The sequence below is a fragment of the Trachinotus anak genome, unplaced genomic scaffold, assembly GCF_046630095.1.
Source record: "Trachinotus anak isolate AG129_WGS33_773 ecotype Australia unplaced genomic scaffold, CSIRO_AGI_Tana_v1 ptg000008l, whole genome shotgun sequence".
In the NCBI taxonomy this organism is placed as follows: Eukaryota; Metazoa; Chordata; class Actinopteri; order Carangiformes; family Carangidae; genus Trachinotus; species Trachinotus anak.
The window spans coordinates 28,938,626-29,010,714 of record NW_027273859.1 but is presented as its reverse complement, the minus strand read 5'-3'; the positions used below and the strand labels follow the sequence as shown (position 1 = coordinate 29,010,714).

The following is a 72,089-nucleotide window of genomic DNA, read 5'->3' as shown; positions in this document are numbered from 1 at the left end:
CCACATTTGGTGCTGCATTGTTTGGGGCGGCAGGACGGTGTGTGGGATTGAGTCAGAATAAACTACAGTGTGTGTTCATGATGATGAAGGAACATGTCAGCCAGTGCAACAGTGTGACTCACTGATGTGTTTCAACAGTTTGTGGAAACAATGCAGGAATCAGACTCACCAGGCTGTAGATACACGTGCAATACTTTTAAAATCTCCATATTTTAACTTCTCCTGTGTTTTATCTGAAGTGTTGATCTCCATCAGAAGATATATCTGTGGTTTTAAGAACCAGAAACCATCTCAGTGTAGTTTTACATCTCCTCTCTCAGGCTTCTCTCTGGAGCTCTAGTAACAACAGGTCAGTCAGCCAATCAGAAGGGAGGATCTGAGCCTCTCTTCTGATTGGCTGACTGTTTTCTGAGTGATCCAATAAAAATATGGCAGATTTCAGGTAAACACTCAGAGAAACCAAATCCTGCAAGGTTGGATGGTGGGTCCAGGTTTGCATCATTTGCATCATCAGTGGATTCACTGTTGCAGATATGTGATCAAATGACATGTGTACATTTACATTGTGTTACATTATTGTGTATATTGTACATTACAATTTACATGTGTACACAACATGTTAATAGGTCATCTTTGTGAGACCATCAGTCTTTATCCTTCTTCTACAAATGTTCATGAACTAATTTTTCAACAGTTTTTTATATTTTCTCAGTAAATTGATGATGGAGAGCTGAACACTAGGCCAGAAATCCTCGACCCCCCCTGGCCCCACCCTGACTCGAGCCTGTCGTGCAGCTGCAGCAGGGATTTCCCCGCAGCACTGAAATGTGATGCAGAGGAGGAGGTGGAGGAGTTTTGTTGGGGGGGAGAAGAAGAAGTTTGCGTGCATCCAAAGTTTGAACTCACGACAACAATAATTCCAGGAGTGGGCGGGGTCTACCTGGCCACAGGCAACCTGACAACACCTACTCTGCAGATATTTAAACAGTCTGTGTGCTGAAGTTAGAGCTAGCTTGGTGATGGAGACAGACTTCCAGAGTGAGAGAAACAGACAGAGAGAAGAAAGGGGAAAGAACCTGGAGAAGACTGAGAGAGAAGGAGCAGAGGATGCTGTGTGACAACAGCAGCAACTGAGGGTTCCTGCCAGAGATTTTCAGGTCAAGAGAAAAGTGAAGCTGAGAGAAATAAAGGTGCAAAAGAGAAGAAGCAGCAGCCTGCAGCAGATCAGTGTTTGGGCTGAGAGCTAAAGAAGACTCACATATCAGCAGTGAAGACAAAGGAAAGGAAACAAAAGAAGAGCAGAAGACTGACATCCTCAAACATCCGTCATGTCCTCATCCTCCTCCTGCAGACCGGCCCCTGTGGCCCTGGGGCCTTTGGAAGCAACCAGTAACTTCCCCACCTCCCCCTCCTCTTCCTCCCTGCATCCCTCTCCTCCCCGGTGTCGTCGCCCCCGCCGGGTCCTGTATCCAGCCTCTCAGAGCAGGAGGCCCATGTTGAGGGAGGCCCCAGACCAGGCCCAGCGCTGGCTCCTGCTCCTTTCAGCACTTGTCTTCCTGCAGATCTACACTGAGGAGACACACACCTGCACAGGTTGGTCTGCACACACTGACACTCATTAGTCTCGGTCAACAAATGATAATTTTAGTCATAGTTTTTGTTGACAAAACTACATACTAGAACAGTTACATGAAAAGTGCACTAAAATGTATTATACACACAAAAATTCATCAATTCAAATGTTGCTAATAGACACTGGTTTCCCACAATGCCATGCATTATGTAAGTAAGGGCACTTCTTATTGTGAATGGTGGTGTAATGATTGTACGGATGAACAAAAAAAGTTATAAAACCTTTATGTTTGATGTTTATGCAGCAACATAACAACACTGTGGTTAAGACCTTGTTGTAACTCTGACCAATCATCAGGTGGTACATACTGTAAATGCACATAAATTCTGTGCATGTGATGGGTACAATAATGTGCAGAATGGACAGGTTGTTGTTGTTTGTTTCCATTGCATGTAAATTTGAGCATAATATTATGGCCAAATGACAATCTTTCATAACTCTTAGTTTTTGAAGCCAGGGTGATATTAAATGTTGTTTCTATTGTTCTTTTTCTGTCAAAAGTTGAGTTTGAAAAATGTTTCTCTTCTGCACTTGCAGAGCTCCAGAGCCAGTGCCCAGACCTGGCAGTGTGTCAACCCCAGGAGGGTGAGGGGAGTCTGGGTGCAGCGTGGGGACGGACAGGGGAGGAGCCCTGGAGGGTCCAGACTGTGGGTGGAGCATCAGAGGCTCAGCTGGAGTGTGTGGTGGCCTGATGGAGGCGTGAGATATTTTCACTCACGCCATTTTGTGTCCCAAATGACACAATGCACTGAATGCTCTTGGAGTGAGGCAAAATGGAAGAGGCAGCAGACGGTGGAGGATCTGTTGTTGAGATCACCTCCTCTTAAGAACGACTTGCTTCCATGTTGGTTGGACTGGGGAGAGATAGTGTCATGTGTGAGGATCTGACATAACAGCAGTGTTATACTGTTGGAAAGAGACTTTTTGAAATGACTGTAATTTTATGGTTACACATATATTTTAGGGTTGGAAGTGACGTCTGACCTTTGACCTCTGTGTGTTTAGGTTCTGGTAATGTTGCTGAATTAGTACATGAGACCATGCTGATATCTGGGTGATGTTTTTCACAGGAGGAGAATCTAAATTCCTTAAAGTGCATTCACTGTGTTCGCCGATACGCTGACGACAATGTGCTCTATCTTTGTAAAGAACTGGATTCAAACCAGTTACTGGAGCGCAAAAAACTTTTGCAGTTCATTTCTGCATAAATACAGATGGAATTTTTTTTTAATGTACAAGTCATTAATGATAAATCAAATATGAGAACTGTTTAATATCTGTATTATAATAAAATTCTACAAAATCCATTTTCTGCCACTTTACACTTCTTGTCCACTACATTTCAGGGAGAAATATTCTACCTTTTACTGTACTACATTTACTTGACAGCTAGAGCTGTAAGTTACTTCAGTGATGATGATTTTACACACAAAATAATAAATAAGCTTAAATTGGCTATAACTTGATGAGCTACAATGCTAAAAAGCCACTTACACATTAATATGTCAATAATAATTGTCCAGAAATATAGTTTATAATACTATAGCAGCGGTTTTCAAAGTGTGTGACTCTTCTTCTTTCTTTTCAGGTTTGTTTTTTTTTCTCTTGCCGCGCCTCCCCTGAAGCCCTCTGGCGCCCCCCAGGGGAGGCGCGGCAAGAGAAAAAAAAACAAACCTGAAAAGAAAGAAGAAGAGTGTATACGTCTGGCGAGGGGCAAATGGATCGTTTTTTAGTATCTAAAGTGAAAGTGAGAGAGGGAACAGAGTCTGGGGTGAGCAGAAAACGGAGGAAGTATGACCCTGATTATTTAAAGTTTGGCTTTTCGTGTGTTGGTCCTGATGATGCTCCGCTGCCACAGTGTGTCTTCTGCAAAGAGGTGCTAGCTAACGACAGCATGCGACCAGGTAAACTCCAAGCACCAGAGTTTAACGACCAAGCCGCGGGAGTCTTTTGATCGGAAACTTAATGAATCACGGTCACAGAAGAAAGTCATCGAGTCGTTTGGCGCCGTGAACACCAAGGCAACTGAAGCATCATACCGCGTAGCGTTACGCATCGCGAAGGCGGGAAAACCCCACAACACGAGGATTTACGCATGATGTTGAGACCGCGATATGAAAAGCAGCTGTACATGGTGCGCAGTGATGCTAAACATCTCTGAGGTTGATCTGTTTATTATTTGATTTGAGGAATTGCACAGAGGCCTTAAAATGAATGTATTCAAAAAGATGTAAAAAAAAAAAAAAACCAAAAAAAAAAAACAAACAAAAAACTGTTAAAATGTGAAAAAAAGATGTTAAAAACATACAGATGTTAAAATGTGTTTAAAAAAAAAGATATTTAAGCACATACACAGATAAAGATGATTAAGATTAAGATGTTTACAAAAATAAAGATGTGTATAACATTTATTGTTTAAAACCTTTTTTAAGCCTGTGTGGAACATACAAAGTAACAACAATAACAGTAATAATAGTAATAATAATTAGGGGGGGTGAAGGGGGGGCGGCATGCTTTTGAGTTCTCTTAGGGGAGGCTCACTATCCCACACTTTGAAAACCCCTGTACTATAGCACAGGACTAATTCTTCTGGAAGGAAGCCTCCTTCTGCCAATGTACCATATTTTCCGGACTATGAGGCGCACTTAAAAGCCTTTAATTTTCTCAAAAAACGACAGTGCGCCTTATAATCCGGAGCGCCTTATATATGGATTAATTCTGGTTGTGCTGACTGACCTCGAAGCGATTTTGTGTGGTACACGGCGCTCTGTCAAAATGTTTTAGTACGACTTTGGTAAACTACAAAGCCGCAGCGCTTGCAGCATTACGGCTATCGTAGTCAGGAGCGTCGCAGAGTAATACATACTGTGCTTCACCATAATATTACAGTGTGTGTGTATAAGGACCTATAAGGACTTATTGTGAATACGCTAACGTTTGATTTAGCGGTATCACTGTGTTTTTTTACGTGTTATGACTGAACAATGTTGGGAGTTATTGTGAACGCGTTTAATAAAGTCTGACTGACTTATCTGACAGTTTTGTTTCGCTTAATGCGCCTTATAGTCCGGTGCGCTTTATATATGAAAAAAGTTCGAAAACAGACCATTCATTGACAGTGCGCCTTATAATCCAGTGCGCCCTATAGTGCAGAAAATATGGTAATTAAAAAAAGATCCTGTAAGTCGTTATAATGAGAAACTTCTCTAAAATAATAAATAAAATAATTGTCATGAATGTTTATTTCATCATTTTGTTTCTTATTTCGAGATGGTAACTCATTATTTTGAGAAAGTTTCTCATTGATTTTAGATACTATATCATTATTCTGAGATCATTATAATGACAGGATCTTTTTTTTAATTACATCAGTGTAAACAGGCTTCCATACCTCTGCCTCCTGAAAACATCTACTTTTAATTTTGCTGGTAATACTTATGTACTTTTACTTTTTTCTGTAGTATTGCTGCTGTTGTTTGGGTAAAGAATGTGAAGACGACGTGGTCCACGGGTGTGCAGAACATTTCTGCATAATCAGACAATGAACACATCAGTTTCTGGTTCAACCTGCTCTCTGCTCTGAAACCCGACAGCGTCGCCTCTGCCAGCACTGTTTCCTGAGGCAGTCTGGGAAACTGTGTGAGGCCTGTGTGTGTGTGTGTGTGTGTGTGTGTGTGTGTGAAGAGGGGGGTGTGGGAGGGTTACTTTTAGCAGAGTGGTCTTTGAAGTGAGGCGATGACTCAGAGACGAGGTAATCCCTCCTTCAGCCCACGCAGGTGGAGAAAACAAACACACACAAGTCTGCGACTGTCAGAGGAAATATGTGACAGGCTGGCATCACTGTGAGAAGTGAGTGTGTCTGTACTTGCCTCAGTATGTGAATGTGTGTTCAACACAAGCTGACTGGACTGATATAACCTTAACACTTCAATATACAGTTCTGTATACACCATGTTTAAACTCATGAGACTCATTAAGACTTATTTCATCTTCAAGGAAATGAAATAAAATAAATAACATAAGAAATATATTTTCATTGGTTCAAATATTTATGGTGACTCAGAAAGCTTTATTTAATAAGTGTGGTACTTAAAGTCAGGGATTAGGTTAACTTGAATATCTAAAACAAAAGTAGACTTTGTTTGGTCAAATGCACATGATGTTGGCTCAAAAATATACATTCACTGGATGAGGGAGGAGATTTTTATGTAGGTCTAACTGAGATTTGGGGCCAAAAAAGTCAAGTTAAAGAAGCTATATGTAAGTTTTGCTATTGCTACTTAGCCAACTTTAGCATTAACAGCTGTTCATATACCAGTTTAAATGTATTCACTCACTGAGAGCTGTCTCCAGCAGTGGAAAGCAACCCTCCTGTGTTGCTTCTATTTCTATCACTTCTTTTCTTCTACTGAAGTTAGCATGCTAATCAGCTAGCTCTGGCCCAGCTGGACTGTCTCGTCACTTCCGATACTGAGTGACTCTAGTGTCCAGGCTGCTCAGAGGACGTATTAAATCCTCTTGTGTAAACACAACAATGGTCAAAGTCCTTGGCATGACCAGTAAAAAAACAGCTGTTGATGCTAACGTTAGCTATGTAGCAATAGCAAAACTTTCAAATAGCTCCTTTAAACAGAAAGTGATATTTCAAATTATATTCATACAGGCCAAGAGATCCTAAAAATTACTAACAGTATCAGAAAAAAATAAGAGTTGTCATAAACTATGAAATAATACATGAACGTGACGAACACATCAGATTCTGATGGAACATCTGTAATAAGATCATACAGTCTGCCTCAGGGCAAAATGATGTCAACGTGGATTTGTCATATTTTATATGAACTTTCAGTCTGATTTATGCATCTGTGTGTTCAGTCATATAAAGTTGTGAGTCTGAGCTCACTGTCTTGTTCATCAACATGAACACAAACATCACGTCCCCGTCACGATGAAGACAGTGAAATGATGCACAGTAAGTTCACAGCAGCCGATCAGAGGCCGTGAACACCTGACTGATATCGGCTCAGTGCACAAACCTGAGCTGCTGCAGCTAAAAAGAAAAGGAAACACCTCTGGAGATACATGTGTGGGCGCCCTGTCTGTGCTGCTCTGGCTGACATGTGGCAGCATGTAGAGGTGGTTAGAGATGTGGTTAACGGCAGCTCCTCGGAGCAGACCAGCTGAGGGAGTCAGCGTGCCGGCCCGGCTGCTGTGGGAGCTCCTGCTGACAGTGACAATTTTCTTATGCTAAGAATGACTCATGTGTCACCTGTAGTTCTGAACCTGTAGAAACATCCCATCAACTCTGCAGCTCTGCAGCATTTTAGCCTCTTTTAGCTCCTAGTTTTAGGCTACATCCACACTAAAACAATCTCCACCCAGAAGACTGTTTTAGCTGCGTGTTAGGAAAAACAGGAGAGACTGTCCTGTAACAAACGAGCCCCCAGGTCGTCTGTCAGCAGGTTACTATGACCCACAGTTAGGATTTGTTGCTAGGCGACATCTAGTGGTCGTAGTGATGATGACAGGAGCAAAGGGAAAAGTGCGGTGACGTAGTTTATAGAGCGACAAAGTCCACGTCAGGAGGAGGTTGGGGTGGATGGATGAATATGACCCAGGAGAGCGGTGTTCGATTCCCATGTGACAGCAGCAGTTTATGTTGTTTCTATTCTCCATGACTGTTCGTTGTTATTATTGTAACCATGACAACAAAGATCGTCTAATGTTGAGGAAGTTCTTATTTTAACCCAAATCACCATCTTTTCCTAAAACTAACCAAGATATGACTGTTATTATAGTAACCATGGCAATAAAGGCAGGTACGCTGCTTTTCACATTACTGCGTGTAAAATAAGCCACAATAGTGACGTGGAGGAAACAGTTGTCAGACACAGTCCAGAGAGCATCGTGTCGTCTCTGCCTCTGCCAGATGTGGAAGGAGGCAACTATTTGACTGTGAAACACAACTTTATAATAATATGTAGAATATAACATCAGAGCTCAGTGTCTGTCTGTTGTCGGGTTCCTCTGCCACCGGTGGTTAAAAAATCAACAGTAGCAGCCTTAAAGAAAAATTACTCTCATGTTAATCTCTGAGGTTTCATGACACAAAGACGAACGTGCAGCTGAAGATAAACACAATGACGGATTAATCTGTGTGATTAACACTCACACAAACAGATACATCATAATCTAATCTGATCTGTGAGACTTTGTCACAGGTGACAGTTGTTAGCTGGTAAACGTCTCCATGAAGACGCAGCAGGTGGGGACGACCTCAGGGCATCAGCTGATCTGAGCCTCACAGACACGTGTTTAACGGCTCAGCTGCTGTGACAGTTTCTCTCTCTGTGACTAAAGTTTCACCTGTTTGAGGAAGAAGAGGACGAAGACGTAACGTCACCTCAGAACAGGATGACAGTTTGATGAGCAGGACTGTTCCCATGGTTGTGTGTGTGTGTGCGCGTGCATATGTGTGTTGTGATTCATGGCTGTGTTGAAAGTAAAAAACTGCCGGAACAATCAGGGCACATACTCACTGCAGGTGTGTACAGGTGTGTGCACAGGTGAATGTGTGTGTGTAGATTTGGTTCCCACACAGGGAGACAAAGACACACACAAGCTTAGTAAAGATTTCAGTACACACATATTTTTTTGTTTAATCATGATTTTAGTATTTGTGTTCAGGAGCTAATTAAATTCCTGAGAGTCACAGTAATGACAAAATGCACCTTTTTCACCTAACGGATGCCTCCTGGGTACAGGCCTCAGGGTAGAACCAGAACACACGGGAGAGATCTTATATCTCATGTGGCCTGGGAACGTCTCGGGATCCCCCAGGAGACGCTGAGAAACGTCGCTGCAGAGAGACGTCTGCTCTACTTTACTTGAGCTGCTGCCACCTCCACCCAAATCAAAAAATGGATGGATTTTAAAATCCAGTTGCACTGGTGGTGGTTGATTCTATTTTCAGCACAAAGATAAATTTAGACTGAAGCAGAAGTATAAGTTATGAAATTACTCCTCACCGCTGCAGCTATGATCTGACCTGGTTAATAATTTGCACGTATTCACTTCAGTGGAAACCTGTCTGTTGATGGTGTTTCCTGGGTAACATTCCTGGGCCTCGAGTGGAACGTTAACCTTCATACCTGACTAGATTTGACTTTTATCAATCAACGAACAATGTGTAGATCAATCTGCTACCCTCAGCCTGGTCATGTGATTTTTTTTAAAGCTCCACCCAGTCTAAAGGTAGATGTCCATGTGTTTGTGATTATAAAGCAGGTCTAGGTTCTATATTAATACTGTGAAAGTATCAAAGCCTCAGTCCACAGAGAAATGCACACAGCCTGTATTCAGAAACTGAGCCTTAAAACCAGCCGTCAGGACTTCTGGAACTTTGTGATGTCACAACAAAGCAGTCACAGCTCTCAGCTGCACCCCAAGCCCCGCCCACCTGGACCCACCATCCAACCTTGCAGGATTTGGTTTCTCTGTGTTCACCTGAAATCTGCTATATTTTTTTTATTGGATCACACAGAAAACAGTCAGCCAATCAGAAGAGAGGCTCAGATCCTCTCTTCTGATTGGCTGACTGCCCCGTTGTTACTAGAGCTCCAGAGAGAAGCCTGAGAGAGGAGATGTAAAACTACACTGAGATGGTTTTTGGTGCTAAAAACTACAAATCAATCTTCTGATGGAGATCAACAGAATGTTGACGCTGCTACAAACAGTTGACATCCTGACATGTGAAGAATAGTTGAGGTGTATTTAAAGAAACATCAAAGACACAGTTTCCTCATTCCTCATGTCACTCAAGGTTTACACAGATATTATCAAGATGACACTGTCAGAATTTTGTTTAGTCATTGTTTTTCATTCATTTCCATGTTTCACAGAAATCCAGATTGTTATTGCGAAGTCCTGCAGTGATTTTCATTGTGATAGTTTACACAACTCAAGGAACTGTGTCCACAGTTTTTTAATTAGTTACTGCAATAAATGGAAAACAATGGCTGAGTGGAACATACACTGGTGGTCAAACCTGAATACTGAATACAATGTAACGCTCATTAACCTGCTGCTCCAACAGCCTCCACCCCTGAGCCACTCCACCACATAATCACCCTGCTGCAGCTTCGCTCCCATCCAGACTCTGATGTTTGGGTGATCAGGTCTGGATCAGGTCAGTCTGCCCCAGTTCATCCATAAGGTGTTGGACTGGGCTGAGATCAGGGATCTGTGCAGACCAGACCAACCACTTCTTTATGGATCTGGCTTTGTGCACTGGGATCAAAATGAAACTTCTGGGCCAACATATGCCTGAGTACCCGGCCCACATCTGGCCCTTATCCTTCCACATCTGGGCAGATTCCTGCTGTTGTCCTCCAGTGTTGAAGACTTTCTGTGCTGGTACTGAAGTGGAAGTAGCATCTGACAATCATGCAAACATGGGCCAGATTTGGGCCGTGGAACCGGGGATATACTTTATTTTTATATTTTATTATTTATTTTACTATCTGTGTGTTGAATCAGGGAAGAAAAACGCAAAGTGTTGATTCAGAGTTGGTAGAACATCAGATTGTAGACAGAGGTCTCCAGATGTTTCTCTTCCCCTGAAACACACTGGTTTTGTCAGGTCAGACCTGACTGAAGCTAACCTGCGTCAGCTCCATCACCTGGAAGCCTGAACCTGCTCTTCTGCAGAACCCCCTGCAGCAGGAAGGAAACATTCCTGTGTGTTATTCAGCTCCATTACAGAGCAGAGGAAGTAAACAGTGAATACAGGAGTTATTTTAACACTTCAGGGGATCAGATCACCTCAGGGGTTTTTCCCTCGGCTGACAGGTAACTCCCTGACTCAACAACCACTGGCTCCAGTTTATGAAAGCTGGGTGTGTCCCTTCTAATGTGATTTGTGGTTAGAGGACAGTGGCTTCTTACATGTTTCCTGCTCATGAGGAGATTCCCATGAAGCATCATGACAGCGACGGTCAGGGGATGTTCACCCTTGGTTCCTCTGATGGTCAGACTTCCTGCATGCAGATGCGTTTTATCAGCTGGACCTGACGTTATATCCACCTGCTGCAAATGCAAAAACATTTTTTCTCTTCCTGGTTTTCAACCTGTTTTTTTTTTTTCGGGCCATGAATGTCTCTGTCCGGTCTCCTCAGACACGTAAAAAGTTACATACACAAGAATATTCGTGCCTCTGGGGAAGTTTCACACACATCAGTAGTAATGAGTAATAAATGTGTTGTCACAGCTCTGTTTACTGTAGCTGCCGACAAATACTTACATGACATTTATTAAACTACATCAGTGCTGTGACGACCCCTGGGTCCTCCTGGTTTGTCTGCCAGGTAGCTGATCCAGGTAGATCTGGAACACGTGATGTGCTCCAGGATCCTGGACTGTAAATCCTGAGTGGAGCCACATCCTCCTGTTGCATTTGAAGACTGATTGTGTCACAGCGGTGCAGCATTTCAAACACCCCATCGAATGTTTCCTTCTTTTCCTGCAGCAAACGCTCCAACAGGTGGAGCCTTCGTGGCCCAAAATATCCCAAGATTCATTGTAGTAAAATTAATATGGCAGCATACAGTGAGCCTGAGGACTGCACCGTTAAATCTAAGTGGTGTGTTTCAGCTCAGTTCAGCAGTTGAAACCTTAAAACATGGTGGCTTTGGTTATGCTGCCTCAGTTTATTCCTCCTGCTGATGTTCTGCACCACACACCCCCACCCATAAAGATTTCATTTTTATATTAATAGAAATTGTGTGTCTCCTTTTCACATCTGCAAAATCTTTACTGACATTTCATTTCATTGCGACAAGTGAAGCATCATCAGTGTTTTTAACATTTTACTGCATTAATATTAAAAAAAGACTTAAACCAAAGAGCTGCAGTTCAGTGTGTGAAGATCAGTCCTCTCTGATATGAACAGTGTCCGGTGGAGGGAAAACCTGCTGCGCTGCTGTTTGATTGGCTCCTGACGCCAGCGACTGCAGAGCTGGCACCGACTTGAAAGACTGAGAAGCTTATGACCTCCATCTGCTTTTCTTCCAGTTCCAGTTAGTTAATGACTAAATGATGATGCAATTTCAAAGTTCGTCCCTTTGGGCCCATCAGTTGTTTACTGGTTTCACCTTCCAGTTGCACAAGTTACCTTGAAACTCACAGTTACTCAACACAAACAACATGAAGGTTAAATATAAAGTTTAATTGTCATCAAACCCACATTTGATTTGTGTTCTTATAGTTGTCATTGTTAGTGGTGGAGAATAAACATGATTCAAACAGCATCACAACAAACGAGGGTCCAGAAGCAGCGATGCAGCTCATTCTGGACATGATGCGTATGACAGATTTAACGTGGAAAACAAAACTGGATCATCAAACTGAAAATATGTCACTGCCTGATGTAACTCTGAGACGTGCAGGGGGGGGCATGGTGTGTTCACTGTTACCTCTTTTATTGATTTATTCATTTTTAGACTAAACTGTAAACAAACATGTTTCCTCAGGATTGTGAGTCTTTTATTTTCACTTTCGTCCTCTGTGTGTTTGTTTCTGACTCTCACCACCTCAGCTTATTCCTTTGTATTTTATCGTACAACACTTTGGTCACTGTGGTGGTTTTAGAAATAAACTGGATTTGAAACTGCAAGTCAGTCGTCTCTCTGACCTGTTGTGTTTATGAAGGAAGCGTCTGCAGCAACATGTGAAAGTGTGTTTTATTTTCAGGACAGGAATCTTTTTGTCAGAGCAGATGATCAGAACGTCAAACTTCCTCCACCTCAGAGGACTCTGGGATTTTCCGGCTGTCAGGAAGAGGTTGAAGACAAAGCGGTGACACAGCAGCATGACATTAAATCTCCTGTGTGTGTTTCCCTCTGTGAGATGAGCCGTGGACGTCGGGCCGGGGTCGGCGCTGCTGACGTCCGCCACGAGTTACTCAGAGCCAGGAAGCCGTGTGTTTGGTTTGCTGAGGTCCTGGTTCAGCTGTGAAAAGCCGCGTGTGTCTGGAGGGTTTAGCAGCTCTTTGTGAGCCACTGCTCCGCTCCTCTGACCACAAACATCTGGGATCAGTCAGGAGCCCCCACCCCCACCTCACCAACCCCGCACCACCCCCAACCCAAGTTTAACACTTTAATGGACAGAGAGGCCGCAGGAACAAAACACAGCAGAGGTTTAAATAAAGAATTAGTTTCAAATAAAGTTTCCATCAGCGCTTTAAGTTCCACTGAGAGTTAATAATAAGTGTTGGTCCCACTTCACAGTAATTCTACCCCTGTAAAGAATTTATAAATGGTCTATAATTAAGTTTTTAATTTGGTTGTAAATCACAAATAAACAATTATAAACAATGTATGAAAAATACATTGATTCACTATTTGGCAAAATCAAGTTAATGCTTAATACTAGTTCATCTTACTAATGAGTTATAACCAGCAAAAGGGAGCCTTATTATTAATATTATTAATATTATTATACAATAAGGCTTCTTATCAGTTATAAATAATATGGCATATTAACATCTGGTAATTTGATATAATCATTTCTTTACCAAATGAGCTTTTCACCCTTAAAGATGCTGATAGTGGGTAACTGCTGGTTAATAAACAAATATCAGATGAAACATTCAGGTACAAATACTTAATGATGGAGAAAACAGAGAAAGCTCGGTAACTCATGAGATATGAAGCTGAACAGTGCAGATAAATGTTGCTTCACTCAAACAACAGGTCATTATAACGACTTATAAAAGATTCATAAAATCTTAATAAGTTAACTAATAAACTAGTTATAAACCGTTCTCATTGTAAAGTGATACCAAAGTCTTTAATAAACACATTTTCACATCAGAGACCCTAAACTGACACAGATCAGACCACAGCCCCGTCTGATGAGACCTTTTATTTCAGAAACTGTTCACATTCTGTCTTTGTGTTGATTCACAGTAAATTATTCCCCTTTTTTCTGAAGACACTGGCTCCAGAGTTTGTGTTCAGACTTTTCACAGCAGACCTGCACCGACATGTTTCTATAATGTGTTATAATTATTTTCTTTCAACAGTTGCATTAAGAGCCAGAAGAGGGCTGCACCTCATATTTATATTTATCCACATTTCATTCAATTTATCCTCAAACAACCTCCGAAGCTCCACGTGGGATCATTTTATATCTACACACGAGGAAACACAGTGACGTGAAGAACGATGAGCTTCAGCCTCTGGTTTCTAACATACCACAATTCACTTGGAGAAATGAGTCTAAAATGATGCAAAAGACATTTTGAATATAATGAACGATGAGCCTGTCATAAAAATATGAAAATAAAATTTTAAATTGGCCTAAAAATATGAGTCAAAAATCTGAAAAATGTGTATAAAGCTCATGATGAATCAGTTCCTTTGATTCATTCATTTGACTGGAATAGAATCCAAATTAAAGGCAGAGAAAACCACAGGATGGAGGCAGTGCAACACACACACACACACACACACACACACATACTGTGTAACACAACTTTTTGTTCTGGTTTTCAGTTTCTTTGTCGCCTCCTGCAACAAAACTGGACAAACAATTTAAAAATGTTATTTTCCTCTTGTGATTTCTGGTCTTGAACTCGAGGTGGTTCTCAAGTTGTCATTTTCTGAAGCTTTCAAACAGATCACATGGTCTTCATCACATGGTCTTCATCAATATCACCAGATCCAGCTGCTGCTGAAAAAAGGTTGAAAGCTCCAGAAACAATAATATCTTATAATATTAGATTGAAATTCTGTTAAAATTTCACTCAACCAAACTTTATTGAAACAGACGATTTTCCTGTGATGGTTTTACAGTCTCTCTGTTTTCAGAAGCTCGTTTCAGATCGACGAACCATCCAGAGCTGAACATGTGACCTGGTGTTGGGAGGAGCCTTTGTGTGGGCAGAGCCACAGTGAAAGTGGGACTGTGTGGCTGTGCAACCCGCTCCCCCCCGCGCCCGCCCTCCTCCCCCTGCAGCCAGTGGTCGCCCGGTCCTGCACGTACACCGGTTCACATGGCAACACGCCAGTGATGAGCCAGCACGGCCAATCAAAACTGTCTTTGATCAGAATTATCACACAACAACAGCAGTGACCCACATCACATGGTCGCCATAATGACCGGCGCTGTGTGTGAGTGTGTGTGTGTGTGTGTGTGTGTAGATTAAAGTGCTGACTGAAACGCTCCATGACTCCTCGGTGGTCAGCAGGATTAGAGAGTTGCTGTAACAGGAAAACACACGTTAAACAATCCGTGTTTTCTCCAGACCACATGACTCAACCTGAATCTCAGGAGAAAATCGAGCTGCATCTTCTCTGCTGGGAGTCGCTCCATCACTTACAGTAACAGAGGAAAAATCCAGCAGACTGTAAACGTGTGGAAGCTCTGAGGTCCGTCTCCAGCGGAAATGAAACACATGTGAAAGCAGCGTTAGCAACATTAAAACAACACTCGGGAACTTTGACAGACATGAGCAGTCTGGACTCTGTTACTGTCAGTGTGGAAAAAACACTCAGACCGAACAGGGAGGTTTCCCTCAGCTCCACACTTTCACATCTGGGTTTTCTGCTTCGGTGTCAGTTCTCTGTCTCACAGCTACACAACAGTTCAAGTGGTTAAAGTGTTTCTCTCCCACATTTCCTGATCTGCCGCCTCTGTCTTTAACATGTGTTCAGGTCGTTGTGTGATGAATGTCCAGTTTATCATGAGGCTTCAATAACACAGAGTCTGCAGCTCGTAGCTGTGTCCCAGTTCAGAGGACGTGGTCTACGAAGGTCTGGACCGGACGGGCTGAGCCAAAACGCTCTGGTCTGGTCCACGGAGGATTTTCACTCGTTCCACAGTAACTCACAACACTGACATTTAACAGTGTGATCCTCAGGCTCTGTCTGCTGTTTGCTGACATGTTGTTTTCATTAGCAGCATGAAATGAATCTCGGGATTGGAGAAGGAGGATGCATTTGAATGAGACAGTCCGGTCACACTGTGACACAGTCGGTCTTCAGATGCAGGATGTGGCTCCTGCGTCTGGACACAGCTTATATGAGCCACAGTGGAGCTTCAGCTAAACGCTACAAGCTGCATCCTCCATGAGAAGCTGGGATGTTCCTTCACAAACAGACGGGAGCAGCGTCGTGTGTTGCAAAATACTGAAGCCTGAACTGCAGCTGATGGCGATGAATGAGTGAAATGAGTGAGTGAAACACAGTGAGTGGTTGATAAGACTAGAGAATGTAGTGCAATGCATTTAGCAAAAATAAGATCCGACTGTTGCACGAGCTGTGTGTGTGTGTGTGTGTGTGTGTGTGTGTATGTGTGTATGTGTGTGTGTGTGTGTGTGTGTGTGTGTGTGTGTGTTTCTTAGCAGTGTATCCTGCATCATGTCACACTGTAGGCCTCTTCTGATTGGTTGGTTTGCAGGCCTGGCTTGCAGCGTCTCTTCTCATGACCCTCGGCTTGTGTTGAGACTGAAACACTGAGATCTTCATCAGATCACGCCGCTGCCGTCTGACCACGTAGCACAACAATGCAGGGATGGAAACAATGACTTTGTTTCCATCCCTGCAGAGATTAAATGAACTCACATTGTAAGAATAATTTCCTTTAATTGTCTGGTTCCTGAGAAGCATCTTCTCCTGATGGGACCGGTTCCACTGGTCGTTGCCTGCACATGCCACATGATTACACAACGCCGCAGCTCTGACGCTGAACCTGTGTGAACATGTTGTGGACTAAACCTTTGTTCACTTTATTCACTTCAACTGGAGAAAATAAAAGCATGCAGGTGATGAAATGGAGCGTTCACAGGCTGCTGCTGTTTACATTTGTGTGCACTGAACATGACCGTGTCGACACGCAGCCGCTTGATTGTGAACATACGTGAGCAGTTGATTCATTTAAAACTCAGTCAGTGTTTGCACCTTTGTTTCAGCTGTGTTGAACTGTGTTTTTAATTCAGACTCTGCAGCCACATCCATTTAAATTCATAGCTTAGATCTGGAGCCATTCGTGTCTTTTTATTTTATTTATATAAGTCATATTTTTGTAGAAGCCGATGATGATGAGAAAGGAGGGAAGATTTGGACCAGAAGCTGCAGCACATTTAAAGGTCCTCACTCTTCCTCCGGCTTCACTGAGGCTTATTATGACCTGGGTCTCCATCAGCCTCCACACAGTGGCCTCCAGTCTCCCTGGGGTCCACACACAGAGACGACAAAGATAATTAAAATCACACAAACGAGCCAAAAGAAAACAATTAACTTGATATGTAAAATAATAAACAACAATAACTGACAATGAAAACAAAAAATGAAATGAGATGAAAACAACCAAAGGTACAGAAACACAATAACATCATCAAATTTAGTTTTGCGACCTTTTGAAAAAAAAAAAAAAGAAATACACAATAAACAGAAAGACACACAAATATATGGATGTGGGTGAAACAGTGTGTGTGGTTTATATCAAACACAACAGATCACTGACCTCTTGAAGACACACACATGTACATTTAATTCATTAAACACCGTCTGAGTCATGGGTATGAGGCTGACCTCTGACCTCTGACCTCTGAGCACCACATCACTCATGTACCATCACACATTTCACTCAGTTTTACCGTAGGTGACGACGTCTCGCCTCACTGACACTATATTTGGAAATGCTGGCGTAGTAGACTGTGTGTGTGTGTGTGTGTGTGTGTGTGTGTGTGTGTGTGTGTGTGTGTGTGTGTGTAGATGAATGCACAGTGTGAGGAATGTCTCACGCTGAGAGAAAAATGTAAAAGTCTTTATGACACATCTTCGTCCTCCTACAAACACCCAGACACACAGTCAAGGTTCCCACTGCGGCGAAGTGTGTGTGTGTGTGTGTGTGTGTGTGTACTTGTACTTGCTACATAGTAAGGACCAAAAAAAGTATTTTACCAACAGAGTGAGGACATTTTGGGAAAGTGAGGACATTTTGGCCGGTCCTCACTTTTTGAGACACCTTCAAATCACATGTTGAGGGTTAAGACTTGGTTTTAGAGTTATGGTTAGAATTAGGTTTAGTTTAGGGTCAGGGTCAGGGTTAGGCACTCAGTGGTGATGGTTAAGGTTAGGGTAAGGGGCTAGGTAATGCATTATGTCAACGAGTGTCCTCACAAAGATAGAAGTACAAGTATGTGTGTGTGTGTATGTGTGTGTGTGTGTGTGTGTGTGTGTGTGTGATCTCATGCTGATGGTGTCCTTGTCCTGCAGCAGGTTCAGATGCTTCTGATTCTTTCTGTTGAAGCTCACAGTGACACAATTGGAATGGAAATATGCTGAAGGTATTTTGAATATGCAGCAGGTGAATGTAACACCTGAGCTTCAGGGGCCGACGCTGGGACTGAAACTGAGACAGAACGTGACAGAAACGCTGCAGCACAGAGAACCTGGACCAGTAAATTGGACCAGTCCTTCCCTGAAGAGGAGGACTGTCTGTCCTCAGACCAGTCTTCATCTGAAACGCTACAGAAGCTGCTCGTCGAAGTTTTCATCTGCCTCTGAATCACAAACACACAACGCACTGTCTGATGGTCCAACCTCGCAGGATTTGGTTTCTCTGAGTGTTTCTCTGAGGCTCAGATCCTCTCTTCTGAGTGGCTGACTGAGCTGTTGTTACCAGAGCTCCAGAGAGAAGCCTGAGAGAGGAGATGTAAAACTACACTGAGATGGTTTTTGGTTCTTAAAACCACAAATATATCTTCTGATGGAGATCAACACTTCAGATAAAACACAGAGGAAGAATAAAATATGAAGGAGTCGATGACGAAGAACGACGAGGGTGAGGGAAGTGATAAAGGAGCATTTAGCGTGATGTCATCCTGTTGTTCTGGACAGTGCTGGAGTGACATCACTGCTCACTCAGCTTCTGTTGAACTATGACTTGTTATTCAGTCACCGTCACTTTCTGGTGAATATGGACTCTAGTTACTGTAAATGTCAGGATCAATATTCAACTGAACTCTGCAGACTGAACAGATTACAATCATAGAAAATGTTATTTAACATCCAACACAAACATGTTTCAGATGAACATCTGAGCAGAGGAACTATGATAAATTCATTTTGACTAAGGGTTGTGGTTATGACCAGTAAACCATTGTTTAAGATAAGGTCAGGCTGGGAAACACTTGGTTAAGATTGAGGGAAGATAAAGGAATATTATGTCTGATGTGTTTCCCATGAAGGAGGCTTCACTGACTACGACTCACCACCTCCAATTTCTGACATTGATGCCTGTCAAAAAAGTGACATTTTCCTACCAACAAAAACTTAAACCATCCAAATGATGAGAAACATCATCACAGTCAGACAGAAATTCTGCAGTTAATGGGTTTGAGGGTATTTATTTCCTTTAAACTCAAAAGTGTAGCTACAGTTTGATCCTCTCTTCACGAGGGATAACAGCCAACAGATGTTTTTCCAGAGCTGCTCAGGCTGCACATACACTGCACAATAAACACCACAAGAGAAGATTTTATCAAAGAGGAAATAAATATTCAGCAGTGGAAAAGAAGCTGCTGGCACCAAAGGCAACCAGCATGAGATTCATGGCATCGGCCAGCTGATTTCTGTGTGTTATGAAACCTCAAAGCTTCAGCTTCTTTCCTCAGTAAGAGAGAAGCAGCTGTAGAAGCACCAGTGACACGTTAACACCAAAGGTCTGTGTGATATGTGCCCGTGTGAGGATGATGTTCCAGCACATAATGATATTTTAGAGCAGTCGTGTTAAAACTGAGAGGCCTCAGCGTCCGGTCAGCAGCTGGAGCTTCGGCCGAGGCTCGTGGAAGGGGATCGCCCCAATTTGCTTAAAAAACGTAGAAACTCTTTCTCAGATAACGCAGTCAAATTTAAACACACAGTCATGATACATGTTTTTAGATTTGCACATTTCCCAGCGATATCATCATTTCCATAAATAAACGTCCATGAATCCACCCAGAGATCAGACAACAACTCTCTTTCTGACATCAGAACTTCCCCGGGGATCATCAGGTTTTGCAAACCAGGATGCTGCTATTTGTAAATCATGCTACTGCTGCATAGCTAACGTTAGCACCAACAGCTGTTTACTTACCATTCTAGAAGAAACGATTTGAGCAGAATCAAACTTTAATCTCCAGAGGTGGAAAACAACACCAATGTAAACATCTTTTCTTCTACTGAAGTTAGCATGCTAACCAGCTAGCCCCGGCCCGTCTCCTCACTTTCTCTCACTGCAGCCTCCAACTGCCCTGAGGACGTAGCTGCTCAGAGGACGTATTCTAACCTGTATCACCACCATTCATTCAGCGTCCCTGTGTCCATAAGGCCGGTTTTCCCAGGTTGCTGTGCTGAGGTGGTGGATGTGGGTCAATCAGCTGCCTGCTGCTGCTGCTGCTGCAGGAAACACTGAGACTGAACCAGACAGGAAATGTGCTGCAAAACTGGGAGCTACAAGAGACTAAGAAGCAGTTTAATTTAGGATTATTATAAAAAAAAAATAATGCGCCTGCTTTGGTCTCAAAAATGACAAGAAGAGTGAGATGAAAGTAATAAGAACATTAGCAGGTGTTGAATTTCACTGGAATGAGCTGCTGTAAGAGCTGCCGGGCGAGATGGAAGCAGGTATGTTGTAACAGGATCTGGCACTGATGAGCAGAAGCATGAAACCCGACAGGCTGGTGCTGGTCTGCAGATTCCAGGGAATTACATGACAGATTAAAGTCCCTTTCATCTATATCAGAGGTATTTACTGAAATACATGAGTCCACAGTGTTTTCAGCAGAACCGACCACGTCAAGGAAAAAAGACCGAACTGGATGGAGGTGACTGAAAGTGGACAGTTTGAGTCTGTGCTAGAGAATCCAGATCCGAATCATTTTGCATTCAATGCAGACGTTTTGACCTCAACGTTATGAAATTCAGGATCTGTGCAAACAGAAAGTTGTGCAAATAAGTGCAGGGTTGAAAAAGGTGAAGAAGAAAGGAGGTGACACAATCAGCCGTGCACTCGAAGATAAAAGATATTTTGTCTGTTGTGTTTCAGCTGATGAGATGAACTCTGACTTTTGTCCTTTAGTTTTTCCATCAGATTTCAATAAATATTCACAGAATTTGGTACATGGCGTTTTACCTGAGCCACAGAGGGTATTTTTATTTTATTTTATTTATTTTATTTTACATTTTCCTGAAATGGAAACCAAAAATTTTGCATCCTGTTTGTGTCCCATAAATTGTCATAATCCTTGAATAAAATGTGCGAATGCAACCAAATGTAAATGATGTTTTAGAGGGACAGTTCTAAATGCTGCAATATTTTTAAGTGGAAAAGCAACTCTTTCAGAATAATGGTCATGTTTGTCTTCTTCTGTTTCTAAACAGAAACAAAGTGAGAAGACATTTTAACAAAAACTGAAATATAAAATCTTTCTGAATGAACTGGTGATACTACAATTAACTTTACAAATCATTTTTATATTAAAAAGTAATTGTATTTTTGAAATAAAAAAATATATTTTTTAATTAAAATGTTTTTTATTAAAAATTGTGTTAGGTTAGTGTTGCCATAGGCTACACGGCTACTTATTTACAAATACGCACAATTCACAAAAATTTCCTGTTTTCACTAAAATTTTCCTCTTAAAGTTTGAAGTTTCTCAACGCTGACATCCTGTGGTTTCATCACTCACGATGAGCACAGCTCAAAGTCACATGGTGAAAAGGTTCCTGCTCTACATCCATTTTTAGGCAAGTGGAGATATTTCTAGATGATTAGTCACCAAACGGATGTAAAATTTAAAGATTGGAATTTTAGAAAAAAAAGTCTTTTAGTTCTAATTATAATTTTGATACATTTAAGTTTGAAAACTTTGACTCCAGAGAGACGTAAAGACTGAAGTCTCTCCTGTATCGTTATATAATAAGTGTTTTCGTCTGAAGTTTTGTTGTGAAGGTCTTTGTGTGTCTGTTTTTATTTTTTGAAACGGTCTCAGTCTCTGGCTCAGAGGAATTTGACACCAGGTGTAGTTGTTTTCGTAATAACACAATGCAAAGACAATAATTCCTCTTCATGTTGGAGGTTCTGTGCCTTTTCTTATTTTTCCTGACAGGTCACAGAAAAGTTTCACTGAATCCAAATTCAGAAAAATAACCTTATGTCTCTGTGGTTTTATCCTGCAACTTATTCTCTGAGCCGTTAACTGCAGCTCAATGGAAGAGCAAAGATTTTTGCATCAACTTGAAACTCGTGGTTTCCACTCTGTATGTTCAGCTTCAGCTTCAGCTTCAGCTTCAGCTCCTTGTTTTGTCGCAGCTCCAGATCCATTTTGAAACTTGGCAAAGTTCAAATCATCAGAATTTACTGGGATCACTGTCATTTTGATTCTTCTATATCAGTTTTCTTTTACATCACCTTCACCACAGATTCAACAATCTACAGCTGAAAAATAAAGTTATTCAGCTGGTTTAGAAACACATTCATTCATTCATTCATTCATTCAGTTCATTCATTCATTCATTCATCCTTTTTGTCCAGGTTTCAGTTCATGTTGGCATAAAGTAAAGATAAATAAAGTGTGACTGCGGGAAGTTTCCAGCAGTGACTGTAACATGTGACTGAGCACATGCAGTTCACAGTAAACTGAAAGCATGTGAACATCATGAGAGGTTATTTCTACAGAAGACATGTGATCACACTGAGAAACAAGAAACTTTTAATTCTTCTTTCCAGAGTAAAACTTTATTTATTTCAATTTACATTAAATAAAATGTCACAGCAGCTTTTAATCTCTAATCACATTTATAATATTTTATGAATAAATTAGACTTTTTCATACTTGCATTTTTGAATGTGTATGTAAATACACGAGTAGGTTGTGGTGTCAGTTGGTTTATTTAAGCTGAGGGATGATTTCACCGGCCCCGGTGATTCAGCTGCTCTCTGCGGCCTCATCGCTGCTGCTGCCGCCGCAAAATTACAAATATGCAAATTCTTTGTAGGTTTTTCCCACTTGAGCAATAAGGTGCGTTGGCCGTGCGTCGGGAGTGGCCTGCTGTGCATGGGCGTCTCTAAAAACACAACCTGAGCTGGAAGATATAAAACCTGAGCCGTCGGCTGCTCCTCACTTATCTGACTCTCTGAGAGCTCCGAGAGAAGCAACTCACCAGAAAGAGACACTAAACCTGCAGAAAATGTACTCACGGTCGAACAGCGTCACTCTGACAGTTCAGCGGGAGAGCTTCGGCTTCCCCGGGATGGCGACGCGCAGCACGGAGCCGGAGGTCTTCACCTTCGAGCGGATACCGGCCCAGGCCACCGCCGTGCGCTCCTACGTGCCCATCCGGCCGAAGAAGCGCTGCACCCGGGTCATGTACCCCGCTAAAGTCCGCATGCATCTTCCGCCACCAGAGAAGAGCCAGGCCAAGCGCTGGCTGGTCATCCTGTGCCTGGTGGTGCTGTGGCAGATCTACACCGAGGAGCCCTGCGCCGACGCTCCGCTGAGCAGCGCGGACAGCGCCATCAGCGACTACCAGGGCTTCCCCTTCAAGTCTGCGGAGGAGCAGGCGAGGCAGCTCACTCCGCTCAGCGCCAGCTCCGAGCTGCTGTCCGCCGCGACGAGCCGCTGCGAGGACAACGGCTCCTCCAGCGACCCGAACACCACCTGCCCCACACCCGGGCCGGAGGCAGAGAGCAGCCGGCCGTACGAGCAGAGCGCCGGGAAGGGCTACATGGTGGCTCTGCTGGTCTACCACAGGCTGGGCAGCGACAACTGAACCCCGGGACTGGAGGAATCACAAACCGCCCGGGTCCGGGCTCCTGGGATCCGAAGTGAACCGAGCTGGAGCTGATCCCGAGAACTTCTGGAGAACAGCGGTGCGCCCTGCGCGGCGCAGCCGGGGAGGGAGCTCCATGCGCCGGCTTCAACCTGCCAACAGTCCCGCTCAGAGCAGAGCGGGAACCGGTCTGAAACGGACACTTGAAAGACTTGAACACTTGCAAAAAACTGAAACTTGAATTGAAGAAAACTTGAACTTTTCTGTGTGATTTCCACAAAGACTCTAACTGCACTTCTAGGCCTAAACTGGACGTTTTACAAGTTAAATGTCACTGAAAACTGTCACTGATGTAGGCCGACGAGCTGACACTTGTCTAAATGTTTTATTTAGTTATTTATTCTATTATTTGCTATTTATTTAATAATAATTTTAATAAAAAATGTCTAAAACAAGTTCCTGCCTCCGTCCTCTTTGCTGAACATGTTTTATTTCTTATGCATATTTTGTTTATCAGATGTTGAATATTCTGCATCCTTCAAGCTTTGACTCAGTTCTCAGAATTCAGGAAATAACACATATCTACAACAGTAACTTGCACTGAAAACAAGTTATTTTTTAACCAAACACGCAAAAAACAAATTTCATTTGGATACTTTATAAAAGATCCTATTTCATATTAGATAACTGTTAGATAAATGGTGTAAACCCTCATGGTTTCTGCAGATGGAATATGAGTCTTTGCTAAAAAGCATCAGAGAAACAACGTGGACATGTTGTGAAGTGAGGTGGTTTATAACTGAGCTCTGCAAACACGCAGCAGAAAATCTGGTTAACTGCAGAAACATTGAGACAACAGTGATTCATGATGTGACACAGAAAGAGATGATTTTGTGAAGGAAGAAGAACATTTATCCTCAACAAGATAGAAAAGTTGTTTTAAGTTTTACTTCATACCGGTTTTAAATGAACAGTCTCATGCAACATCAGATCCATAAAGGACCGGTCTGCACCTCCTGACCCCGTCCAGCACCTCTGAGGTTACCTGAGCCAGACCTGAGCTCCTCACTGATGCTCTGGTGTCTGGATGGGAGTAAATCCAGCAGCAGGTTCAACACCTGTTGCAGAGGCTGAGAGCAGGAGGCTGTTAGAGCAGCAGGGTAACGCTCACAGGGCTGCACCTCAACCAACAGACAGAAACTGCACAGGTGTCGTAGGATGTTCATGATTTCAGCCTCAGTGATTCTGCAGACTGTGAGGAAAACATTCCTCTGTGCACTCACTTTCATTTTTTACTGTGCCAGCCATAAAATGTGAGCGATGCTGAGTCAGGAGGAGCTGCTGCCAGGTTACAGGTTACATCACAGCTTCATCCACTGATGAGTACAAAGAAAACCCTGCAGACTGCACTGTTATGCTAATGATTAATGCACAGCAGCTCGTCTCAATGCACAGGGAGATTATTCACCACCTTACCTCATCGTTACAGATGTCGTGTTTCGATGAGATCATGCTGCCACAGGGGTTCTGGGGAAGCCTGTTGATGTTGTTGTTGGACGTTGCCATGAGGGTATCACCGTGTGTCGCTCACGTACACTAGCACAGGTAACAGGACAGGTATGACGTGTATGGGGTGGGGGACACTGAGTGTTCTCCAGGTGTGACACAGATCTTCCATTAAACAAACACAACAGCCCTCATGGTGTCAGTGATTTGGTTGTTATGGATCCTGAATCTGATACAGATCAGATCTCTGCTGATAAAGCCTCTGGATAATGGATTCATTCACCCGTTTACATCACAAACAGGGCCGACCCAGAAACATCTGGGGCCACCAGCAGATTTTAGTCCTGGAGATGAAGAGAGGATCAGCTGTAAAGTGGCGGGCTCCTGTTTACAAGGAGCCTGTTGTTTCTTAAGCAGTGATGATGTGATGATGATGAAGAAAACTCCGCTGACACCGTCTTACTTGTATATAAAGAGGTTTATTACAAAGAAGTCCAGCATCAAATCAAGCACCATGGATTGCCTGAGAGAGGAGTCGAAGCCAATGTGAATCTCCTCTGAATAACTGCTCTAACTCCCCGTCTGTATAGGCTGGTTGTTTTCGTGAACCTAAGGTGAAACATATGGCTACTAACTTACAGAAAAAGGGCTTCCTTACGTAAGATGGGTGAGTCTTCAATCTCTCCTCCACACCTAGACCTTTTGACCCAGAAACCCCTAGACACGACCCCTAAATCTTTTTGCCCTAGAGCCCTCTGTCTAAGGCCATTAAATCTTTTTGACCAGGGGACTCCTAGCTAAACATACCAAATTCATAAATTCACATAACATAACATACAGAACTTCAGATACTGCAAGCCTGTAGAGAAATAAATGGAAAACATTTCGGTGTCTGACCTTCATCAGAATCATAAGTGAGAGAAGTATAAAGAAAAAAAAAGACAACTATCCACAACATTTACTGTTTATTTTACTGAAAAGTTTCCATCTAAACCAAAACTGGGATGTATTTGTCCTGATGGCTGGTTTTAAGGCTCAGTGTCTGAATACAGGCTGTGTGCATTTCTCTGTGGACTGAGGCTTTGATACTTTCACAGTATTAATATAGAACCTAGACCTGCTTTATAATCACAAACACATGGACATCTACCTTTAGACTGTGTGGAGCTTTAATAGTTATATTCAGACTTCACTCTCTCTCTCTTCCACTCGCTCAGCTGATTGAGGACATTCATGCTTTTCAGTTCAACCAATCAGATTTCGCCATGAACCTCATCATCCATCAGATCCTCATTGTTCTCCTTCAGCGCTGCAGCGTATGACATGACCAAGCTGACACATGTTGACGTCACAGTGGGGTGAGATCCCCAGAGACTCCCCACACCCCCTCCTGGTCCAAATACAGTCACTGAAATGCTACAGATGTCAAAAAATGTTCATTTTAATCTGGATTGTTTCCTGTGTGGGTGGAAATCAGCTTCTGGGAGGCTCAGGACACCAAACAGCTGCTGAGAAATCCAGGTTTCAGGTTTCTGTGTGTGACAGAGTGAAGGTGATATACATCCACCTGTTCTGCCATGTTCCAGCTCTGTGACTACCTCCACTGCCGGCATAAAGGTGGAACAACAATGCCGCCCCCCCCCATCCTGTGTTTACACCTTTCACGCGGAGCAGCGAGGCAGAATAAAGGCTCAGACTGTGACCCTGATTCATCCAGACACACTGTAAAACACCTGCACTGGGACAGACGACGTGAACAGCTTCTTTTTAGAGCCTCGGCCTTGTGTCTGCTCGCCCGTCACCGTCCAGCACACTGTCAGCAGCAGCTGATTACAACACCAACTCTGTCTCCGGTGGAGATGCTGCACGGCTCCACCTGCACGACGCCGTTTCCTCTGTTTACACCCGACAAACTGAAGACAGAGGTCGGACGGAACGAGAAGTCCTGAGGATGAAGGGACAGGAAGGTTTCAGTTGTTAAACCGGTTCAAGAAAATAGAAACACACTGCTTCTATTTCTGTTTCCTTTGGCAGACTGTGACTGATCCGGTTCAGACCAGATATTTGATCTAAAACAAGTTTATTTAAGGATGTGAGCATGAAAGACGACAGATATCAGAGCAGCTGAAATAAGAAAAGGTCTAAAAGTAGACACATCACAAAGTAGAGTTTCACTCGTTCTGTTTTTTGTATCTCTGGGGGAGAACTTCCTGAATGCTCATTATTTCCCATCTGTTTTCTCAATTAGCCAATCAGGGCACAGCTGTAGCTGAGTATATAACAGGGTGAAGAGGTGGATCTCTTTTTAACTGCCATGACTGAACCACGTCAGCACTGAGGGCTGTCATCACAGCTCCAGATACATCTGCTGCTCTACACGAGCGCCTGAGGCTCGTTTGTTTGTTTGTTTGTTTGTTTGTTTGTTTGTTTGTTTGGTTGGTTGGTTGGTTGGTTGGTTGGTTGGTTGGTTGGTTGGTTGGTTGGTTGGTTGGTTGGTTGGTTGTTTGTTTGGTTGGTTGGTTGGTTGGTTGGTTGGTTGGTTGTTTGTTGACTATATCTCCAGATTTACCCACTGACATGTCAGCTGATCTTACAGTCAGCCACCAGCCTCCTCCTCTGCATCGTACCAGCTCAGCTCCACTGGACTCTACTGGGGTCGTGGATGGAACCAGATACTTTATTTATCTATTTTGAATCACCTCCCTGACGTTACTGGTTTCAACAGTGCAGCTGTAGCTCAGGAGGCTGAGCAGGTCGTCTGTTAGTTAGAAGGTTGTTGGTTCAACTCCCAGCTCCTCCAGTCTGTGTTTGTGAAAGATACTCAACCCCCCAGTGTGTCACTGGTGTGTTTCATAGACAAAATACAGTAAAAGTGTGTGAATGAGAGTTTGATAAGACTTTGATATGTCACGTTGTAGAAGACGTCCCAGTAGCTTTGTGCCTCATTGCTGCATTTAGGGGTCACTGTCTGCAGTGGAAAAATAAGAACCTGGTACCAGAAGCGAGTCCAGTTGCTGTAAATGACCTCAGACCAGTTGTTACATAGTGAAACTATTTGGGCCCCTGGGATCTGGGGTCCTAGGGGACCTCCTTTACCCAGGCTGGTAGTCCAGGGACTAGAACTGGACCACAACTAAAAAGTCATCAGTGTTTTCTGTTGCCGTTTGTCAGCTGGAGAAACGTCTGAACTCTCAGTTCAGACAAAGTGTGAACTTCCACAACTCCAACTCTTTCATTAGTTCTCATGTTCTTCATCTGTGTAATTAACTGTATAAAGTCTAAAAACTCTTCCTGAGATCTTAACTGATCTGAGATCTGATGTCACCTTCTGCAGTAAAGCACTGAGGTCACTCTCTTTCCTGGAAGTTGCTCAGTGGAAACAAACCAGACTCGACTGAAACGGAATCATCTTGCAGCCAAAGTTTTCTCCAGCCAAAACTTTTTCTGAAAACTCCCTGACAGATGGAAAAGTGCAGCCTCAGCCGTCAGCAGCGGAACTGAGGCTGGTTCAGGCCTCGTCTTCAGGCTCAGGATCCTCCTCGTGCAGCTCTGGGTTCAGACGTTACATAATAAGAAGATGTTTGGAGACCAGATCAGTCCGGTCTGAACCTGTCTGAGCCTCGTTATTTCAGCCGGTCTCATCCAGACACAACCGCAGTGGAAAATTACCTTAAATCACCTCCTTCAGTTTCTAATGTAAACACTGTCACATGTCCGACATCTCCACTGTACAAACAACAAACACAAGAATGAAGGAGAGATTTAGAAAAAAACACTGACAGGAAATAAAACATGAACAAATCAAGACACAGTCACCTGTTCATCAAAATACACTGATCAATAACTAATAATAATTATTAATATTATTATTTATTATTTCTCTTCAATTAAACAAACGTTTTCATCTCTTCAGTCTCAGGTCGACATTTTTGTCTTTAGCACAGAGACACAAAATCACAACACAACAAACATCAGTGATAAATTACCAACAACAACACAAACAGACACAAACATCAAGCATCACGGCTCCTGATTTTTATCTAAAGTTATTTTTTGATTTAAAAAAATAAATCGAATTTTGTCGCAGAATGAAACAGAAACTAAAGTTTTCATCAGTGAGAAACAAACTCAACCATAAACACATAAAACATGTGTACAAATGAATGTCATTATTATATGGAAAACTTCTTTTTAATTAAATACAAACCCAGAATCTTTTAATTTAATAAGAGTGATTTCCTCTCATATTGTTGTTTATCATCTCAGGGCAGATTGTGGGTTGCTCTCTGTTTGGACTGAACTCACAGTTTCTCTGTGGCCTGTGGTTTTCAGAGGAAACACTGGACGCATCAAACCTGGGAGCCGACAGCACGAAAACCTCTTTTGTTCTGTCCCATTCTTTATGTGTCCTTCCAGTAAAAAGCAAAGGATTGTGGGTAACGTGACTTCACCTTCAGAGCACACTGATAACACGCTGACTTAAAACAGTCTGGTATCAGCTTCAGTCGTTTACTGTTTGAAGCCTCAGTTACTGTTTAACTCAACAGTCACAGCCGTGAAACTCTGAGCTGGTTCAATGTTGGTTTTTCCTAAAAATTTTGAGTATTAAAAAAAAAAAATGGGCCTAATTTTTCTTTAGTTTTATTTACGTCTGTTTTTTGCATCTGCTCCAACCTGAAACAGGAGAAAAGACTCTGCACCTGTCGTATACACGATGAAGATGAGGTGATGTGTGTCCATCCTCCTGTTCAGGATCATCTGGGTCAAACCAGCTCCTGACATCAGAAAGTCAGGTGACCTGGTGCAGTTTTGCTGTTGCTAACGTTAGCATTAACAGCTGTTTCTTCAGCCATCGTTGTGTTTATAATACGAGAGGTTAGAACGTGTCCTCCGAGCAGCTTCTTCAGGACGGACTGGACGCTACAGTGACTCGGTATCAGAAAGTGACGAGACAGGCCGACTGTGCTGGAGCTAGCTGGTTAGCATGCTAACTTAAATTAGAAGAAAAGAAGCAACAGAAACGGAAGCAAAAGAAAAGGGTTGTTTTCCACCTCTGGGGACAGATGTTGGTCAGTAAATGAGTGAAGTTTGATATTGAACTTGTAACATCCCCTCTAATCGTCTTAAACAGCTGCTAATGCTAATGCTAACATTGGCTATGTAGCAATGGCAAAAACTTACATATAGCTCCTTTAAAGTCTCACTGCCTTTGGTTTTTCAGACAAACATGAATGAGGACTTGATGTTTACTGTGATGAAAATCACAACGACAACAAGTCAGCTGATAGATTTTCACACCACATGAAAATCTTTTATTGTCTTTATATCCAGAATGTGACCTAATGTTGTACATTCAGGTCAGAATCGTTATGAGCAACATGTAGTAAAACCTGTGGTTACACATTACAACAGCCACGCGTTCATGGATCCACAGTGCTGAGATGTTTTCAGGTGTTTTGTCACTGTGACCTGTTGTTGTTGTTGTTGTTGTTGTTGTTGTTGTTGTTGTTGTTGTTGTTGTTGTTGTTGTTGTTGTTGTTGTGGTTGTTGTTGTTGTGGTTTCTCATGTTGTTCCACTGACTGTGAAGTGTCTGACTAACAGACTGTATCTGCTGAGGTTCACCCACACTGTGATAACACTCTCAACAACATCACATCTCTACACACACTGATACTGTGTATGTCTGTTTATCAGCACACACACACACACACTCACACACACACACACACTCACACACACACACTCACACACACACACTCACACACACACACACACACACACACACACACATTGTGTAACAGCTGCAGTAAAAGTCACGTGAGATGTTTTTGCGTGAATGAAAAGCGGTGATGGTGACGATGTTTGTGACAACGTTAAAGCACGAGCTGAGCTCATCAACCAATTACTAATCGGAAGCTGTGGTCGTCCGCCGCCCACACACACACACACACACACACACACACACACACACACACACACACACACACAGCAGAAACCTCAGTGGAAACTTTACGCTCAGCTTCATCGCGTGATAGCTCTTCACACACAAGAGGCAGAGACTCCAAACACACTTCATCCATATTACCTCCCCTGTAAACACACACACATTGTGTTTGTGTTTGTGTGTGTTGTTGCCACTGAAATAGACGTCAAGGTGAAGTTAGGACAGATGTGGAGGATCCATCCTGTGTCCGTCCTCCGTCTATGAATCTAATGATTAAATGTTCACTGTGGGCTCTCCTGATGCTCCCACTCAGGGGCCCAGTCTGTGGTAAAAGTTTGTTAAACACAAATTTATTTAAATCTAAATTTTGACACAGATATTAGAGGAAAACACCTCACAGGTCCTGAACCCTTCCCCTGATGTCATTGATGGATGTACACAAACTTTTTCACTTAATGAAATCACCACAAACGAAGAGACACACAGTGAATGAATGTGAGGACTTTGGGGCCCCTGAGGGTCTGGGTCCCCAGGGCTGGTTGGTCCAGACTGGCTGGGTCCTGTTCTACATGTTATTTTTTACATGCTAATGTTCAGTCTGTAATTATTGTCATGTTAGGTTCTTTTCAATTTCCTTAGCATGTTATGCTGTGTATGTCACCTTCAGCCTGTTAGCATGCTAATGAACTACTATTATTTGTTACTAAGCATTAGCATGTCAGTTTAGCACGCTACTATTAGCATTATGGCCAAATTACAACAGCCATGTACAGGAGATGCTGATGAAAATGTGTTTTAAAGGAGAATGAAGAGTGTGAACTAAAACTAAACTACTGTTTGTCAACATGTCAACATCATTTCTGCTGGTTTTATCTTTGTTTACATGCTAACGTTCAGTAATGTTTGTTTGCTTAGCATGTTATAATGTGTAGCTTATGTGACCTTCACCATGTTAGCATGCTAATGTATGTATTAGCTATTTTACCTGTTACTATTATTTATTTGTTAGCCTACTAACCATTAGCATGTTAGTGTAGCATGCTACTGTTAGCAGTGTTGGCAGATTTGACAAAAAGCCAAATCAAACCCTACGACTTTCATTTTCACTCAGGATAAAGGTTTTATTCATACAGATGGATTAAAACTTTGAAAATGAATGTAGCTGGATAATTAAATTAGTTTTTCTACTAAGTCTTTGAATAATTAAAAGCCCTTTAAAGTCTTTTATCACAGATCTGTCACCAAATAAATAAAAGTTCAACTTCACTGAACTAATCTGAATGTTTGATTTTAACGATTAGTTTATGATCAGTTATCTTTGCATGTTGTTGCACGTCAGGCTGAGCTCAGAGCCCCCGTCACTCTCCATTAAACTAATTACAGTAAAGGTGAATGTTCTGCTGGTGGAATCAGAACCAGTGGTACAAAAAGTAGTCCACCCAACAACCTGCAAAACACCCAAATAAATAAAAAGTGACGATGCTAACTGTTAGCTGAAACCAGTTTCATCTGGACAGGAGTGGACGGGCGCTTGTTCCTGAGAGCAGGCGTCTGCACGACAACACCCATCTGCTGTTCTCTGCACTTCTCTCTGTTGTTTCACTTCACTATTTGCTGCTGCCTCATCCCTTGTTTCTCTGCAGTGTTTTCTTCCTCTTTCCGTCTGTGGCACAAACACACACATCTGAGCCAGCTGCAGGTGGCGTGAAGAGGTCGAGAGGTGAAGAGCAGTGAGGGAAGAGCTCAGATGTTCTTCTGTTTTTACTTTGTTGAGAGGAGAAATGCCTTTGGGGGGTGAAGAAGGACAGAGAGAAAGTTTTCCTCTCTCCACACCTCCTCCACTCTTCTCATTCTCCTTTTCTTTCCCTCCATACCAACACCGTGAGTCATCGCTGGCAGGAAGCCTTGAGAAACTCACCAGTTGAAGCCAGAAACGAGAGAGAGGGGAGGGGCAGGGCGGCCGGAGGACCAGAGCTGACATCTGAGCGAGAAGCAGGAGGAGAGAAAAGGGAAGAAGATTATTAGTTGGGAGATTCCCCGGCTTCATCAGACAGGAAGCAGAAAAAGATCAGGTCAGGATTTCTTAAGAAGCTTGAGCCATAAGTGACGTTTGGCCCTGAAAAAAAAACAAGCTCATCTTCACTGGAGCAGAAAATCCATCATATTTCAGTGTTAAAGCCTTAATCACAGCGTTGTTGCAACAGCAGCATGAAGGTCCATCTGATCTGATCCAGGGATCAACTGAGGTTGAAACTGTAGCGGAGGAAAATCCCACGGTCCTGGAAAGTCATGGAGTTAAAACCTGCTCAGATTCTTTACTGAAATAAACAAACAGCTTCATAAAAGATATAAAGATATCAATAATCAATAACTGATGAGTGGTCAAACAGAGAGGTCTCCCTCATCAATCAAAGCATCCGACTGGAGGAGGATTTTCCACAAACTGGCAACACAGAAGTTGTTATTGTTAATGGCTTATAACTGATCTGTAGGGTATTAATAAATGATTGGTTAACCATCAATAAATCTGTTAATTGCAGCATATAAACGCTGCATGATCCAGAGTGTCGCCCCGACCTGATCCAGCCTGAACCATCAGGAAGTGAATCATCTTTTCAAGGTCCACTCGTTTCTGAAGACAACGACCTGTGAAGTTCACCGTCACCGTCTCACCTCCGGTAAAAGCTTCGCTCCGGTTTCATCACTGCTCGGCATGACGGGAATGCTTTTACACTGACACAGACAAACACTGGGACATTGTTTAAGAGTGTGTAACTGTAATAACGGTGTGTGTTTGAAAAAGCACAGTTTCTGTTTGTCTTGACTCAGACATTTTTCTTTTTCTTTTGTTTCTGTCGCCACATCAGACTTTCACTCGTGTGCCAAAAAAACTCATGATAACAATATTTATACAAAATAATAATGATGCTGTCAGTCAAATTCACCTTTCCCTCTGTTTATTGTGTGTTTTGTCTCTTTTTTGTTGAATGAACTCGACTCAGATACGAGTGAAGGGAGGTGGAGAGAGTTCGTGGCCACAACTGTACAAAAAGAACAATTAACTGATGAACAAAAGACCAAAAATCTGCCACATGTGTCGTCATTAACACAGGTTCAGAGTTTCATCTTTTAAATATCAGTATCAGTCGGGACACTCCCTCGTGAGGTGAGTTTGTAGCTTGGTGATGTAACTCCTCTCCAGCTCTGCCCCTGCTGACCCCCCAGGCCTGAACTAAAGCCTCAGTGGAGTCCAGCGGTCTGAGGCCTCTGCCCCATTCACTTCAGCTGTTATTCAGTGACAGTGGAGATGTGTGGTCGTCTCAGTGACACAGGTTCATAGCTGCTCCTCAGCGTGTCGGGCAGGTGAGTAACCACATTTAATGACTTAAACCCTCTGGACACATTTTGCCTCCGAGCTACAGAAATCCAGGATTAGAAAAGAATCTCAGGTATTTGTGTGGGTCGAAACACCCCGAGGCCCGGACGGGCGGAGCCGCATTCAGGTGCAGAGTCATACATCCGACACTGTGAAGTCTCTCGCTGGCTTTAATCTGAGCTGGTTCCCACACCTCCCACTGCCACAGCAGCACACGGTGACGGGCCAATCAGAGAGCAGCTCACCTGTGTGCTGTGTTCATACAGACAGGCCACCATCATACCTGAGAGGGTTAACATGCTGCACATACCGGACCAGGCTCAGGCATTTCTGAGATAGCACAGTGAGGTAACCACGCACCTGAACACCTCACCGGCTGCTTTCAGGATCACAGCGGCGTCCTCTGACCGCAGGGGAGAGGGTGATGCTGACACCACAGCGTTCATTCATTCAGGTCTGCATAACCACTGTGTTTCTCAATCTGTGGGTCTGGACCCCCTGAGAGGTCCCAGTATAAATCTGAGTGGTCACCAGATAATTGAAGCAAATCAGGGCAGAAATTTGAAAATTAATAAACTTTTTTGCTCATTTTTCTGACCTTTCTCTACTTTTTCTAATTTTATTTGCTGATGTTTCCCTAATTTTATTTTTTTTCTTTCTTGTCTCTGATTTTTGCTCATTTATTTTCTAATTTTCTTCTGATTTCCCTTGACTTTTTCTGACCTTGTTCAAATTTTTCAGATTTTTTCTTTTTTTTTTTTTTTTTTCTTGTGAAACATTTGATATTTCTGCGTCTTTAAGGCTTTAAAATGAAACAGTCTGATTCTCTGTTGCTCAGGTCTGCAGCTGAAGAGAAGTTGCTTCATTCTAAGGAACCACAAACCACCAGATTTGCCTAAACCTTAACCACAAGCAGGAAATCTTCAGTGTCCCGCACATCGATGCTCATCTCTGCCCTGTGTGGTGCAAAAACTTTTCATGGTTTAGAAAAATCCTTCCCACTGAACATCATCGAGAGAAAAATGATATTTTCTCCAAAATGTTTCCATCTAAATCCGTCCAGCAGGAAATAAACTGCTTTACAAAAGCTACTCAACAGAACTGTTACTCAATCTATTCATCTCTTTGTGCTGTAAGTACAGGATACAGACACACCTTGGACACTCCCTCACACACACACACACACACACACACACACACACACACACAAACACAGTGGAGGTATTTGGTTTAATCAGATGTGATGAAAGCAGATTGTTCCTGTTGTGATGAAACAGCATTTTGAAATAAAGATGAGTGTAAAAGTTCCATTTCTCTTCTTCACCTCAACATCCGTTTATTCAGCCTGAGTGAAGAATTTCTGATTAAACAAAAAAAAGAAGTTGAAGTTTTTTAGGTGAAGCAGATATTTAGTGTAAAAACACTTTTCTGGTGTTGTTGTTCTATTTTATTTTATTTTATTTTACTCTTTTTTATGGATGTTGATGTTCCTCAGTTTTAAGTCTTGAATTTAATTTAATTTAATTTTGTGTTTTTAATCTTTTAATTATTTTATTTTATTTTATTTTATTTTATTTTATTTTATTTTATTTTATTTTATTTTATTTTATGGATTTTTATTTATTTTATTTTATGGATTTTGATGTTCCTTGGTTTTTAACCTTTCAATTCAATTCAATTCAATTCAATTATTTCATTTTATTTTACTCTATTTTATGGATGTTGATGTTCCTCAGTTTTAAGTCTTTAATTTAATTTAATTTAATTTAATTTAATTTAATTTAATTTAATTTAATTTAATTTAATTTAATTTAATTTTATTTTATTTTATTTTATTTTATTTTATTTTATTTTATTTTATTTTATGTTTGTTTACTTGTATTGTTCTTTTTGTTAATATTTCTATTAAACTTGTGGTGATGATGAGGATGATGATGATAATGATGATGATGATGATTATGATTTGATTATTTTGATTATGATTACAGAGAGATGTAATGAATCTAAAGTTGATATATTATAATTGCAGCCGTCCCTTCATACAGATCTGTTTAATTCTGTTTAATTAAAGTTTGTGTCTCTGAAATGTTTCATTGTCTGCAGCCCAGATTCGACTTCCTGTTCCTGACAAAGTCACCTGCCTTCCCATCAGCCAGCTCTTCCTCTTCAGGAATGTTGGCGGAGGGTCGGAGCGACGAGGAGACATGTGCAGTCAGGTGAACTCGCACCTTCACCAATCAGAGGATGAGTCTGCAGCCAGTGGAAAACTACAGGAGGGAAACACTTCACTTTCACTTCACTCACATTCAAACACACAGACAGCAGATGATGGAGGTGATTTCTGTCTTTGAAATGGAGAGTTCATGACTTTTCTCTCATTTCTGGTCTCAGTCAAATTTCTGTTGAGTTTTTCTCTAATCGTTGCTTCTTCACATGAAAAAATATTAGAGGGAAAAATGTTTTTAATGACTTTTAACTTCAATAATAATTTAGCTTTGGGAGATTATAAATCCAGGAGTCAAGACAGTGACATGTCAGCATGTCGGTGGTGTGATGTCAGAAGCATCTGTAAAATGATGAAATGTGAAACCAGAAAAGAAACAAACACAAGCCGAGACACATCTGAGTCTCAGCTGATCAGATGATCAGCCCTGTTCAGAGAAAATCCAGTTCAGAGAAAATCCAGTTCAGAGAAAATCCAGTTCAGAGAAAATCCTGGTCACAGAACCTGTTTGAAGTGGGTTTTAGAGGAGGAGGTTTCAGGAGGTGTATCACCGCTCTGAAAGGGCAGTTTCATCCAAATTTGTCCCAGCTAGTCCTGAACCATAAGCTGCATAAGTGTGTGTGTGTGTGTGTGTGTGTGTGTGTGTTTGTGTGTGTGTGTGTGAGAGACAGCAGCCAGCTGGAATGTATCCAGATCAGTGTAACTGTGACCTCCAGCCTCCTCCGCTCTGTTTGTCTGAGTGAATCATGAGGAGTTTGTGTTGAAGCTGATAAGAGAGGAAACACTGTGGAGTCGAGCTGTGACGACAAGTTTCTCCTGATAAACACAAACACTCCTCCACACTGTTGAATCTGAGAGAGCAGATCTCAGGCTGTTTTCAAACACATGTGATCTGATTTAATGAATCTGGGAGTTAATGATGGGAAACCCAGAGAGGAGCTCGTCATCATGACTCTTCAAAAGCTACAGTGGAGAAAACTGCCACACAGCATCAGTTTCGATCAAAACCAGTTTCTCTGGGACCTATGAGCCCGATCTGTGCATGAAGAACATGACTTTAAACTTTCAACCTGTGTGAAGTGAGAACGAAGCAGCGAAGTCCACTTTTATGTGCAGGTGAAACACCAGTCCTATAATAACGGTCATGGTTTGGTTAGGTTCAGGAAAAGATGGTGATTTTGGTTAAAATAACTTCCTCAACATTAGACGATCTTTGTTGTCATGGTTACAATAATAACAGTGAACGGTCATGGATAATAGAAACAACATAAACTGCTCCTGTCACATGGGAATCGAACACCGCTCTCCTGGGTCATATTCATCCATCCACCCCAACCTCCTCCTGACGTGGACTCTGTCGCTCTATAAACTACGTCACCGCACTTTTCCCTTTGCTCCTGTCATCATCACTACGACCACTAGATGTCGCCTAGCAACAGAACCTGACTCTGGGTCATAGTAACCTGCTGACAGACGACCTGGGGGCTCGTTTTAACAGGACAGTCTCCATCGTTTCAGATGACGTCACTGGAACAGGAGAGCAGCGTCTGACCAGATCTTCACTGTGACGTCAGGCGCTTCGGTGCCATCTTGTTTTCTGTGCCTGAATCAAACAGTTTTAACCCAGACGACGTGGGAAGGATCAGTGTTTCCTCTGCAGGCAGTTTTTGTAAAGTTGTGTAACTTATATCTAGACTGATGAGACCAGGTTGGATCTGTTGTTGCAGGTAGTTTTGGTTTTGTTTGTCCGGGTTGTGAGATTCCTGCCAACCTGACGTTCTGTGTCTGTGTGAAGAGTTTTTATTGGATCTGTTCTCCGGTGTGCAGACGGAGCAGCTGGAGGTTGATATTTGAGGAGATGCACGTGATGTTTTTTCATTTAGTTTTGTTCTTTAATGTTTTTGTTGATTTGTTCTCAGCCGAATGAGCCGTGTCTTTGTGTGAGGAGGAGGAATGAGGATGTGGTCTGTGTGAGAGCGGAGCCAGCTGGACCGAGTCCACCAGTTAAATAATCTGATGATCACCGGGGTCGTCCTGACCCGAGACTCTGCAAACAGCACGACTCATGTGAGGCCATCGAGAGGACTTTAAGAGTTTATTTAAAAGGCTGGATGTGAGGAGGAGGAGGAGGAGGAGGAGGAGTAAACTGATGATGAAACGAGCGAGTGATGCTGAGGATGTTGTTTACAGATGAGAGGGCTCTCACTGCCAGATTTGGCAAAGTTTACATGTGAGTCAGAGCAGTGGATGTTCAGACGGTGAGATGAAGCAGCTCCGGGTCCGTGGTGGGTCTCAGCTGCTCTGTCTGCTCCAGGACTCTTCTGGTCCTGACTCTTCTCTCTGTGTCTCTTGAGTCCATGAATCCTGACTGTGTGCAGCTGCAGCTCATAACAATCATTCCTGTGTTCAGTCTGACTCTGACTCTTGTGTGTTTGCAGGATGAATCTATTTCTACTCACTGATTGGTGATGATGATGATGGTGGTAAATGATGGTGATGATGATGATGATGATGATGATGATGATGACTACTCTATGCCATTAGCTTTGTATTTTTTTCTCTCCTGTAGTTTGTGCTTCTCCTCTCTCTCCCTCTCTCTGTCCTCATTCTGCAGGTCTCTCTGCCTCGGGAGCAGCAGGATCCAGATCCACCACTACTCATCTTTACTATTAACCACTGTTATCTGTCATTATTATTGATAACACCATTACCTACACAGCTGTTCCTGGTCTCTCTCTCTCTCTCTTTCTCCTCTCTCCTCACCCCACTCCCCCTTTTTTTTCTCCTCCTAAACCCAACCGGTCGAGGCAGACCCCCCCACCCTGAGCCCGGTTCTGTTGGAGGTTTCTTCCTGTTAAAGGGAGTTTTTCCTCCCCCCTGTCGCCAAGTGCTGCTCTTTGTGGGAACTGTTGGGTTTTTCTCTGTAACAAAGTAAGGTCTCGACCTGACCCTGTAAAGAGCCTTGAGATAATGTATATTATGATTTGGCGCTATACAAATAAAATTTTATTGAAATTGAATGATGTTAAATGATGGTAATGATGGTGATAATGGTGATGATGATGATGATGATGATGATGACGATGATTCAGCCACACAAAGTTTTCTTCCTCTTTTTGTTTATTTGTCTCTCAGCTGCATCATTTCCTGCTGGAACAAACACTTTGAAGCTTCTGTAAAAACATTAATATGAGGTGCCACCAGGACACAATCACAATATATGTATTGTTTGTTTATTCAGCTAATTCAAGGAATTAAAGTTATTTCAGAAATTACTGAGGAAGAACTAAAATATTCAGTCCTATACACAAATGTAATTTACATATGTGACATATATGTACATATAAAATAAAAGCACATATGTAAAAAAATATATGAAACATCTTAGAAATTAAAATAATATTATATATTGACATATATACTGTACTGCACATATGTGCTCATATTGTAGACATATGTCATATGAATATATATCCATCCTATATTGTGTCCATATATGTTGATATATATATATATATATATATATGTACATTGTTTTAGTAAACTTGTGTATATAAGTTAAATCTCTATGGTGGTGATTTTTTTTTAATATACACATTTTACAATAGGTATTTCATATATGTTCATTCATATATACGTATATATGTGTATATATAATAATATAGGTGACATATATGTCATATATTACATTTCTGTATCGGCTCTGCTGTTGTTGTTGTAACTGATTGTATTTAGTTTATAACGTCTGTGGTCTCTCCTGTCTGTTTTTTAATGCTGGATCTCAGCTGTAATTTAGTGTCAAGTAGAAGATGAAGATGCTGAATCAGAGGTCAGAGGGCAGAGGTCAAAGTTCAGCCTTACCTTAATCCTCCTTTGTCAGCAGGATGAACTTCACTGTGAAGAATCTTTAAGTAACACTGGACTTTTCTCATGTCGTCACCTTCAGCAGTGACATCACTTCCTGTGACTGAATGACAGTGCAAACTGATGTGTCAGGTAAAAGAAAAATACTTGACACAACATTTAACCCACAGGTTCAGTTTACAGCAGATGATTTTCAAAATAAAAGCCATCACAGCAGCCATCATTACGTAATTGTTTTCATCTCGTGCTTGATTTGTTGTGAACATCACTCACTGTTGTCCCACTTTATGTTTCTATATTTGTATGAATGTACTTGTGTAATATTCATGTCTGTGTTCTGGATCCTGAGAATCCAGAGTGTGTGTGTGTGTGTGTGTGTGTGTGACTGTATCTACAGCTCAACTGTACTTCAGTTATTTTACAACAACTTTACACTCATGACGTTCTAGAAAGTGTAAGTGTGTGTGTGTGTGTGTGTGTGTGTGTGGATCTTTGTTTTAGTGCACACAGCAGAGGGGCCTCATGCGTCATCAAACACACACACACACACACACAGAGTGAGGGGGATCCTGGTCCTGGAGGGAAAAGAGGAAGAGCGGGGAGGAAGTGATGTGGACGTTGGGAGAGGAGAGTCAGCTCCTCCTGCTGGTGACGCACTGAGAAACACAAGGTTTCATCAGGACCCTCAACTGTCTGAGTGAGAAACAGGGTGAGAACAGAACAGGATGGAGAGAAGGTGAGAGAAGAAGAGTGATCTCCTGAGACGAAGGAGGAACTTATCAAATTAAAAGCATGACACAGAAAGAAAGTCAAGTAAAGTAAAGTCCTCCACCTTCATCACTTCACTCAGCTCTCTGCTGAGGGAGGAATGGTGTAACACTGCTGCCCTCTGCTGGCTACAACACACACACACACACACACACACACACACACACACACACACACACACACATACACACACACACACACACACACACACACACACACACACACACACACACACACACACATACACACACACACACACACACACACACACACACACACACACACACACACTCACACACACACTTTTGGCTTTCAATTTTCAGTGGAATGAAAAGGATCTCAAGTTATTTCGGGATGTTTTCTAATTAAAAACCTCTAAACGCTGCAGAGAATCCACCCACATCATTTAATGAACTCAGGTTTGGTGTGAACCCTGAATATAAAAGCCAAGAACTTTAAATGATCAAAGGAGACTCGTCTCTCATGTCATTTTTGCAAATGTGAAGGTGTTTTATCAATTTCAAACTCATGAATTCAAAGACAAAACTGAAAAAAAGAAATAAATAAAAATTATTACCGTCCATTCATTTATCTTTTATTAAACCCAAACCTGATAAAATCTCATTCATTTGAACCTTAATTTAAACAAAATCACATTGATTTTGTTTAAGTTGCTTTGATGGTTAATGAATTTGCCGAATATTAGAAATAAATGTGTAAATTAAGAGGAAGGTTGTGAACAATCTATAACCTAATTAATCTAATTTGTTAATTAGGTTTTTGAAATGAAGGTGTTTTAAATTCTACCCTTTCAAAATAAAAGCTCTCTTGTGTTTTCAGGTGTGAACGGTTGAATTGTTGTCACAGCGGATCAGAGATGTGAGAGAGAGGGCTGCCCTCCGTAGGGCCCTTCCTAGGGCCCTTCCACAGAGTTCCTGTAAGTTCTCAGATGTCAGACACTCAGGGGGCTCATGTTGCCTTCCTCCTCCTCCTCCTCCTCCTCCTCCTCCTCCTCCTCCTCTTCGGAAACGGGATGTGATGTAAATACACAGCAACTTTTTTTGTTCCTCTCTGGAGTGTGCACGGCTCCTTCTTCTCCCCGAGCCCGCGGAGGGGAAAGGACAGAAAAGGACAGAAAAGGACAGGAAAGAGGAGAAATAAGGAGCTGAGGAGACACTCAGAGAGACTCAGGGAGCGTTAGTTTTCTCCACCATGATCCTCTGAGCTGCTCCGTCTCTGTCTGTCCCCGACAACAGCCTCAGACCTGCCGGGACCGGGACTCCGAGGACAAACGGAGCAAACCGGAGAGAAGCTCGCTGCTGTTGTGGATCCGGAGGGAACCTGCGGACAGGTAAACAGCTGACAGTCCGGTCTGTGCGTGAGTGTGTGAGTGTGTGTGAGTGTGTGTGAGTGTGGACCGAGTGGAGGAGGAAGGTGAAGTTCAGGCTGCTGGAAACTTTGCGTGCATGACAGCAGATCTGGGATCAGAGCCGCTGCTGCAGACTGAGGCCTAGACCTGGTCCGAGTCTGAGCTCCGAGACCTGGAGTCAGAGTCAGAGTCAGAGTCAGAGAGATGTCAGAGGACAGAGAGCAGGAGGAGGCTCCTGGACCGTCACAATGTCCCAGTGTCACAGAGAGATGAGTCTGTAACATCACAGGATGAAGACACGTTAAAAAAGACAGAGGATAAACACGTCACAATCAAACATTTCACAGTCTCATGTGCAACAGGATTCAGTTCGTCTGCTTCAGGATCCAGGTTTGTGTGTCTGCAGGTGTGAGATGTTCAGGAACCTGGAAACTTTAAACTGTAGATGCAGCGAGTTTCTGTGTGAACATTATTGTTGAGTCTTTAGAGACGAGAAGCACAGAAACGCTGAACACATGAGAATGAATGAGAAACACGGCAGAGCAGAAGTGATGAAGTCTGGCTCAGATCAGCTGATGTTGTCAGACTGGACCATACGAGACGGAGTCAGGGTGAAGTCTCTCGAACACTCAGATCAAGAGACGGAGGGGAAACGTCGGAGCAGCTCAGCTCCACAAATCACCAAACAAAGGAGATTTAAAAGGTCATGTGACAAACTGATCAACAACAGAAGTGAAGAGACTGAACTGGAACTAGAGCCTCACTGTAACTCCACTGTCTTTACTATTACTGTTACTATGACAACGGGTCCCCATAGACCATAGATCTGATAGAAATGAGGTACACTGTATCTGTGTTCAAATGTTGTGACGGTGTTCATTCACACCTGTTCACACCTGTTCAGGCCTAATATCTTTATTGATATTGTTCATAACGACGACACAGTGAAACAACTCACTCAGCGACATAAACTTTATTTTATTTTTATCTCTATTCTAATCGTTATTTAATGACTTTATTTTGTCTTGTTTGTGGTTATGACGGGAGGAAAGTTTGTTTCTGTAATGAGCTGCTGGATATTTGAATTTCCCCCTGGGGATGAATAAAGTATCTATCTATCTATCTATCTATCTATCTATCTATCTATCTATCTATCTATCCTCCTGAGGGCCGGAGGTCAAACAGCTGGCTGACGCTCGACTCTCTTCTTCTTCTCTGTTGTTAGAACGCGTCACAGCGTTTCCAGGTAGAGGAGTTTAAAGTCTCCATCAGTCTGCAGATGTTTCTGCTGCAGCTGGGGACAGATGTGGAGGGGCAGCAGCCTCTGGGTAACTCCTCCTCTCTGATCAGGAGAACATGTCTCCGTCTTCTTCTCTGGTCTCAGACGTCGCTGCAGCGTTCAGTCAGGAGAGAAGTGAGCACAGTAACTGATCAGACAGGTGCTGAGGATGAAATCAATACTGTGATTATTGGTGTGATCGATTAGAAATCTGAACAGAGCAGCTCTGTTCTACTCTGTTCTACTCGACTCTGCTGGTTTTCCATCAGGCCGAAGTTGTGAGTAGAACCTGGAACCTACTTGTTGAGGAGTCTCTTCCTCTGAGGTTCCAAGCGAGCTGAGGTGACGTGAAAACGCTGCAGACTGCTGATTGGTCAGAGAGAACCATCACTACCGTGTCATCACCGATGAGACGGGAGGTTCTGAACCAACCCGCCATATTTAAAAGGACGGCACATTGAGGAGGTTCTGCCTGCAGTGGAGAAGAAGCAGCTGGTTCCAGAGTCGGTGTCTGTGATGGAAAAACACCAACAGTACTAATCCTGAAGTTATTCCCCATATTGATCAGTCAGTATCAATCGGTATTGATGAATCACTTCAACCCCACACGTAAAATATTCTGAGATCAGTAAAGAGAAGGTCTTTGGGTTTTTGGAAGATATTTAAAGATGCTGCTTTGCATTGTGGGAAACTGTGATGGCTGTATTTCACTATTTTGTGCTGAAACACTGCAGCGAAGCTCCGGCTGTGATGTCGGCGTTGAGGAATCAGCCGCCTGCAGGTGTGCTGCAGCGGCCTCGAGTTTGTGACGTGAGCCAGTAAAGATGTGATTTAGTGTCTGTGGAGCAGCTACAGCGTCTCGGTGATTTCACAACAGCGGCAGCTCGGCGTCTGGCTCGGAGCGTGAGAGCCGACGGCTGCGTTCGCTCACACAACAGACTGACACAGACTGTTTCACGCTGCTGCCACTCAGCAACACACACGTCACCATCAGGAGCAAGCAGCTCGTCCAGGACCTGATGTCCAGTCACTCAGTTTTACTTTCTTTGCCAGCGTGCAGTGAATCTTGGGATACGTTTGGCCATGAAGGATCCACCTGTTGGAGCCTTCATCGCCCAGGAGAAGAAGGACGGATTTAAAGGAGCCTTCAAAATGGGACAATCCAGTCCCACCGCAGTGATACAGCCTGTGTGCATGTCTTTTATGTTTGTAGAAAATTTCTTAGATCTCATGAAAACTGGGAGTAAAAACAAAAGTGTTGCATTTATATTTTTGCTCAGTATAGTTTGTTAAAACCTCAGCACTCTGTCACAGGCTCTGAGGACTGAACATCTGTCAGTCTGACTTCAGGAATCTTAGCAGGAGTGAGCGCTCTCACTCTCCAATAAAACATCACTCACCCGGTCCCAGCATCTCCAGCATTAGATCCAGATCTCCTCTAAACTGGGTCCAGCTCAGCCTGGAGCCAGTTCGCTGATGAGTCTGTGAGGCTTCAGCCAAAGATGGAGACTTTTTAAAGACTGTGTGTTGCATGTTGAGGAGGCCCTGAATGCACCACGTCGCTGGGTTTAGATAAACAAGACATTTCACCTCGACGTCTCCGAGCGTCTTATCAAGCTGTGGTCTGAGTGGTGATGCTCCCATGATGCCTCTGTGTATAAACACCACTTCAGCCGCACTGTAAAACACAAACAGTCAAAATGACTCGTGGAGCAGTGTGTGTGTGTGTGTGTGTGTGTGTGTGTGTGTGTGTGTGGAGTTTCCAGCAGCTCATTAAACCATTAAGAAACCACAGAGGACGGAGGCACAGGAAGCAGAGAGCTGCTGATACACTCAGATCAGGATCAGGCAGAACTTTGTTCTGTGAGGAGTCAGACGTCACATGACCAAGATGATTCATGGGTGAAGTCACTGCAGGGACGATTCGCTCTGATACGAGTTGCGTCCCAGTTCTCGTCCTCCAGAGGCTGCACCTGAAGGACGACTGTGTCACAGCGGCGTGACCACACTGTCCCGTTTCGAAAGCGTCCTTCTTTTCCTGGGCTCCAACAGGTGGATCCCTCATGATCCAACCAAGGACCTTAAAACCTCAAGTTACTGTAAAAGAAAAGTTAGGTGTTGTTATGGTTGCTAGGCAACAGGAGAGACGCTTTGCGATGCAACGGTAAGAGGAGGCACAGCTGGTTATGGAAAGTGAAAATCTTCCGTAGACCAGACCGTCTCATTTCGCTTCAGTCTTCATGGTCCACGATGCGGCCCCTGAATGGGACACAGCTCCTATCTGTGATCCTCAGAGAGGTCAGAGGTCAGAGGTCAGCTCCATGTAAAGCACATTGGATTGGCTGAGTGAAAGAGGTCCACTCACCTGCCTGTTACCTGAACCCTGTAAAGCTTCAGGCTCAGGTGCAGTTTATTAATAAACTTCCCTCTCGTCTGAGCTCGTCATGTTGTAAGATCTGCAATGCACCATGGGAAGAAGGAGAGAGATGAGCCTCGATCCGGTGGATTTCTGCTCAGTAATGGATGAAACTAAAACACTGAACTCTGGGTTCAGTTGTGTCAGTGTGCATCTGTGCTCCACCTCTCACCCAGTGCATCATGGGATGTTCTCAGACCCAATCAGCTGATTACAATGAGACGCCGTCTCGTCGTGTTGAAGTTAAACAGGAAGTGAACAGAGCTCATCATCAGTGTTGGTTCAGAGCTGTGCAGCTTCACTGTGCGGTGACCCCTCCCCCACCCACAGCTATGATGCCCTGCATACCTGTGTGTGTGTGTGTGTGTGTGTGTGTGCTTTGAGTGACATGTTTGACGTCAGAGTTGATCCTGGAAAGACTCAGGGTCTGAAATCAAGAAGAGTTCGATTTAATCTTTCACGTGAGTCATTATGACAACAGCTGCTCAGTAAAACTGTATTTTGTGTTTGGATCCAGGTGCAAAGTTAAAACAAGAATACAGGTCAGATTCTTCAGTCGAATCCTGAAACTGTTCTGAACGATCCCACGTTTTCAGGTGTGTTTGATTCCTTCCCTCTCGGCTGCATCGCTGTCCGTCACTTCAAAGCTCTACATGTTAAATCAAGCGCTCCTCACATTCTTCAGATGCCAGCAGCTCTTTTTTAAAACTGTCGGCTGCTCTGCTCCGGTTCAGACCTGGTAACCGTCACCTGCTCTGAGGTTACATCTGCTCTTTCAACTGTTTGAGGCAAACACTGGGACCGTGAACGTCCACCTTAAAGCTCCACACAGTCTAAAGGTAGAGCTCCATGTGTTTGTGATTATAAAGCAGGTCTAGGTTCTATATTAATACTGTGAAAGTATCAAAGCCTCAGTCCACAGAGAAATGCACACAGCCTGTATTCAGACACTGAGCCTTAAAACCAGCCGTCAGGACTTCTGGAACTTTGTGATGTCACGACAAAGCAGTCACCACCCTCAGCCATGCCCCAAGCCCCGACCCACCATCCAACCTTGCAGGATTTGGTTTCTCTGAGTGTTTACCTGAAATCTGCTATATTTTAATTTGACCACTCAGAAAACAGTCAGCCAATCAGAAGAGAGGATCTGAGCCTCTCTTCTGATTGGCTGACTGACCTGTTGTTACCAGAGCTCCAGAGAGAAGCCTGAGAGAGGAGATGTAAAACTACACTGAGATGGTTTCTGGTTCTTAAAACCACAGATATATCTTCTGATGGAGATCAACACTTCTGATAAAACGACGGAGAAGTTGAAACATGGAGCTTTAACAGTTCCTCCACATGTCAGAGTTCGTTTACACGTTGTGTTAGTTCCACTCAGATTGTGAAAACAGTTACATAACATGTTGTGTAGCTGTTGTTGTGACCTACAAACCTCCACATCAGAGCTTCCTGCCCCAGAACACATCAACACTGTTGGTAAAAACACAGCGTGGTGCGTTCAGGTGACACTTGAACCCAAACTGAATTGAATTCTGCTCTGATGAGTCACATCTTGGTTTTGATAAGTTACTAATGTGCAAATGTTTTATTTCTTCCTTAGTTTCCTGTTGATAAGCAGCTGGGAGTCGTTACAGTCGGACAGAAACACCCTGACACTGTGTCCTTACAAAGTGGGGTGTGTGTGTGTGTGTGTGTGTGTGTGTGTGTGTGTGTCTCAGCTCTGCGTGTTTCTCATTGTTTATTGTGTTGCATAATCAGACAGACGCTGCAGCTCCAGAGGCTGAAAACAGCAGTGTTTCACTAAACACAGGCTCTGCACTGGTGTGTGTGTGTGTGTGTGTGTGTGTGTGTGTGTGTTGCACAGTTACATGTCACATGTCATGTATGTATCTCCATTAACACGGATCCTTCGTCTTCTCCGGTTGATGAGATGAGGAGAAATGTCTCGTTAGCTGCAGAAAGACTCAGAGGCAGCGAATTAGTCTGAAGCGTCGCCCTGGGAGACAGTGGTGAGGGCGGCGGCAGGTGACACGCTGTGATGTCACCACTGGCTTGTGAGCTGCTGTCTCGAAGCTTCGAGTTTGTCATTTGGCCGTCGCCATCTTGTTTTTTGAAACCAGAACAAACCATATTTGGAGGAGAAGGTGGAGCTGAGGAGCAGTGAGGGGTGGATCTGACCTGCTCTGTCCTCTATCCTGATTGTCAGGTACAGTCTGTCAATCACACAGTAGCCTAATGCAGCCCCTGCTTTATGGTCTATTTTCCTCTAAATGGAGCATAATTTAAAAGTGAACATCATGTTGTGTTGAAGAAGACTTGAAACTAGAGACTGAGACATAAACTCATCAGGAAAACGTTTCCTGAGGGAATAAATCAGAGAGAAGTGGAGACATTTTCCCATAGACTTCAATACAATCAGACTCTGTTTACAGCCAGTGGAGTCGCCCCCTGATGGTCAGTAGAGAGATGGAGGTTTAATTCTACGTCCATTTCTACACCATCAGTGCTGCAGGGTCATCTACCTGGGGCACAGTGTCCTGGCTTCTGATTGGCTATCACAGTGTGTTGATGGGTCTCCATCGTGGTTTGAACCAGTCAAACAAGCTGCAGCCAGTAAATGTCTGACTTCTGTTCTTCTATATTCTATTGTCTCTGCTCTGTTTTGTTCCCAGTGAACTCTGTCTCATTCACCCCCGACCAGAGCGAGCGAGAGAGAGACATGCAGATTCCTGTGTGTAACAGTAAGAGAGAGAGAGCGAGACTTGGAGAAAGGCATGTGGATTCCTGTGTGTTTGTGTGAGCGAGAGACATAGACACTGACAGGGAGAGAGGACGAGAGAGAGAGAGAGAGAGAGTTCTGGGTTGCGTTGAATGTTTGGAATGTTGAGGCTTTTGGCTCCAGTTTGTTCTGACGGAGGAGGAGGAGGAGGAGGAGGAGGAGGGAGGGTGGTGCAGAATGAGCGGAAAAGGAGGATAGAGGGAGTGACGAGGGAGGAGATAAGGAGGGAGGAAGGGAGAAGGAGAAAAAGAAGGAGAAGAAAAAGGAGAGGAAACAAAGATGGAGGCTGCAGCTTCAGATTGATCTTCTGACACGTTCATCATGTTTCTGATCTGATCCAGTTTCCTCACTGGTTCATTTCATCACCGCCTCTAATGTCACTGATGTGTTAATGCTACTTGTTGTTAGCATTGATCAGCAAGTGCACACAGATGTATGATACATCCATGCTAGTGCGTCCCAGCTGAGTTCATCTCTATTTTGTGTGGGAGGAGATGCAGAACTACACATCAACACTTCAAAATAAAAGACTGTAAAATATGGACCTTTAAACACAATACAAACAAACAACAAAGACTCCGACAGGAAACAGTGACGTGTTTCTTCTCCAGGTCGAGTCTTTGGATTAGAAAGACTTGAACTGTCTCTGTCTGTCTCTCGCTCTGGGTCTCATTCTTCTTCTCCTGATCGTTTTCACTGTGTCTGTCTCTCGCTTCGATTTTTTTTCCCCTCTCTCTCTCCCTGGTCATGTGATTTTGCTGTAGAGATGAGCAACAGAGCAGGAATCTGAGCTGCAGCCAACACATTACACACAGCCCCCCCCCCCCCCCCCCCCCTCGGCTGCCTCGCTCGGCTCGAGTGAATGACCTCACTTCCTGAAGGCCGATCAGGTCGATGTCAGAGAAAAAAGACACGAGACAGAAAAAGAAAGAGATGGTTTGAGGACCCGGTCGTGGTTCTGTTCTGGTCAGGACTCAGAGAGCAGGTTCAGCTCGGCGTCTCTGTGGACTGATCCAGAACCAGTCAGTGTGTTATTGTGAGTTTCTCAACTGTTGGGGAGGGACTCACCTCAGACCTCAGACCCTGGATCGTCGCGGTCAGACGGTCTGACGGGCAGTGGGGGGTGGGGGTGGGGGATTAGTGCTGAGTGCAGCAATAACTGTGTTTTTCCTGTATGTTGTGTCACTGTGAACAACAACAGACACACAATCTCAGACAAAAACACTGATGTGACTGAAAAAAGTTCAACAACTTCTCCAACATTTTCCTCATGTTCTTCACTGGGGAGGAGAACTCTGATGAACGATCTGATTGGTCGGGTTCCAAAATCACAACAGAAGTTTATGTTACTGTCTGACACACAGTGACCATCTCAGGAAAGTTCCTCTGGTTCTGATCTCTGGTTCTGTTTGGATCCGTTCTCCACCTTTAGAGTTTACTCAACTCTGATGCCAACAGACCTTTTACTGATCCCTTCATCTCTACTTGGCAAAGAACAATGTACAGATTTTCTAAAGGCACTATATGTAAGTTTTGCTATTCCTACATAGCTTACATTAGCATTAACTGTTTGCTCACCAGTCTAAAAGAAATGTTGTGAGTTCAGCATCAAACTTCATCCTTTACTCATCAAGAGCTTTAACTCTTGTCTCTATCACTTCTTTTCTTCTACTGAAGTTAGCATGCTAACCAGCTAGCCCTGCAACAACTTGTCATTTTCCGATACCGAGTCACTGTAGCCTTCGATCTGCCCTGAAGACGTAGCTGCTCAGAGGACGTATTCTAACCTCTTGTCATCGATGGCTGAAGCTTTTGTCAGGAAACAGGAAACATCTCCACCACAAGCTCCCAACAAGAAAGGAGGATGGATGGAGGAGCTGACGCTGTATCAGTCGTCACGGCAACTGCTCATTTCTGAACCTGTGTGTATATTTACCTGTCAGGTTGGTCTGTTTATCTTGTCTGTTCCTGTGCGAACATCGTTAGACGTTTATGTTTGGTTGTGACGTTTGGACAACGTCTAACGCCAACATCAGTCTGATGTCGAATAACTGGCGACGGCTGACGTTGATCCAACAACTTCAAACGTCTCATGACGTGACCGTGACATAAAATCCAGACGTTCTGGTCCTGAGCAAAACTAAACGTCACATTGTCAATGAGCCAACATTTGGTTTTGACATGAACCTGATTTTGATTTCTAACTGTAGTTGAACATCAACGACTTCCTGACGTCACGTTGACGTCTGCTGCCTGCCGGGGTTTGATGTCACTTCCAGCTGTTGACCTTCAGCACCGGCCACAGATTAACATTAATAACAGCTGCGGTGAAACAGGTTAATGTTCCCTCTGCAGGCGGCGTCCGGAGTCAAAGATAATTTGTGAGGAAACAAAGATCCTCTCTGATGATAACGATCAGCTGATCGAGGATCTGCCAGTCAGACTTTGATCAATAACTGAATCAGATCAATGATCCGAATGAGGAGCTTCAGGTTTTGGATCCAGTGGCCTGTTGGTGTCAAACCTTTCTGATCTTCTGCTGCAGGTCGTCAACATTCACCAGGTGTCAGATGTCTTAGCGGACAGGAAGTGATGACAGGAAGTGATGTCAGACCTGTAGTTTTTGTCCTTTACAGCTTCAGTTACCTGAACATGTAGAAGCTGACAGTGAACCTGTCGCTAACGTCAGTCTGAGCTTGAATCATGTTTCCTGTCTCTTCCCTTCCGTCCATTGTTCTCCTCTCCACCTTTTCTCTCCCCCTCCTCCCTCCACTTTCTCTCGCCCTTCCTCCTCCTCCTCCTCCTCCTCCTCCTCTCTTTGTGTTTTCTCTCCTCTTTTTCTTCATGTATTTTCTTATCAGTTCTCAGCCTCACCCTGCTCACTCTGTCTGTCTTCCTCTCTTTGTCCGTCTACTCTTCTCTCTGACACCCCCATCCCTCTCTCTCTCTCTCCCTCTCCCTCTCTCTTTCTGTCTCTCTGTCTCTCTTCCTCTCTCTTTCTGTCTCTCTTCCTCTCTCTCTCTGTCTCTCTCTCTCTCTTTCTGTCTCTCTCTCTCTATGTGTCTCTCTTCCTCTCTCTTTCTGTCTCTCTCTCTCTCTCTCTCTCTCTCTCTTGTCCAGCTGACGTCTGTCACTTTGAAACAAAAACTCAAGAGCAGAAAAAAATCTAGAGAGAAAGAAAATTATAAGTGGGGCACTGTAGTGTGTGTGTGTGTGTGTGTGTGTGTGTGTGTGTGTGTCTGACTGTTGCATAACCTCAGTGAGTGGGCTGCTGTTTGTGTCCAGCATTTATCTCCACTCCAACGGCAACAACATTGTGAAATCTCAGACACACACACACACACACACACACACACACACACACACACACACACACACACACACACACACACAGCCTTCCTGTCAGTGAAGTTAGGAGTCCTGCTTCAGCTGCTGGAACCAGGTTTTGGGTCTGTGGTGGACTCTGTGAGCTGAGTTTCTCTGTTAAAACTGGTGGAGTCTGTTTCCTGTCGTCGGCTGTTTGATGTCTTCCTGCAGGTTGGCACCAGCAGGACGTCCAGTGTGAGTCTGCAGCAGCTAAAAATGACAGAGGTCTAAATGTAGCTGTGTAATTGGATGTCATGTGACAGACTGTAGCTGAGTTACAGGCAGAGCGGTGGTGGTTTGCCTCCGTGTCGGCCATGACAGCAGCGGAGCGCACACCTTGTCAGGTGCAGACACTTCCTGTCTTTGCTGCACGTCATTTGTTCCATTACATTGAATGAAACTGTCAATCAATTAAAGAAAATTAACAAATTAATCTCATATTTTGAAATGAATGAATTATGATTAAAAGTTTATTTTTCCTCTAAAGACTAAAGCTTTTTCTAGAGCAAATTTAAATGTAAAATAAATCACCAAATTAATGAGGGTGTATATTTCAAACACCACTGTTTAAAAGCATCTTCACACAAAACTACACAGAACTATGTAGTTTCAAAGAGAAAACTCTGGCTCCTAAAGTGCAGCTTTATTTCAAAATAAAGGCTCAGCTGAGATAATCACCATCTTGTTTGCACCAAGATAAACTGTGTTAACAACAAATAATATGATCTATGCTGTGCCTGAGAAAGTGTGAAAACTGAGTTCGACTTTGCAAAATTGTTTAAAAAATTACTTTTGTTTTCAAAATAGTTCAGTCGAGCTGTTTTTTAAATTGAAATTTAAACTCCTCTCTGATTTATTACCTCAGGAAACGTTTTCCTGATGAGTTTATGTCTCAGTCTCTAGTTTCAAGTCTTCTTCAACACAACATGATGTTCACTTTTAAATTATGATCCATTTAGAGGAAAATAGAGCATAAAGCAGGGGCTGCATTAGGGCGGGGCTACTGTGTGATTGACAGACTGCACCACAGAGTCAGTGAAACTTCGTCCTCCAGGGTTGTTTCAACTTCCTGCTACGTCTGGTCAAAATGACAGGAAGTGACAACATCTCTCTCTCTCTCTCTCTCTCTCTCAGAGATGTAGCGTGTGTGTTGGTGTGATCGGCGGACCATCATGCACCTCTTCCTGCTGCTGATCCTTCAAGCCACAGCAGCCTTCGGACAGATTGACCCCGGTACACACACACACAGACACACACACACACTTAAACTGATTCAAACTTTTCAAAATGTCCTCACTCTACGTGTGTGTGTGTGTGTGTGTGTGTGTGTGTGTGTGTGTGTGTGTTGTACAGCACATTGTCGCTATGCCTTGGGCATGGAGGATGGACGGATCACAGACGATGACATCACAGCATCCAGCCAATGGTACGAGACCACAGGACCACAGTACGCCAGGTCAGTGTGACTCTGACGGTTCATCGAGTCTTTTTTTTCTTTTAAGAGGATTTTTTTTTTGTTTCTGGGATTTTAATCGAGATTTACATCCAAACATAATTAGATATTATAATTAGCTGTAGCTTAGCATTAGACTAATGTGTTAGAAACTGATGCAGAAACATCTCAAATAAAGATCATTATAAAATGACTCAACTCAATTTTCACTCACACTCAGATTTATTTCACCTGTGTGTGTGTGTGTGTGTGTGTGTGTGTGTGTGTGTGTGTGTGTGTGTGTGTGTGTGTGTGTGTGTGTGTGTGTGTGCAGGCTGAATCGTGAGGAGGGGGACGGCGCCTGGTGTCCTGAGGGACAGCTGGAGCCTTCAGACAGTCAGTACCTGCAGGTCTGTGTCCAGCTTCGTGCTCTGTAGGGTTCCCTCTCGTTCAGGTCAGAGGTCGTCAGAGCACTCCCTCTAACGAAGCTCCTCAGTCAGGGTTAAAGGAGGAGGAGGCGTCCTGTCTGCAGGGGGAACGTGATACTGCACAGTCAGTGTAACAGGAGAGAGCAGAGGTCACAGGCTGCAGCCTCTGGTGTCCGAGTTATATTTAAACACTGCACAGGAGGAAAGAGAGGGAGACGCTGGTGATGGGTCACGTTTCTGTCGGACAGATTTTCACTGACGTTAAGTTTCGTCTCTCAGAGTGAACGTGGATCAAAATGTAAAGATAAAAGTGAATCTGTTCAGTGAAGCCGGTGAGTGACAGACATCAGAAACTGTTCTGTGGTTTAATTAGAATTCATTAGAACAAGAGCTTTTGTCAGAGGTGATTAAACTTGTCATCATGTCAGTGTTGTGCATTGGTTATCAATTTAGTGGCTCAGAAATCAACCAAATATTAATATTAAATAATAACTTTAAAATGAATGAAAGTTCCTCGGGGAACCCGCCTGAAACAGAAAGAGCCGATACTGATGAGGCCTCAGATTATACCTCAACTTGGAATTAACTTAACAACTACAATAAAAATGACCATAATTCTGAGCTCTGCTGAGTAGAGGTTGGTAAAGTTCTTATGAACACTGTGACTGAGCAACAACCTGAGCAGACATCACCACAACCAAGCTCAGTGGAGACATGAACCAGATCCGTGCGGGTACTTCGACAAAGCCGTGCTGTGCTAGGTTAGGTTAGCCCAGTCAACGATACCCAGTGCTCAGAACTAAAGTGAGGTTCCTTCCAGTGTTCTGCCTGTTCATTGAGTTTCACTGAGTTTGTGCAGTTTCTGTCCAGGTATGTTACAGAGGAGGTGCTTTGTTCTTTTTAAAGTTAGCTGCTCAGCGCTAACTGTCATAGCCACTGGTGCTAAATTAAACTTGTTGCCATCGCTGACGTTGCTGCTGTGATCAGGCCTGCAGAGGAGAGCTGTTGACAGCTGGTGACACCGGGGGTCACATGTCGCACAGTGACCGACTCTAACTGGAGGATTTTTAAATGACCTGTAACTGTAGAACAAATGAACACGTGGCCTCCACCATCAGGGTCAATATTCAAACAGAAAACATGGAAACAAAGGGACTGAGTGAAGGTTAAAGGCTCAGTGCGACTGTCAGAGGTTAATCTTTCAGTTCAGGTGCAGCAGGAGTTTAATCATGTGACTAATAAACGCAAAGATGTCATCTGATGCACAACTTATTTATGGAATGAAAGGATTTTAGAAATGAGGTGAAACTGAACCAAACAGACAAATGTAATCATCAGATAAACAGATGGAGCCGAACTATTCTCTGGGTTCTTGGTGTGTCACATGATTTGACAGACAGCCTCTGATTGGTGTGTTCCTCAGGTGGACCTGGGCAGGCTGACCTTCCTGACGGTGGTCGGGACTCAGGGACGATACGCCAGGAGCTCCGGGAACGAGTTCGCCCGAGCCTACCGCCTCAACTACAGCAGGGACGGCCTGCTGTGGAAGTCCTGGAGGAACCGGCAGGGGAACGCGGTGAGTGACCCCCCCCAACGTTTCAGATAGAGCTCTGTGGGTCAGGACCGGCCGGGGGTGGGGGGGTGAGGAGGAAGGTTAAAGCTGAGGCAGGAAAACCGTCTGAGATGCAGAGAGAATGGAAGAAAATCTGCAGAGGAAACGTGTGGCGGAGCGATAGAAGCAGCGATGCAGAGAAGAATGAGAGGGAGGGACGGAGGGAAAAGAGAGTGATGCTTTTTTCACTCTCAGCTGCTTCTGGTCATTCACACTCATATCACAGGACATGACATGTACACTCCAGCTTCCTGTCGGCCCTCGAGGTCTCTGGCTGCTACGGCAACACCATTAGGACACAGTTTATACAAGTTTTTATCTGAGGCTGCTCGACTGAACGTTTCCTCCGGGGAACTTCCCACAGCCGCCTCAGACTTCTGCTGATTCAAATACAGAAAACATGAAACCTCAAACTGAGTTTTCTTATTCAAACATATGAATTCATTCATGAACGATCAGACAATCAGAAGTCAGTTTAAACGATGATGGCGATAACGTGCAGTGATGTATTTTAATAAATATGAATCAGGTCTTTTATTTTCTTTTATCTGTATTAAATACACAGTTTGAACAAATATGATAATATTAGTCCATTAATAAATCTTAGTGAAATAATTAGACAGCGCCTCAGTTCTCCGTGAGATAAGTGTCATGATCAGAGTGGTCAGTTATCTCTAACTGTGACTTTGGCTTAAACGTCCTGACCTCAAAAAAAAAAGAAAAGAAAAGAATTTATTCAGACATTTTCAGAATCTCGTTTTTGAGATGAAGTTTAAGGAGCTTTCATACAAAATTAGACTTTATGGAGCAGTTGATGTTTAAAAAATCAGGCTTGAATAATATTGAATATCACAATATTGTGTAATTTTTTTCGTTTTTTTTTTTGTCCAACCCTCATTTCACTGCTTCACTAACTGTACATTGTAACTTGGTAAGAGACAAAGAAAACTTTCCCGTTCAGTGGCAGCATCACTTTTACTTTCACCATTTTTAATACAATAACATAAATGTATAATAACGTATGTCGTACGGTGGCCCTGAGAGCTCAACTCACTGCAACAAAACACAAAGTCAGAAAACATCTTCGTCAATTTTCAACAAATACTCACAACACAACCAAAAACACAAACGTGCTGCAAGTAGCACAGACGACAACCGAAGTGTTTCCAGGGGGACACAAAAAAGTGATGAACCTGCTGAGACGCAGTTGTTATTTAATAATTTGTGTCTTTTGAAGTTAAAAACATTGAAAAACAAATGCACATGAATGTGTTATAATGCATCACATCCACTGCACTCATCGACTTGTTGTTGTGAGTATTTGCAGCACATGTTGTTAAACTGTGCTTTGTGAATTGGTTTGTACTTGGTGTATTTACCTGTGCTTTCACAAGCTGCAGTGTGTTGAGCTCTCTGGGCCACTGTAGCATCGGGACATTCGGGGCTGCTGTTTGTTTCACGCACTCACATTTTGTTTCCAGGTGATGGAGGGCAACAAAAACGCCTACGCCTCTGTCATCAACGACCTTCACCCGCCCATCATCACCCGCTACGTCCGTCTGATCCCCGTCACCATGCTGTCAACCACCGTCTGCATGAGAGTGGAGCTGTACGGCTGTCCGTGGGACGGTGAGACGCGGGATGTTGCTTCAGTAGACGGAGACTTTAATTGCCTCTCAGAGACGTTTACTCGTCCTTAGAGAAAAGTCAACACTGGACAAACACTGTTGATGTCTTGCAATAATAAAACTAAATCACAGCAACAGCTTTTATTTGTCTAAAGCATCACAGTTAGATTTTATCACACAGTTTATCAAGAAGAAAAACTCAGTCTGCTCCGGATCCACTGGTTTCAAATCCAACTTTTAGAAATGCTGGTGTGGCAGGGCTTTTATTGTGGCGACAGTTCTGATTTCCTGTCAGTGTGAGCAGGTTTATAGTGATGCTGTGGGACAGTAAAAGTTGACGGACTGCCCCTTTAATCCCCCCACCCCACCCCTCCACCCCCCTGCAGACGGCCTGATCTCCTACAGCGCTCCGGAGGGTCAGCTCATGATGCCGCCTGGTTATCCCATCGCCAGCCTCAACGACTCCACGTACGACGGAGTGCACGAGAGGAGGCGAGTGATGCACACACACACACACACACACACACACACACACGTCACTCGTCAGTGTTTCCTGATCTGTGTGAGTGACAGCTGTCTCGTCCAACAGGAGGCTGTTTGGCGGGCTGGGTCAGCTGACGGACGGCGTGATCGGCCTGGACAACTTCCTGCTGACGCGTCAGTACCACGTGTGGCCGGGCTACGACTACCTGGGCTGGAGGAACGACTCACTGGGAACTCAGGAATACGTGGAGATGGAGTTTGTGTTCGACAGGCAGAGGAACTTCACCTCCATGAAGGTTTGACTTGGTGTTTGCTTCACCTCATCAGGAGCAGATCAACACACACACACACACACACACACACACACACACACACACACACACACACACACACACACACACACACACACACACCTTTTAGTCCTGTGTCCTTGTGTGTTTCACTGTTTTATGCTGACTGCAGCTGCAGGAAGTGACATCACTCGTTAACGGGAAAACATGAGCACATAATTCATTTTACAAAGATAAAACTCCAACTGAACTACAACTCCCATGAGGCTTTGACTGTGCTGTTGTTGCTGAACACAGATTCACCATCGTCCACAGTTTATATGTTTTTATATTTAACATCTGTTCTATAAATGAATACCTCCTCCTGTGTGCATCCAGGTTCACAGTAACAACATGTTCTCCCGCGGTGTGAAGATCTTCTCCTCCGTCTCCTGCTGGTTTAAGCCCCACCTCATCGCGGGCTGGGAGGCGGAGCCTGTGGCCTTCAAGACGGTGCTGGACGACAGGAACCCGAGCGCCCGCTACGTCACCGTGCCACTGAACCGCCGCACCGCCAAGTCCCTCCGCTGCCGCTTTTACTTTGCTGACGTCTGGATGATGTTCAGCGAGATCTCGTTTCAGTCGGGTAACACACACACACACACACACAGACACACACACACACACACACACACACACACACACTCACACTCATCATTTACATTTCAGTTCTGCCAAAACAGAAAAATAAAATATCTTCTTGTTTGTCCTTCAGAGGACACCATACTCCCGACCCAGATGACCCTGCTGGTGACGTCCCCTCCAACCAGTGAGGAGACCCCTATGATAACCACACCAAAGACAGGTGTGACCTTTGACCTTTTCATTTAACCTGAAATGGATGTGGACTTTTTAAAGTGACAGTATCGTAATCAGGCTCTGCGCCATTTTAATATCAATAAAACTTCACCTGTTTAAAATGAGACTTTAATTTATTCCCATTAAACCACCTGATATTTACTGGAGGTCTGAACAGTGAGAGGGCGGCGTTCAGCCAGAGCTCGAGGGCTAAAGGTCGATGGGAAAAGTAACATCTCAAACAATGTTATCTTCTTCAGGAAGAAAGAACAGGTATAGAAGGGTAGGAAGCACTGGGGCTGATGGGAAATGTGGTTTAAATTTGTAGAAACATGACGGCTGGTCTGAGATGGAGACATCCGATGGTCACCAGCATTAACTCATTCCTTCAGCTGCTCTGTTGGTTAATTTCACAAAAATATATCAAACAGTTTAGATTTTCCAAAAACATGAAAGAAAAGTAAAAACTGACAGGGTTAATTATCTGGAGAGTTCTCAGCTGTTTAAAGTCAAATGCATGCTGGGAAAATCAAAAGAAAAGTATTTAGAAGCCAAAAAAGTCTCGCAACAGATTATTTCTGACATCTCCTCAATTTATCTTTTTCTTAAAGCTCCACACAGTCTAAAGGTAGACAGTATCAAAGCCTCAGTCCACAGAGAAATGCACACAGCCTGTATTCAGAAACTGAGCCTTAAAACCAGCCGTCAGGACTTCTGGAACTTTGTGACGTCACAACAAAGCAGTGGAGAGCCTCAGATCCTCTCTTCTGATTGGCTGACTGACCTGTTGTTACTAGAGCTGCAGAGAGAAGCCTGAGAGAGGAGATGTAAAACTACACTGAGATGGTTTTTGGCTCTTAAACCACAAATATATCTTCTGATGGAGATCAACACTTCAAATAAAACACAGAAGAAGAGTAAAATATAAACTTTTAAAATCCATTTGTTTAATATTGAGGTTGTAATTTGTAGGAAACAGTTCTGTCGTCATTAAATCTTTCACTCTCTCTCTCTCTCTCTCCTTCACAGCTGTTAATTCATCAACCAGTGATCCCCCAGATGACGGGAACACGCCCATTCTGATTGGCTGCCTGGTGACCATCATCCTCCTGTTAGTCATCATCATCTTCCTCATCCTCTGGTGTCAGTACGTGTGCAAGGTGTTGGAGAAGGTGAGGAGACAAACCACTGATAAAACGAACTCTTCGCGGGTTCTCAGTCGGGGTTCTGCTTCTGGTTCTGTAGAACATGGAGTTCCAGTGTTTCAGCTGAGGAACTGAGAGCTGAGCATCGTCTGTCTCTTTGGATTATTTCAGTTTCACAGTGTCAACACATAATGAGTGTAAATACACTCTGAATGAGTTTGATGCTCTTATACAAACACGTCCACTGCCTCCAGTTCTCGGGAACTCTCTGGCAGCGTGGGGCGGTGCTTGAAGCCACCTGTTGAATCTGAAGCAGCTGCTTAGAATAAACCACAGATCACTGACTAAAGACGGAGGAAGGCCTGGACTTTATTTTCCTTTTTAGGCAGTGAGATTAGAGTCCAGGGTTTTGTGGGGATGTAATGTTTATTACAGAGCAGGATAAAAAGCAGTTTTCTGTTTCACTCAGCTTATTAAATGTCTTCATGACCCTGACAAGACTGAAGTCCAGCTTTGTGAATTCAGGTCCACAGAGCAGCTGGACTCTGACCAGGTTATTTATTTGTTTTCATCTGTAGTTACAGATGTTACAGATGTTACAGATTCACCATACAGAGAGAATGCAAGATTGAAATGACAAAGTTACTGAGATCATTTATAACCATGGAGAACAACAATAAGAAGAAAGAAGAGTATTAAAGTTAATAAGGACTCTACTGTCAGGAAGTATTTAAGACCTGCACAAAGTCTCATAATACAAATACAGAGATTAATGTTCTTAGAAACATGCAAAGCAGAAACATAAAGAGCTTGAACAATATATAATATATATATATATATATATATATATATATATATATATATATATATATATATAATTACTGTCTTGACATCATAAAAGAAAAACCACAAAAAATAATTTATTATTTGATGTGTTTGCAAAGACATATATATACATGATATATGTCATATATCATTTTAGATATTTCTGCTATTTTCACAAAAGGGTTTGTGTCATACAAACCGTAAATATAAATATAAATATAAATTAAATATATTTATATACATACACATGTAGGTGTCTTGTTTTTTTACAGCTTAAATGAAATGTTTCGTCCATTTTTTCCTCCAGGCTCCACGTCGGATCCTTGATGAGGAGATGACAGTTCGACTGTCGTCCTGCAGTGATACCATCATCCTACAGACCCCCCCTGTGCCCCCCCGCTCTGGACACGCCCATACAGGTAGTCAGCAACAGATACTGTAGATTTTCAGTGGAAATAGCAGATAGACTTTATTTTTTAAATGATTAAACCTCTGGAGTCAGTGAATGTCCTGGTTTCCCCTTGTTTTCAGCAGCAGGAAGGAAGCAGAGCAGTGTTCTCTGTTGTATCTGATCTGCAGTGTTTTCTCTGTATTTAGTGCTTCTCAGTTAAAGCAATATCTGAGACAAAGGATCAGATAAGAAAGGTCAGGACCCAGCATCAGCTCAGCTGGAAGATGGAGGAAACATTAGACAGTGAAAAGTCAATGACACACAGCACACTTCTCTGGAACAGGGCCGCACTTTATTCCAACATGACGGCTCTCCTGCTGCTTCGCTTCAGCTCTTTCAGTAGAAATATATTCATTACGATGCCTGAGACACTAAACTGATCAAACTGACCTGGGAGCAGCCCGGACCCCCTGACGTCAGATCACCAGGAGACGTCTCTCTGCTTCTTCTTCATGTGATTCAGTCATGTGTTGTGTTTTCCTCAGGCCCCCCCAACACTGACCCTCACTACGAGAGGGTCTTCCTGTTGGACCCACAGTACCAGAACCCGGCGGTGCTGAGGAACAAGCTGCCGGAGCTGTCGCAGAGCGCCGAGGCCTCAGGTGAACACACGCTGTAGCTACTCAGGGAGAACACTCAGAGGTGTGAGGGTTTCCCCCGTGTTCTCACTGACACAGCACTGTGTCGTTTTATTGGTCACCTGTGGAGGTTCACTGACAGGTGACCACCAGCTCCGTCATCTAGACATAAACTGGGTGGAATTTAAGCCTCAAAAATGTTCCAGATGCATCCGTGTGGAGATGTTTGGTGTGGACTGTGCTGCAGTCTGCCCCCTGCTGGCTCTGTCAGCAACCTCACACATCTGCAACAGCAAAGACGTCACCGCTCTGTCAATCGCCTCCTCTCCTCATTAACAGCTGCTGAGTTCACTTCCTTCGTTTCCTGTTTTCTCTCTGTCACATTTTCTGGATGATGCTGTAAATCTACATGCTCATTCATTCTGCAGTGTTTACCTCCTCTCCGTCCTCCTCCTCCTCTTCCTCCAGCTCTCCTCCTTGGTAATCCTCTCTATGACCTCCTCCTGCTGACTTCCTGTCACATGACGTCAGGCTGGCTGCGTGGTAAGAGCTGAAAGGTGTGACCTCAGGGTTTTTATATCGCTGCCTCTCAAGATGAAACTTGTGAAGTTAATGTTCAACTCAACTTTATTTATACAGCAGCGTTCATACAAACATGTTCAGAGTGCTTCACAGAACAGGATTAAAACAACACACACACACACACACACAAAAGGATCATGCAAAATTAAAATTTACAAGAATAAAACAATTAAATGATGAATAAAAGTAAAAAAATACACAAACACAAAGATTTTTCCAAACTCATCTATCATCTTTTAAAACAAAATTAAAACCTTTTTGGTCATTATACATATTTTCCTGCTTCTGTTTCTTCTCAAGCGGTTCAGAAGTGAAATCCTGTGTGTGCACTGTGTTACTGTGCAGACTCAACCTTCAAACCGGATCAGTCTGTGACTACAAACGTATTCCACTGGTCCTGCTGACATTAACTTCACTGAGCCGTGCACATCAGCTGTATTACATGTCACTTTGAGTCATGTACAGGAGAAGGTTGTGCGTTCTCAAGAGAAAAAGATCTTCATGTTGTCTAAAACAACATTTTACTAATATCATGTTATCATGAGACAAAATTGGGATAAAATAGGATTTAAAAAGATTTGCATCCTTGGTCATTTTTAGAATCTACATAAGATTCATTGTGTTGTCAACAACTGTTGTGTTACTGTTGTACAAAAAACTTTGTAGGAAGCTATGAAGAAGAAACAAAGAAAACTGAAATACCCAAATTAAACACCCCTCTCTTTCCATCAGCGTGTGGAGGAGGGTATGCTGAGCCTGACGTCACCCAGTGTACCCCGCACCAGTGTTTCCATAGCAACGCACCGCACTACGCCGAGACGGACATCGTGCGGCTGCAGGGTGTCACCGGCAGCAACATGTACGCCGTCCCTGCCCTCACCGTGGACTCTCTCACCAGGAAGGACATCTCCGCTGCCGAGTTCCCACGGCAACAGCTGATCTTCAGGGAGAAGCTGGGGGAGGGGCAGTTTGGAGAGGTGAGCGGGGAGGGGGTGGGGTCAGAGAAGGTGTCCATGAAAGTTTGTGGGTTTGAGAAAATCAAAGCTTCTGGTTCCTGAAAACAAAAGGAAGGATGTACTGGTCTTCCAGAATCAGGATTTGTGACTCTCTTCTTAATCTCCTCCAGGTCCACCTGTGTGAGGCAGAGGGACTCCCAGAATTCCTTGGGGAGGGGTCGCCCCTCCCTGACAGAGACGGCCACTCAGTGCTGGTGGCAGTTAAACAGCTGAGGGCCGACGCCACAAGTCAAGCCAGGTATTTGTGTACGGCTCCTGTTCCTGTGAATGCTTGTGTTATTTCCTGTTTGTGATTCATGAGAACTGGACCCAGGCCAAGATGACGGAAACCTTTTAAACATGTAGCACCGCAGTCACTGTTGTACCAGTTGTACTCATCCAGCCTCACCTACAGCAAGACTAAACCTGAAAATGTCTCCTCTGGTCTCCCTCCTTCCAACTGTCCGTCCGTCAGGAACGACTTCCTGAAGGAAATAAAGATCATGTCTCGTCTGAACGACCCCAACATCATCCGGCTGCTGTGTGTGTGCGTGTCGTCCGACCCGCTGTGCATGGTGACCGAATACATGGAGAACGGAGACCTCAACATGTTTCTGTCGCAGCGGGAGATCGAGAGCACGCTGACACATGCCAACAACATCCCTTCAGTCAGGTTGATACACCAAACACACAGTTTATACTGTTTATACATGTAGTTTTTGATGCAAACAGCAGGGGGCAACATATTGTCCCATCACATGTCCCAGGAACTCAAGTTTCTCCTCATCTTTCACCTCAACTCCTTCAGTATTACTCCTCCTCACCTCCTTCCCTCTCCCTCCCTCCCTCCAGTCTGTCCGACCTCCTCCACATGTCGGTGCAGATCTCATCAGGGATGAAGTACCTGGCATCGCTGAACTTCGTGCACCGAGACCTGGCCACCAGGAACTGCCTGCTGGACCGCCGTCTCACCATCAAGATCGCCGACTTTGGGATGAGCCGAAACCTATACAGCAGCGACTACTACCGCATCCAGGGCCGGGCGGTGCTGCCCATACGATGGATGGCCTGGGAGAGCATCCTACTGGTGAGGGACGGGGGGAAGGTTTGACATAAGACAGGACTAAAGAAAAAAAGAAGAAATGTGTTTGTGGCAGAAAACCAGTGCTGAATCTCTTATTCTTGATTTTGATCTGTCATGGCTCCAAAAAACCCAGTGGGTCACTTTTGGTTCGTCTTTAGGTTTTGCCATTTGTCTTTGATGAAGGGTCATTAGGGTTGACAAAAAACCTAGTGGACCTAGAAGATGGTTTCTGGAGTCTGAAATTGTAAAAGCTCTCTCATGAATGCAATAATTTGACTTCCACCACGTTGTCATTTCATGTCCACATCACCCCCTGCCTCCTCTCCAGGGTAAGTTCACCACAGCCAGTGACGTTTGGGCGTTTGGTGTCACCCTGTGGGAGATCTTCACTCTGTGTAAGGAGCAGCCCTACAGCCTGCTGTCTGATGAACAGGTCATAGAGAACACTGGCGAGTTCTTCAGGAACCAGGGCAGACAGGTGAGATGAATCAAACACACCCACAAAGAACTGAGCTCAGTACAATTTTGATGTGACATCCACCCAAAATCAAGTATTGCATCCAGGTGTACCTGATTGAGGCTCTGCATGTTCTACCTTTCACCATTTCTACATCTCTGAAAGGTCTATCTACCTTCATTAGATCATGACTTCTTCACCGCCTGATCCCTTTTACTCTCCTGTATTTGTCTCTCAGATTTTCCTGTATGCCCCTCCGCTCTGCCCACCTTCTCTCTTCGAGCTGATGATGCGTTGCTGGAGTCGAGATATCCCCAACAGACCCTCCTTCGAGGGACTTTACCAAGCCCTGAGGCCCCACGTCAACCAGTGAGTCAAAGTCACTGGGATGTACCACTCCGGCTTCCCTTGGCGGCAGGTTTGTCCGTCTCTGGACTCCCGGAAGACAACAGACTGACATGAGAAGACAGAGGACTGGTATTGTGTTACAAGAGCGAGTCACTGTCAGAGGGACTGAGAGAACCGGCAGAGCTGTGGTCAGAAGGTTGGTTTGCTTTGTGGGAACAGCAGCACGCTATTCAAAGAGACACGATGGATGGAGATGGGAAGAGAAAAGGCCGGTCAACTCAGCGGAGAAACGTTTGCAAGATCAAAAGTGAACAAAGGTTTCTAAGCTTTCTAAAGATTTCAATGCCAGTTTCACAGTTTCACCCATCTCTTTAAAGCCTCTTTGACCAAAATGTCTTGTCGGACCTTTTAACATATTTTCTTTTCATGGTGTTTCGGTGCCAAAGGTGCCGTGAACTCTCTTTTCTTCCTCTCTGGACAGACTCTTTGGTCTTGGTACTTCCTCCTGTCCCTGTGGTTTTTATTATTATTGTAAAGCACTGTGTCTGTGTCTCTCACTTATTCATGTTCATATATTAACCCACACTGGAGCTAGGGTTAGGGTCAAATTTTAGTGTAGGATTTTATTTTTTGAATTTTTATTCTATTTTATTTTTCTTGGTTTATTGTATTTCACTTGTTTTGGTCTTTTTCGTGGATATGAATGTTGTTCAGCTGAGGTTCACATCACAGTGCCAAGAGGCTGCGTTGAAACCTGTGTGGTTCACAGACTGAGATCAGTCGGTGGGTAACTGTGGGTAATTTGAGAATTGCAATCGAAGGCACACTAGAACCAAATAAGTAAAAAAATTAGTTGTGCCTTTTATTTGTTGCCAAAGAGAAACAAAGATTGTTAGTGTTAAAATAATTACATTATTATAAAAAATTTAGTCTAATCCTCATAAAGTGACTTTTCGCAAAACATTATACCAATAACATCTGCAAATCAGTGTTTTTATTCAAAGTGCCTTACATCTGTAGTGAGAGTGGTACCAGTGGGAATTAAGCCAACATTATCAACACAGGTACTGCGAGTGGGTATCTAATGCAAAGATCTAACATCAAGGTATCACTTTACCTTTGTCTATTTGTTTGTGGTTGGGCCTTAAGATGTATGTATGTTAAGTGTGTATATGTCTATGTTAGAGCCCATAGACCTGTAGGTATTTGCTTTGTCTCCATCAGTCCTGTTCTGCCTTGATGGAGTTAGTTATGGTTTGGTTTTTGGTTAACGTTAGCCAGCTAGCTTCATTTGACAAACTGTGGAGATGTTGGTTAGCTTTCTGAGCAGTTATTTGTCTACTGTTGTTTTTGCCCTAGGTTTGGTATGATTTTAAAGAAACGGAGGTAAAATCTCGGCAAGTGGAGATAAGGCATAACATCTACATTTTGGGCGGTACGTAGCAGTACTACTGTGTTAGAATGGGACCCTCGGAGCTGGGGGCCAATGAGCCACAATGGACTGAGAAGCATTGGGCAGATGAAGCCTTTAGACAAGTCCTATTTCTCACTGCAGTAACCAGCCAATCACTGCTGCACCTTTCCTAATGCCCTCAAGGAGATTCATTTAAGAAAATATAATGTTTGAAAAACAAGTCTTTCTTGAACTCTGTACTGATTTTTACCGCATAGCATTTGAAAGAGTCTTGTTTACAGAACTAATGCAGGATAGATGCAGCACAGAACAAAATGAATACAGAGCTGTGGACTTCACAGAGGCCACCTCCTGAAGTCCTCAGTAAATCTGTGGAAAGGTGGATACAGAGAAAGAGGTAATGGTGATGTCGACAGTTGTGATAATGGGTTTTCCATACACTGCTGCATTTCTAGCTGCAACTGGATTAACATATTCTCTTCCACTTGGATTTCTGATGGGTCACTCAAACCCACATTTTAAAAGTCAAAATCTCATGGTGACCAGTTTATCTCAATGGAATTGCTTCAATCGGGATTCAGGCGAAGCATATCTGTGAAAATCTTTATGCTGAATTCAACTTTGGTGAACTACAACAGACATTTGTGCTGTTGACTAGAGAATATTCTATCATTCAAAGAGGTATAATTGAAAACAGGGTTTTGTGTTTTAACTGAAGTTTTGTGAACTTGTGTACACTTTTCTGCCTGCAAACTCTGCTTAGCAGGTCTGTGTATTCAAACAGAGGTTTGCAATCTCACTTCAACTACTTTGCAGCAAAAATACTGGCCATAAGGGTGAGAGGGTGGGTTCTCCAGCTTCTTACCAATCAGTGCCTTTGGAATCGCTGCATACAACACAGTTGGGTAGTCAACGCTGTCAGTCAGCCCTGATCACAATCTTTCAATTCACTGCAGCTGGGTCAACTCATCCAACCCTGTAAGGTGGACTCCAAATGGCCTCCACAATCACCAAGACAACAAAATACACAAACTTTGCAGGCAGAAAACAAAATGTACAAATCTACACAAATCTGCTTACAGATAGAAACTTAAGTGCAGGTTTGTGCAACTATGGCTACAGATACAAAACCGAGTTTTTAAGTAGACCTTTTTGAATGATATAATATCCCAGTGTCAAACAGTAGCAAACCGTCTTGATAGTGCTGTCCTTTGAGGGAATGGAGAGTCCAATACAGGAAGAGCGACCACAGCTTGTTAGCTGTGTTGCACCATCCACTGTCACCCTCCTCTGTCAGAGTATGAACCGTTGATATGGTTTGCAGACAGTTATGAAACAGTGGATGGTACAAATATGTCTTAAATAAACTGTTATTGAAAAGACACATTTATTACAGTGTTAGCAATGGAGCTCGCTAGCTTGCTTAATTATTGTTAGCTAACTGTTAACTGACAGTTAATAGGCTAGATAGCGCTCAAAATTAGCAAGCCTGCTAAGTGATGCTGCGTTCAGGTCATATCAGAGTTACCATGATTTCCTACGTATAAAACACATTCAACATCCAAGTTGTAATCATGACTGAGAAAGTTTCTGAAAGTTCTGATATATCCAACCCTCCACCAAAGTGTGTTGCTAAAGGTCATTAAATGCTGAAATGTAATAGATGTAGTTATTGTAGCATGGCATTTTTAACCCTCACATCTCTGCAAAAACAAACTTTGTTGAAGTTACACTCCATTACTGGAGCTTTTTTTTTTCTTGCTAGCTCGTAGACGTTCTTTGAAGAAATGTAGCAAACAATTGTGTCTTTCTGTTTAGTTTTGTTAGTGTTTATTGGTTAAAACAACTGGAATCTCCAGTAAAGAGTGAGAAGCAGTAGCATGAGAAGACTGACAGCTGCCATCAGTTAAAAACGCTGACGTGAGCGCAGCATTAGCAAGCTAGCTAACGTGAAGCGCTAGCATGTTAGTCGTTAATTCACCAGCTAGCCCTGCAGGTAAAGTCACCACGCCTCTAGTGCCACTTATTTTGCAATGATGTGTGAATAAATTACATTGTCAACATTATTTTCTAAGGTCGAAATGTGGTAAAGCACATTTTCATTTTTGAAATTTCTTCATTCTTTTTATGTTTTAGTCTCCCAGTTAAAGCAGCATGTGTCTACAGTATTTTGAATCCTCCCATAGAAAAAATTGTTGAAATTTAGAAAATGGCGCAAACCAACATCACCGTCACAGGAAAGAGGGAGGAAGACCAAACGCGTTCAGTCTGAGTGCATCTTGGAGTGTTTTATTGTTGTTACAGTCGTGTTTTGTTCTATGTACTGTATCCTCGATGAGTGTGTTAGTGTCTGTGTTTTTAAGAGAGTTTTGTGAATGAGTGTTTTCGACATTCCTTTGAGCACTGGGAGCTAGTTGGGATTATAGTGGTTGACCAGAGTTGCTCTGTTGTGCCAAAATTATGTGATTAAATGAGGGAGAAAGGACTTTTTTAAGACAAGAGGAAGAAATGCAGGAAGTAAGGAAACCACTAAACTCAATCTCCCAGAGTCCTTTGCTACAGTGAGCCTGTGTATTTTGTTCTGGTTGCATTAGAGAGATAGACGAGTCTTTTAGTTTGATAGTGTACAGTATAAGTGATCTATAATATCTCAGTGTGTGAATGCAGATTAGGTGTGATAATTGTTATTGATAATTGATTATCTATCAGAATTTATAGTAGCTATTTCTCTAATTATTTCTATTCTGGAAAGGTGTTGGGTTTTTTTCTTTTTCTTTCAACAGGAATTCAGCAGTTTTGAGTATTTCTATCAGAGATGTCCTGTTTTCCTGCTGTGTTCTCTCCAGTTTCTCATCCACACTGTTTAGTATTGTTTCAGACATATATTGTACATAGGCTAGTAGCTGTGTATATTAATATATTGGGAGTTAGGAACTTGGCGTTCTGTTGTCCCAAGTCATTTTCACTCTGTACCCTCTCATGTCTCGGTTTGTTTTTCTTAATAATAAACAGTAAAATTTGTCAAACAGTAGAGTCAAGATTGTGTCTTTTTTGAAGAAGAAGAATTGTAGGTTATAAAATTGGGTCCCAATTCAGAGGCCGCATCCTTCAGAGGCTGCACTTGGATTAAACTTCAGTTCAACAGCTAATGGTACAACTGTTAAAACTAAGGGCCTTACAACCTCAGGTTTATGTGAAAAAAGTTATGTATTGTCAAGGTTGCTACAGTGAGGGCAGGTACAGCTCGTGGCACCAAGGTGAAATCCTCCATAGACTACACCGTCTCATTTTGTTTCTACAACAGCTTTGAGGGGCCGCACCTTCGTAGACTGCATCCTCCAAAAGATGTGGCCCCTGAATTGGAAGTCAGCTATTGTTTTAATATTTATATGTATTGAGGACACTTTAACCTCTTCAACCTTCTGGAACTATATGGGTCCATCATTACATCATCTAATTTAAACTGCCCCATAGTTCATAAAGAGATCTTAAAGTTTACAGAAATACAAATGCTGTTGGGCTGAATTTCATGAAATGATGCAGCCACAAAAACATGGCGTCTTAAATTTCTTGGACCTGTTGATATTGACTTAAGGTTACGGAGGAAAATCAGAACTCAAAATGACCGTGGGAGTTTTTCTTGTGCTCCTTCCCTCCCTTACTGCTCCAGCAGTTCCATCAGTGCCAGGTACAAAATGTACAGCAGCTGTGTTCATGTGTGGCCAATCAGCAGAGGGCAGCAGTGAGGCAGGAACCTCACTTCACACCTCCAACAGCTGAAACAAACAGCTTCACTGATGATATCTGACAGGGACACTGGAACCACTCTCTGCTCTGATAATGAAAATCTCTGAGGCTCATTTGCACTTGGAACAACTTGATCGTTCTATCTGGGTTTAATCTGAGTTTTAGTTAATGAAGCATAAATTCTTAAGATCGCAGGAAACAAAACAGTGTGAATCCTATTTTAGGGTGGATTTTTTCCTTTCTCCAGTATAAACAGTGGCATGTGTGCTTCAGGTTAGCAGCAGGGTGCGTGCATGGTGGGCAGGAATGTATTTGTTGCCATGACACTGGTAATAAAACTTTACAGCTAATAAATAAATAGGGATACAGTTAATACTTGGCCTTGATAGACGTTGATGTTTTTAGCCACCAGGGGTGGAGGAGCTGCAAGACAAGCTGACAGACACACAGGTTAGCATGTTAGCAACCAGTGTGGCACATCCAGCAGACACAAAGCATCACAGACATCCCGCTGGAGTACCACTGAACATGACTGGAAAACCAAAACTGTGAGCGAAAAAGAATAAACAGCTCAGTAAAGCAGCAGAAGTATTTGTGGGTCCATTGATCATTTGATTTGTTTAATAAAAAAAAAACACACATCCAAGGCCTCTGTACCTCAGCCCTGCAAACCTCTGGCCCACTGATTGATGCCAGTAATTCAAACTGTCCACAGCCTACGTAGACTTAGTGCCAAAGTGGACCCACAACTGATGCATGTCTTTCTAGCCTGACCTGTTTGGTGCCAGGATTGTTTGGATAACGATGGATAGAAAAAAAAAAACTTCTTCAGGACAGAGCTTCTCTTCATCTTTGTGAGAACCACACTCACTGTAATTGTCTTTGGTTGAAGCAAAGCTAAATTTGACAAAGAAACCAAAAGCAGAGGTTTGTTTGTAGACGTGGGCTCGGTGACCACAGGTTTCATAAGGGTGGTTCAACAGGAGCTTGCGGCCAAAAGGCAAGTCGCTAAGGCATAAACAACGGCCCAGGTTTTATTCTGATAGCTGTAAATGTTGCCAAGTCCTCTGCAGCTTCAGGTATGAAGAATAAATGACTCCTGGCTGGTTGGATAGAGTCAAAAAATAAGCAACACAATGAGTTTTTGGCTGCAACAAAAATTCTTCAGATGTGTGAGTGCTTACACAACACTGAGCGAAGTGACAACAGCTTTTATAACAGTGTTTTTTTTTTTGTGTGTGTGTGTCCCAGTGGTGTGATGGAGGGGCAGGCCCAGCCAAACCCAACCTGGCTGTAATTGTTGGTGTTGTCCTCCTGAATGTGTGAGGACTTCGCTCACAGTGAGGTTTATTTTTATCTCTTCGGCCTGAGAGCTGTCACGTCCACAAACACACTCTGAGGAAC

At 43.2% G+C, this 72,089-nt stretch overlaps 2 protein-coding genes across 4 annotated transcripts; both read left to right on the top strand.

The window, feature by feature from the left end:
* The first annotated feature begins 22,791 nt into the window (after nt 1-22,791).
* ier3 (immediate early response 3) lies at nt 22,792-23,909 on the top strand. Its single transcript, XM_071484018.1, has one exon. It carries the CDS (start codon nt 22,873-22,875, stop codon nt 23,452-23,454), a length of 582 nt encoding a protein of 193 aa, XP_071340119.1. The 5' UTR covers nt 22,792-22,872; the 3' UTR covers nt 23,455-23,909.
* An 18,103-nt stretch (nt 23,910-42,012) lies between these two features.
* On the top strand, nt 42,013-69,966 carry ddr2l (discoidin domain receptor family, member 2, like). Of its 3 annotated transcripts, none has more exons than XM_071484014.1 (20): nt 42,013-42,488; nt 53,484-53,582; nt 53,703-53,805; nt 54,116-54,191; nt 55,633-55,785; nt 57,303-57,450; nt 57,836-57,941; nt 58,039-58,228; nt 58,601-58,847; nt 58,977-59,066; nt 60,089-60,231; nt 61,337-61,448; nt 61,966-62,082; nt 62,527-62,601; nt 63,373-63,617; nt 63,767-63,894; nt 64,111-64,308; nt 64,488-64,722; nt 65,048-65,197; nt 65,415-69,966. In XM_071484014.1, exons 2-20 carry the CDS (start codon nt 53,522-53,524, stop codon nt 65,547-65,549), a joined length of 2,712 nt encoding a protein of 903 aa, XP_071340115.1. In that variant the 5' UTR covers nt 42,013-42,488; nt 53,484-53,521; the 3' UTR covers nt 65,550-69,966. The 3 variants fall into 3 exon arrangements, with proteins under 3 accessions (XP_071340115.1, XP_071340118.1, XP_071340117.1); XM_071484016.1 differs by lacking the exon at nt 42,013-42,488 and adding an exon at nt 42,555-42,896; XM_071484017.1 differs by lacking the exon at nt 62,527-62,601 and having other exon boundaries at nt 42,015-42,488.
* Nucleotides 69,967-72,089: the final 2,123 nt, after the last annotated feature.

Coding starts and splice junctions, on each gene's coding strand:
- ier3 (XM_071484018.1), top strand. CDS start 22,873: ATGTACTCACGGTCGAACAGCGTCACTCTGACAGTTCAGCGGGAGAGC.
- ddr2l (XM_071484014.1), top strand. CDS start 53,522: ATGCACCTCTTCCTGCTGCTGATCCTTCAAGCCACAGCAGCCTTCGGA. Junction 61,449..61,965: donor CTCTGGACACGCCCATACAG/GTAGTCAGCAAC, acceptor TGTTTTCCTCAG/GCCCCCCCAACACTGACCCT. Junction 62,083..62,526: donor GCAGAGCGCCGAGGCCTCAG/GTGAACACACGC, acceptor CTCTTCCTCCAG/CTCTCCTCCTTGGTAATCCT.